General features: G+C 27.3%; 11 protein-coding genes across 11 annotated transcripts; 8 read left to right on the top strand and 3 right to left on the bottom strand.

The window, feature by feature from the left end:
* Positions 1–21,035: 21,035 nt before the first annotated feature.
* On the bottom strand, positions 21,036–22,079 carry LOC128957020 (histone-lysine N-methyltransferase SETMAR-like). The gene has a single exon (XM_054302735.1). It carries the CDS (start codon positions 22,077–22,079, stop codon positions 21,036–21,038), a length of 1,044 nt encoding a protein of 347 aa, XP_054158710.1.
* Positions 22,080–24,299: 2,220 nt separating this feature from the next.
* On the top strand, positions 24,300–26,383 carry LOC128957075 (fumarate hydratase, mitochondrial-like). The gene is made up of 3 exons (XM_054302791.1): positions 24,300–24,370; positions 24,439–25,175; positions 25,282–26,383. Exons 2-3 carry the CDS (start codon positions 24,617–24,619, stop codon positions 26,319–26,321), a joined length of 1,599 nt encoding a protein of 532 aa, XP_054158766.1. The 5' UTR covers positions 24,300–24,370; positions 24,439–24,616; the 3' UTR covers positions 26,322–26,383.
* A 1,672-nt stretch (positions 26,384–28,055) lies between these two features.
* Positions 28,056–28,539, bottom strand: LOC128957019 (sulfiredoxin-1-like). The gene is made up of 2 exons (XM_054302734.1): positions 28,393–28,539; positions 28,056–28,259 (listed from the first exon to the last, which is right to left on the bottom strand). Exons 1-2 carry the CDS (start codon positions 28,537–28,539, stop codon positions 28,056–28,058), a joined length of 351 nt encoding a protein of 116 aa, XP_054158709.1.
* An 8,634-nt stretch (positions 28,540–37,173) lies between these two features.
* LOC128957066 (uncharacterized) lies at positions 37,174–38,229 on the top strand. Its single transcript, XM_054302783.1, has 2 exons — positions 37,174–37,537; positions 38,007–38,229. The coding sequence occupies exons 1-2, from the start codon at positions 37,253–37,255 to the stop codon at positions 38,193–38,195; spliced, it is 474 nt and encodes a 157-aa protein (XP_054158758.1). The 5' UTR covers positions 37,174–37,252; the 3' UTR covers positions 38,196–38,229.
* Positions 38,230–39,078: 849 nt separating this feature from the next.
* LOC128957061 (uncharacterized) lies at positions 39,079–39,921 on the top strand. Its single transcript, XM_054302777.1, has 2 exons — positions 39,079–39,460; positions 39,724–39,921. Exons 1-2 carry the CDS (start codon positions 39,200–39,202, stop codon positions 39,886–39,888), a joined length of 426 nt encoding a protein of 141 aa, XP_054158752.1. The 5' UTR covers positions 39,079–39,199; the 3' UTR covers positions 39,889–39,921.
* A 453-nt stretch (positions 39,922–40,374) lies between these two features.
* LOC128957067 (uncharacterized) lies at positions 40,375–41,054 on the top strand. The gene is made up of 2 exons (XM_054302784.1): positions 40,375–40,726; positions 40,834–41,054. Exons 1-2 carry the CDS (start codon positions 40,454–40,456, stop codon positions 41,020–41,022), a joined length of 462 nt encoding a protein of 153 aa, XP_054158759.1. The 5' UTR covers positions 40,375–40,453; the 3' UTR covers positions 41,023–41,054.
* A 1,234-nt stretch (positions 41,055–42,288) lies between these two features.
* Positions 42,289–43,786, top strand: LOC128957056 (uncharacterized). The gene is made up of 3 exons (XM_054302773.1): positions 42,289–42,752; positions 43,269–43,471; positions 43,567–43,786. The coding sequence occupies exons 1-3, from the start codon at positions 42,456–42,458 to the stop codon at positions 43,616–43,618; spliced, it is 552 nt and encodes a 183-aa protein (XP_054158748.1). The 5' UTR covers positions 42,289–42,455; the 3' UTR covers positions 43,619–43,786.
* Positions 43,787–44,204: 418 nt separating this feature from the next.
* On the top strand, positions 44,205–45,864 carry LOC128957052 (integumentary mucin C.1-like). The gene is made up of 3 exons (XM_054302768.1): positions 44,205–44,657; positions 44,999–45,231; positions 45,412–45,864. Exons 1-3 carry the CDS (start codon positions 44,325–44,327, stop codon positions 45,743–45,745), a joined length of 900 nt encoding a protein of 299 aa, XP_054158743.1. The 5' UTR covers positions 44,205–44,324; the 3' UTR covers positions 45,746–45,864.
* Positions 45,865–46,771: 907 nt separating this feature from the next.
* On the top strand, positions 46,772–47,698 carry LOC128957018 (uncharacterized). The gene is made up of 2 exons (XM_054302733.1): positions 46,772–47,265; positions 47,402–47,698. The coding sequence occupies exons 1-2, from the start codon at positions 46,933–46,935 to the stop codon at positions 47,696–47,698; spliced, it is 630 nt and encodes a 209-aa protein (XP_054158708.1). The 5' UTR covers positions 46,772–46,932.
* Positions 47,699–48,050: 352 nt separating this feature from the next.
* On the bottom strand, positions 48,051–49,055 carry LOC128957016 (uncharacterized). Its single transcript, XM_054302732.1, has one exon. The coding sequence runs from the start codon at positions 49,053–49,055 to the stop codon at positions 48,051–48,053; it is 1,005 nt and encodes a 334-aa protein (XP_054158707.1).
* A 1,261-nt stretch (positions 49,056–50,316) lies between these two features.
* Positions 50,317–51,602, top strand: LOC128957058 (THO complex subunit 7 homolog). The gene is made up of 4 exons (XM_054302775.1): positions 50,317–50,482; positions 50,642–50,765; positions 50,857–51,266; positions 51,384–51,602. The coding sequence occupies exons 1-4, from the start codon at positions 50,443–50,445 to the stop codon at positions 51,500–51,502; spliced, it is 693 nt and encodes a 230-aa protein (XP_054158750.1). The 5' UTR covers positions 50,317–50,442; the 3' UTR covers positions 51,503–51,602.
* The last annotated feature ends 20,487 nt before the right edge of the window (positions 51,603–72,089 follow it).

Genomic DNA, 72,089 nt, shown 5'->3' with positions numbered 1-72,089 from the left:
AAGTAATTGTTTTGATGTTGTACCTCATAGTAAACTAATTAAAATGCTATATGAGCTAAATTTTCCAACTAATTACATAAACTTAATAACAGATAGTTTAATTAATCGCAAACAATTCATACAATTAGATAATATGTCATCTAAATGTGAACCTGTCTATAGCGGGGTAGCTCAGGGAGCTGTCTATTCCCCTCTTTTATATAATATTTATGTATCAGATTTAGTAAATTATTTAAATTGTCAATTTTTTCAATGGGCTGATGATATAGTAATGTTAGTGGCAGTTAAATCATACAATGATATTATTAACTTACAAACAAATATAAATAATTTTCAAAATTATTGTAATATTAAAGGTTTAAAATTAAATGAAAATAAAACAAAACATTTAAGAGTTACATTAAAATCTGTAGATTTATCAAAATATAAAATAAATAATACAATTATTGAATCAGTCAATCAACATAAACATTTAGGATTGACTTATGATAATAAAATGTCATTTAATATACATTGTAATGAAATCTATAGTAAAGCTATTTCTAAATTTAATTTTTTAAAATTTTTATGTAAAAATATTGACAGTAAAATATTTTTGCAATTGTATAAAACCTATGTTTTACCGATTTTAAACTATTCAAATTCATGCTTTACTCCTACTTTAACTCAATCACATAAAATTGAAAAAATCCAAAAAGTTATAACAAAATATATTTGTAACAATTTAGGAAAATTAGACATAAGTTATATTAATAGATTAAAATATTTGAATTTAATTACATTAGAAAAAAGAAGAAAATTAAAAGCGTTGAAACTTATTTTCAAAATAAAAACATGTAATAATACTGTACCTAATAATTGGTTTTATTTGTTTGAATTTTATAAAACATCTAGAAATGGTTTATTTATTAAAAAAACATTTAAAAGGATTGATTTATTTGATAAAAATTATATTAATTATTGTATAAACCTATTTAATTCATTACCATTGTATATAAGAAATGAAGAAAAATACTGTAATTTTATTAAATATATTAATGACTTTTTGTAATATTGTATACAACTTGTTATGTATAACATTGCATTTAAGCTAAATAAAATTATTATTATTATTATTATATACAGTATATACTACATACTGAAAGCTATATCCGTAAAACCATGAATATACAGTAATACCCATTGTGATAAAACGGTGTGTATAATTTTTAAAACTGTATTATAGAATAAATAAAATACTGTATAAAATATATTTATTATAAGAAAAAACATAATAAATATTTTTTTTAAAATATATTAATATAATAATAAACTAATGGTGAAAATAGTATACTTTATAATGCGGTATAGTATTAAACTATATGAATGTTCATTCAATTATTTTGATAGTAGTAGTAGTAGTAGTAGTAGTAGTAGTAGTATTAGACAAGGAGTAGGTGTTTGATGTTTGGCCTATTTTTTAAATAGCTACACATACATTGGAAATGGGTAGCTTTTAATGTCGTTTCCAATAATATCTAATGGTATTCCAACACATTTACAGATATCATATTTTTGCTATCTCTCTCTCTCTCTCTCTCTCTCTCTCTCTCTCTTTATCCCCCCCCCCTCTCTCTCACACACATACAAATACACACACATAAAGATACACACACATACACACACATACAGACACATACATACACATACACACACAAACAATCACTCGTTTACTCATTTAATATATTATTACTTTTACTATATTATTACATAAATGAAACTAAAATATAGATAACACTAATATATTAATAGATGAGACACCAGACCCTAACAAGTATTGTAATATAATATTACATACAATCTCTCTCTCTCTCTCTCTCTCTCTCTCTCTCTCTCTCTCTCTTTCTTTAATAGTTATTTGTGAATCAATTGTTTGATGATCACTGAATGTTAGACCAGTTATATATCATATATCATATAACATATAATATGAAATTATTTTTGATGGCTATCCAGCAAAAAAAAAATAAAATAAATAAGAAATCATTATTAGATATCATAACACTTTCATAACCTATTGGTTTATATCTATTTGTCATACTTTATAACTATAATGTCTTTAATAATAATAATAATAATAAAAATAATATCAATTATAATTAGATTAATTAGTAATGTTATTGATATTAATTTTTATTAACTGTTATTAGTATTATTTGTCTAATTAATAAATGGTTTTTATCACAAACTCAATATAAATATATAAATGAACAAAAAATATTTATTTAAAATTTATTTTTATCTATTTATTTATTTATCATGTATTATACATTTATGAATTTTTTTTTTGTTATACAGTAGTTTATAAATTTTTATTTTATTTATATTTAAAAGCTTTCTTTGAAATATTTAGTTTGTAATAGTTTTAAAAATTGTTATTTTTTTATTATTTATCAAATTATAAAAGTTCTTATAAAATATTTATATTAAACTATAAAAAAAATTATAATAAACAACAATAATAAAAATAATAATAGAGTTATCAAATTACATATAAAATAATTAATAGGAAGTAATTGATTTAAATTTATAAATTAAATAAACAATAATAATATTATAGTTATAATACAGTAAACTAATAAACTTAATATTTTAATGATCAATAAAAAAAATCTGTTTAGTCATATTCATGTTTATTTAAATACAGTAAATATTTTATTATAATAATAATAATAATAATAACCAATAAATCATTTATAAAAAATATTTAAATATCATTATGTTTTATGAGATATCAATATATTATAATATAACAATTATAACAAATATGCATTTTTTTTGTATTTTTTAAATTATAAAATAGTAGATTATAGGATAATTTAAAAATTAAACTAAAATATTTTATATAAAAAATTTTTATTAGTTATTATAAATTTATTTAATACAATTCATATCATACTATTCAATCAATTGTGTTTTTACATATAATATATTATAACACACACACACACACACACACACACACAAAATAATTGATTATATAATATATAAACAAAACAAAACAAAAAAGTTATATCAATTATAATCATTGACATCACGATAATTTAGTTTAATTAGCTTGATCATATATCTATTTAATAAAATATCATAATATATTTGCTATTTATTAATTTTTTTTGTGAGGGCAATGTATATCACTGTACATATTATTATACTAAAGTTTATATTAAAAATATTTAGATAAATCATGTAAATTAGATCACTGACTATAACACACACACACACACACACACACACAGAGAGAGAGAGAGAGAGAGAGAGAGAGAGAGAGAGAGAGAGAGAGAGAGAGAGAGTAAAAGAGAGTCCCATTAGATATCGTGATATCATAAATCTTGATTAATCATATTATATATATGATAAATAATTTTTATATATATTATATAAAACATAGTATAGATTTTTATAAAACACAACAACAACTACTACAACAACACAATTGAGTTTATGGTGTGTCCCTTATCAATAACAACAACAACAACAACAACAGTGAACTGGTATATAACAATTACAACAATGATTATCACTACTACCACTAACCCCGCCCCTCCCCTCTACCAATACTACTGTTATGTTACTTACTCTATACTATACTATCTCATTCAGCTTCTCATATCTCTAACCAAAAAAAATGTATTGAAACAACAGGAAAGGGTTAGTGAGATCATTATAAATGGGATTTATTTTTTATTTTTTAAATAGATATAAATTTTATATTGTTATTGGCAAACAAACAAATAAAAAATAAATAATTTTTAGTTGATTTAAATGATTGATATAGTTTTTTATCTCTATCTCTCTCTCATTAAATTTTATTAATTATTTTTTTCTCTGAGATAAAATACAATTTAATTTTTTTCAACTCAACAAAAATTAATGTTTTTTTTATTTCGACTAAATTTTTACATATCATTAGTCGTGAACTTTTTTTAAAAAGTAAAAATATTTTATTGATTAATATTTTTGTTTGAAAACTTTTTAGTTGAAATGAAATAAAAACATGTTTTTATTATTAAAAAAAATTACTATACATTACAGTACAGTAGTAGTTGTAGTATAAGTCAAATATATATCAAACATTTCATATAAATTTTATATATTATATATATATATATATATATATATTCTGTATATTAATTGTGTTGAATAATACAATATAAGAAAAACATTTTAGATATATAAAAGTTAATTGTGTTTCAATTGTTTTTTAAATACATGTACAGTAAAATACAAGTATAAATAATAATAAGAAATCCATTATTTGAGATTTTTTTTTGCTAAAAACATCAGTTATATCACAACAACATTATTATTATTATTGATATTGTTTTAAGTAGAGTGAATAAACATAAATTTACTAACGATTTCAATGAGTAAATATCCGGAAAATTGCCCGATATTTTTTTCATAGACCATTAACAATGATTTTTTATTGTCTTAAAACAATACTAAACTTAAGTTTACATTTATATATATATCATATACTTTATGATACAGTACTTTATGTATTATATAACTATTACATAATGTTTGCAAAAAAATATTGTCATCAAATATACTAAATGTATAAATATTTATCAATACTGTATATATATGACATCCCAGTGAATATTAGTTACTATATATAATATACAGTCAAAAAACTAATATTTATATCTGATATAGATATTGAATATACTGTATATATATTTTGGACAAATCAAGTGAATTGTAGACTGATATTCAAATTGTTATATATTTTTTTCAAAACAGATAAAAGTAAGATAAAAATAGAGGATAGAAATGTATTATTTTTCAATAAAAGCAATAAAAATGATAATAAAAAAATAAAACTATTGTTTCAAAATAAAAATACATTGAAGTTATTTTTTATTGAACAAAATTTTATTTATTTTATATATATTTTTATAAACTACTAATATTGTCACTATTTTCGTATAGTTTTTATATTTTTATTTTTTGTTATTAGTATTTCGATAGTATATTATATGTTTTTACTAGAAAATTGAAATTTTGTTGTTTTTGTGAATGTGTTATAAATATATATACTATATATATATATATATTATATATAAATGTATAAATATATATTAATGTTATCATGTTTAGAAAAATATACATTTATCCATTTTGTTAATGCATATACATATTATGTAACATTATTAGTGGTAATAAATTATATTAATATATAAAAGTTTCATAACTACAATCAAAGATAAAGTAATATAATAACTAATAATAATAATTTACTTGACAATCATTTTATTTGCAACTATAGTTTTTTTTGTGGAAATAATTTAATAATATTAATATTATTTGAACAAAAACAAAAAACAAAAATTTTATTTTTAAGTATTATAAAAATATTGTATTAAATTTTTTTTATTTATTTTCTATATACATTATTTTTAATTAAAATATTTTGACAACATTTAAGTGTAAATTAAATAAACAATGTCAATTGATGATAAATATTTATTTTAAATTATATTATTAGGGTTATTATTAATTTATTATAATTATAAATAAAATATATATTCAATACAATAGTCTCTGTTTAATAATAATCGTAATATAATAATAATAAATATTATTACTAATGTGTGTAATAATAATAAAATATTGATTAAAAATTAAATATCATTTAAATAGGTTTAATAATTCATTTTATTTATTAATAATTACTATACTATGATGTAAAGTAATCAATATACATATAATAACAATAATCATTAATTTATAAATAAATCTAACATAAATTCATTGTTAAATTTTAAAAAATCAAATCAATAAAAACACTTTAAAACAATATATCTATTATTATTATTATTATTATAAACATTATTTAAATTACATACAATATTATATAACATTTTGTACTCAAAAGTTTTAATGTCAGGCCCTTAAGCTTTTTATTTGTATAAAAATTGAAAACTAAATTAATATTATGAAAACAAAATAGTTTAGTATATTAATAATGTACTGTAAAATTTTTGATTAAATTTTTATATGCACATTATAAATATATATAAAAAATAAATTTAATTTAATATAATACTGTGTGTGTATAACACAAACATTATATACATACTTACAATTGTTTTTATTACAAAATACTATAATATAATAAAATACAATTTGCATAAAACGCTTTCACTATTAAATAATATAATATAATATCATAAATAATTTGAATAATTTTATTCATAATAATAATAACAACTTTTATTATTTTGTTAGTTTATAATAAGTTCAATAAAATATAATAAAAATACTAATACTAAGAATTTTTATTGATTTATATATGATATTAATGAGAATTATTTATATATATATATATATTAAATGATAAAATAAATAAATTTAATATAATCGGTATAAATCAAATAAAAGTACATTTAATTTTTTTTGAGAAACAAAAAAAACATATTGTTTTAATTGTATTGTTTATTAGATTAAATAATATTAATCAGATTTACTATATATTTGTAGATTAAAATATGTGATTAAAAAAATTATAATTTTTATTTGTTGATACAATTGTCCATTTTTTTAAAAAAAACCCACAATAAAATCAAATGTTATATAATAAAAATATATGTAAAACATTAGTTGAGTTTTATGGCAATTGTTTATTAGGCGCACCAATACATTAAAAAACTCATTGTATTTTAAAATTATTATTTTATTTAATTATAAATTTGTTATACATTTGTAGTTAATATGTTGCAGTCGTAAGCACTGGCATATCAAAGCATAAAAGGTATGGTCAGTGCTGTCCCTTATATAGGGATTTAAGTCAATAGATTGACCCTTAAAATAGTCGGCAGTTATTTGAAAAGTAATAAAGTTATAGAAAGTAAAATATTTTCTATTATTGGCAAAAATGTTAAATTTATGTCTATTTGTTAATTAAATTATTACTTATTTTCTGTGAAATATTTCTATATATAAGTTATCATTAAATATAAAGTAGATATACTTTACATATAAATAAAAAATATTATCAAATATTTCATTTGTTTTAATTAGTTTTAATCTAAAACTAACAACAAAAATATTAAAAACATAATTAACTTTTTAAAAATCTAATTAGTTTATTTTGATAATTATGAAAATTAATATTCATTAAAATTTATTTATTTATTTATTAAAATKTATTAGCCCATATTTTTTTAGCTAACTAAGCTAGTTGAATTTGTCTGTTAATTATCTACTAATATAATTAATAATAATAATAATAATTTTATTAATTAGCTAATTGTTTATATAATGTCAAAATTTTCAAATGTATATTTAAAATAACAATTTATATAATAAAAAATATATTTGAGTTTTTAAAATATGCTTAAAATTATTGACAAAAATTAATTTATTTAAATAAATACAATACAATAGAGATTTAATTTTCTAGGCCAATAAGCCTGTTCAATATTAATAAAGTTAAAAAATTATTAAAAAAAATTAATTATAAAACTTGTATTATATAAATATTTTTTTTGTTTGTTACTAATTTTGTTTGTTTGCTTAAAAGCTAACACTTTTACATTGATGTCAATGTAAATAATTTTTATTTATAATATACTGTATAATAATAATAATTAAATTAATTAATTAATTGTTAATATTATTTCATCACACATTTGCATACAATGAATATATTTGTTTTTTTTGTTGTTATATATATATATATATGTTATACAATATATTTTGTTGGCATTGAAAACAACATACATATACTGTATATATCTGTCAAAATTGGAGCACAAATACACCACAAAAAAAATAAATATATGTAATAAGCATTTTTTTTATTGAACAGAGAGAGAGAGAGAGAAAAAAAAACAGCTAAATATAAACTAATTACACAAAAAATTTATAGAAAAAATAGTATATAATAATTTTAAAATTAAATAAAACAAAAATATTTTTTTGTTGAATTTATTTTAATAGTGGTTTAGACAATAAATCATTTTTTTGTAACTAACAAATAATAATTACTAAAATATTTAGTTAAATATTATTTGCAACAAAAATTTTTAAAAAAATTATATTAAATCATGGCATATTGTTTATTATTAATTTCAGTAATAGCCACAATTATAACAGTGCTAATCGACACCTCCCTGGGCTGTAACTGTACCGAAACCCGTACCACTTATCAGGAAAAGCTATGCGACAGTGACTTTGTTATCAAAGCCCATATCAGATCATCGTTCAAACCAATTGACAATACTGTCGGCTATTATCGTATAAAAATCAAACGTATCTACAAATACAATGATAACTGTCAGCAGGCTTTCCTATCCCTACGGTTGTATACAAGCTATCAGTGCGATCCCAGGTTTGTCAAACATCAGGACTATGTGATCAGTGGTCATGTAAGGAACGGGCTGATGGGTTGGTGCGATTCGTGTAACTATCAGAAACTATGGTTACTGGTAACCAAAGAGGAACGACACTGTATTGAGTCGTCAACTACCTATTGCCGATCACCCGGTGCTGTCAATGTAGTCAGTATTGATATACCTAATATTAATAATAATAATAATAATAATAATAGTATAGCTATTACTACTGATACTGATATTAATAATATTGATAATAAAATTACTACTATTATCAATAGTACTGATAATCAAAATAAAAATATTACTATTAGTGATAATAATAATAATAATAATAATAATCATTGATGTTATAGTTATCTGGTTTATAAACTTTTTGTGCGTTTTTTTTGTTGTTGTAAAACATTATATAATCATTATTACTGTACAGTAGTTTATATTTTATTTAGTAATTTAAATAATTTATCTATTATTAATATTATGTTAAGTAAATGAATAATAATTTTTTTAACAAATAAAATTATCTAAAATATTATATATTTTTTATAAAATAAAGTTTAATATCTATCTATAAATTGTGTAATGTAATAATTAAGATAAAAACAGCAAAAAAAATGATAATATATATTTTTATTTATTGTCATATTTTTTCATTTACTAATTCACATAAAAAAATATATATATAAATAAATATAAATTTTTGTTTGTTTGTTATTTAGTATAAAAATCATATATTTATAATTATAATTTTGTATATAAGATATTATTAATATATTTTTAAGACTTTATACTGTATTAACATTTGCAAACAAATTGATTACATATACAGTATATACATATATATAGTATGTTAGATAACTATAATACTAATTAAAAATAAAAAATAATGCTAACAACTACTGTATTATTATAATTTGTCATTTATTTAATAGACAGTTGAGATTATAAATGGTGTCTCAAAAAAAATTATTAAGTCGACAGTTAGTGTTTGCAAACATATACAGTATATACAGTACACACCTGTAAACACTAGTTGACACTATTTGATGATTATATATTGTATTATATTATATAATTTCAATACAATATTAGTATAACATTTTTTTCACATAACTGCTGAGAAACATTGTTGGCTAAGAAACACTGAATCAAATTAAAAAAAAATAAAATAAAATAATAACTATATTTATATTAAAAGTCATCTATAAATAACATAAATCTCTCTTTCTCTCTCTTTCTTTCTTTCTCTATGTTTATTAGTTATACAGTATATAAATATATATATCTTATGAATCATAAGTTATGATTAACTATTTGTTTTAATAATAATAATAATAATAATAATAATAAACGACTAATTTATGAAAATTAGGCTATCATTAGCCATTAAGCTTAAATACTGTACCATTTATTATTATTTATAATTATATGGCTTAATTTGACTATATTATATTTAGTACACTGTATTTACTACATTGTATGTTAAATAATATGTTTTATTAGAAAAAATGTAATTTTATATTATGCTTATTTTATCTAAAAGAAAATATAATTAAATAACAAATAATATTATTATTATAAAAATTGTTAACATATTTTTGTTGAAATTTATTTCATATTATATTATGTTGATAATCTAATGTACTGTATAATACAGTGTATATGTATTAGTAATACAATATTGTATACATATTTGCATATAAATTATATATATATATGATATATAGATATCTTATTTGATATTTTCAAGTTTATAAACCCGTGAAAATTTTTATGATTTACTAATAATTTATACAATTTAATATTACAAAAATTCTTATCTTTATAAATATATTAAACTAATTTTTTTTTGTAAAAAATATAAAATATATATTTATTTTAAGTTTAACAAATGTGAATTTATAATAAAAATATTAAATGTTAAATATTTTATAAACTTAAAACTGATCTTTCTGAGTTTAATGCCATTAAATATAAATATTTTATGAGAAATATAATATATATATATATATTTATAATTTAAATAAAATATACTTAAATATAAATTTATATCATATATATATACAGTACATATTTGATATTATGTCATATATTATATACTGAATCTTTATATACAGTGCAGTATATTAACTATAAAACATAGCAAACAAAATATAAAAAGTGTTTTCTATGATTTCAAATACAATAATTGGCTTTCAATTTATATATATATATATAAATTTATATATTCAGTAAATTAAGTTTATATTATATATATATACAATATATAATTTAATATAACTTTATATTTACAGTACTATATATATATATATATCAATATATATAACTCGTAAAAGATTTGCTCATAAAATTAAATATTAATATTAAGTGAATTGCATTTTATATTATATACAGTACAGTACTTTTTAGTATATAACTAGAAAATTATATATACAGTACAGTAGTGTGTAATTTATATAACAAATGATATAAATAAATATAACTAAAATCATATAGAAATCATAATCATAAATAAAATCTTATATTATATATATAAAGTATATATTAGCTATATTTGCAACAAAATTTTTGTTATGTGATAAATTAGTACTTAATTTTACTTGTATAGTGTGATTATAATCAAATTAGTTATAATCTAATTGTTAGATAAATTTTTATTATATATAATGGCATATAAACACATCAACACTACATAGACATTCAATATAATAATTTAATAATATTTTTATATTTAAGTGTTTATATCTATATTTATGTTTATTATTATTATTATAATATATTGCTTACAAAAAAATTATATTATACTAAAATAAAGTAAATAACTTTATTATTATTATAAATTGTAATAAACATATTTATTAATATTATTTATTGTTTATTGTTTTATTAAGTTTTTATTTATATAACAATTTACTACAATTTACAAAAATTACTTATTATTATTATATCTTTTATAATTATAATTATTATATTAATAGTTAATTACTCTCACAAATTAGTTTATACTATAATTATGTTTTTTTTAAATAATTTTTCATTTACATAATTTTTTTTAACAAAAATTTATACAATAATATTTTACTTACAATTAAAACATTTAATAATAATACTATATTATTTTAATTAGTCAATTAATTTTTATAAACTCCTATAATTTAGCTAATAAAATTTTAACATGTACATTTAAATAATTAATATATATATATATCAATATATACAGTTAAGATAAAAATTAGTATCAACTTTTTTGTATTTTTTTTGTTTGTTTATTATATTACAAATAATTTATAAATACTTTTTCCCCATTATTTAGTGATCAATAAAAAAAAAAAAATCTGGTATTAGTTTACAATATATTATTGTATATAAATATACTGTATATTTAATCAAACAAACATACTATAAATAAAGCAAATACATTATAATTTAATACATTACCACATATTTTGTCACCACAAATATATATACTGTATATACACACACAAAATTGTATTTACTTTTACTTGTTTTAATATTGAATATACATTATATATATAGTATATATTAATATATTAGTATATACTGTAAAAACTTTGACATTAAACAGTTAATCTGTAATACAACTACTTTATCGAAATTTTTTTTGTTGGTTTGTTTGCTTGTTTCTCACTAAAAAATATCGTTAATTTATTGATAGATATATAATATAAGATAAAAGTGTGTATGTTTTTTGTTGTTATCATATTATATTTATATATATATATTATAATCAGTAGTTTATTGTATGATTTTATTATGCGTATAATTTTTTTTTTAATAGCATATCATACCAGTATATAACTGACCATCACTTATCCCATACTGTCCTCAATCACAGCCCACCTGAACTGTCAGATATTACATTAATTTTACTTATAATATATAATTTTATGAGTGAATAAATGATAACCAAAAAAAATCTCTTATATTTGTTTTGAGCAAATCTCATATATAAATACCAAAAATAATTTTAATAATAATAGAAATAATTTTTTTGTTAATTAATTAACTATTTTATTAGCTGTTTATGTTGTTGTTAAGCAAATAAAATAATTTAATTGACTTATTATTTGTAGTATATTTATATACAGTTTTGTTTTGTTTTTTTGGTGGCCAACAATGAAAATGACAACAATTATTTCGCTGATTTATGATATATAATCTTATTATATTTGATGAAAGAGAGAAAGAAAGAGAGAGAGAGAGAGATAGATAGAGAGGGAGAGAGATTGTATGAAAGTTAAGAAAATCTGTATTAACTGTTTGTGAATAGAGACTAATAAAATGGGAAGGAAAGGGATGACAAAAAAATAACATTGAACTGCACTGGTATGTGTCACCAGAATATACAGATAAAATAGTCTATATATATATATAAATTTATATATATCCCTAAAATACTATATATACTGTACTGTATATTATATAACACACACACAAACTATCTAACGGTTCGTTGTTGTGGAAGCAAAATGTTTGACGGATTGACACAAATTTTTACTTATTTTTCTCCACAAAAAAAAACTAAGAGACACTTATTTGTTGATTTGACTCTCTCTCTCTCTCTCTCTCTCTCTCTCTCTCTCTCTCACTTTGTCTCTCTCTCTCTCTCAGTCTGTCATTGTATTTGTTTAGTCAGCTCAGGGATCAGTGATTTTTGCAGTGCAAATGATGAGAAAAAACCAACAAAAACCAACAATATATCCACAGAAAATAAAAACTCATCCTAAAAGTAACAACAACTATAATATACTGTATATATATATAAATAAAAACAAATGGATAGCTTATCGCAGCCCAACACACACACACATTCATACATAAAATTTATATATATATAGTATATATAATTTATATATATATATATGACGACTGTCCCCAACACTTATAAAACACACATACATACAGACAGACTAAATGAAATGACAGTTTTCTGGTGATGTGTGCGGCGGTGTCACTGTGTTTGTCGTAGTAGACAACTGTCCTCTCTCTCCTCTCTCTCTCTCTCTCTCTCTCTCTCTCTCTCTCTCTAAACAACAATTAATTTATTCATTCATTTACTTTACGGATCATTCATTCATTGATTGATTCATTTATTTACATTTATTTTTATTTGTTTTGTCATAATATATATCAGTATATATAGAATACTTGTGTAGTAATCTATATGTCCTCTTCATGTTGTTGTTGATGATTATGATGTCGTCAATCAATTAATCAATCAATCAATCAATCAGTTCCGCCACTCGATGAACACCTGTCGGGAGTCGAAAAAGTAGAGAAATGCCGAACACAACAATACAAAAGCTACAGAAGCGTCTATAAGACAGACATGTAGTATCTGGTCGTCCTCGTCCTCGTAGACATTGACTGGACGTAAATCTTTTGGTGACCGCGACTCTAGTTTATATTCCGGTTCCCGATTGGTTGCCGACGGCGATCGACATGGTTTATGAAAGGCATAGAAGGCTATGTATAGTGTAAACAATGCCATCGATGCCATCAATAGTATTAGCTATATATATACGTATATATCAGTGGAGAAAAAAAAGTAAGATTTAGTTTTAGGGCAATAATAATAATAATAATTACAATAATCATGTGCCCACCCCCTATCCCACCCCCACCCCGAGGGGTAGGCAAATAAATGGATCAAATATTTATCCGAATATTACTAATTAAAAAAATAACATGTAATATATAGACATGTACTGTGTATATTACAATGTCTAATACATTACAATAAAATATATTTATATATATATATATATGATATTTGTACAGTAAATTGATTTAGACTTATTTGATATAAGTTAGCAACAAATTCCTGATATATATATTAATATATATATATAACATAGCTATTTGGATGTATTTTATTTTGATAATTTTTTTATAAATATATATAWATATATATATATWTATATATAACTTATATAAGTATGTGTGTGTGTCTATGACTGTATATAAAGTATTATATAAATTAAATTGCAAAATCCTAAACATTTTTTTTCTCTATTAAAATATTCTTAAGAATATATTATGCAAATAATAAAATTGAATATCTAATTATCACATTTAAAATATAGTATATTGAATAATACGGTATAAGATTATTATCTGAATATGTACTGTAAATGACATGAAATATATATATATATATATATATATAAGATTATATATATATATATTATATATATCGTATATTTAAATGTAGTTATTTTTAAATACAATGCTAGATAAAACTGTATATATATATATGCATGCAATCATTTATCTTAATATACTATTTAGTTGAAATATAAAATAAAATATAAAATCACACACACATACAATAATATTATAGGCATTTGGGGGTATTTTTTGCTTATAAATCATTATTTAAAAAACATATATATTAGTCAATAGGGAACTCATGGATTATAAATCATTTTTTATGGTAACAGATTTTTTCCAGAGTATAATTGAATCGAAAAAAATAATAGTTAACTAATAGATTGTGTAAAAAAATTTTTTTAGTTGTATGACTGACTGCTTGACTGATTGATTGATTGATTGATTGATTTAATAAGCAATTATTGGGCAGAAACTTTGTCTCCCCCACCCTACCCCATCCATCCATCCAACCCAACCCAACCCAACCCAACCCAACCCAACCCAACCCAACCCAACCCAACCCAATCCCATACTTACCAAACAGATGACTAGAATTTTTAGGTCCTGGTGCTGGGGAACGACATTGATAAAGGCCAACAAAAATACCAGTACACACCAGCCAAATGCTATATAATGATAGATATGTAGCAAATCGTAGTAATGTATGGAAAATAGTTTGATCTGATCGGCTGACAGTGCTCTGATAGGTGCCGATTGTATGTCTTCATGTGACAGCACCGGTATTTGGCATAATTTTTTCGTAAGCAATAGATATGACGAAGCAATGGCACACTAGATGTTTGAGAGTGTATTGAGAGAGAGAGAGAGAGAAAAAAAACAATAAAAATTATTAGATTTTTTTTAATAAAAAATTAATCAAAAGTTTTTTTAAAAAAAACAATAATAACTAAATGTTTTTTTAATTAGCTATTATTGTATTGTATTACAGATTATTTTTATATGTGTGTGTGTATGGGTCTAATGTATCCCAAAAAATAAAATACAATAAAACTATAATCTCTTATAAATATATGGATATATAAAATAATATTGATGTTTACATCACCATCATAATCATCATTACCATCATCTCCCCATAGTTTTATATATATGGCAGAGATTTATTATTTTGTATTTGTTAGGCAATAAATATATGAATGATATAATAAACAGATTGATAATATCTGATTAATTTTGCTTAAGATTTGTTTTTTGGTTGTTAGTTAGTTACAGTTATCATCACTTATAGAATATTCTGTGGAAAATATATTAATAAAAAATTTGCTTATCTATTTATGTCATATACATATATAATACTGTTTATATATATTTAGTACATATTAGTATTGATATATATATACTAAATATCTACATGGTATATACTAAATTGCGTAAAAACATTGACAATAATAAATAATATATACACACAGTATATACTGTGTGTGTGTGTGTGTGTGTGTGTGTGTGTGTGTGTGTGTGTGTGTGTGTGTGTGTGTGTGTGTGTGTGTGTGTGTGTGTGTGTGTATTGCATCTCATGTCTCATTTAATCTTTTACTGAGACAAACTTCAAGCATATAACTACTAATACTATACTGTATTTTTTTGATGAATTAGTTATTTTGTTGTTTGTGTTGATAACATATACAAGTATACTATATTAATGTATTATTAACTGTATTAATGTTCATATCAATGACAAAAAAAATATCTTGTACTTAAAGTGTGTGTGTGTGTGTGTGTAACGATATGATAATATAGTAATAATAATAATAATAATATAGAAAAAAAAATATTTATATACTGTATATATAAATATAGTATACTATTAATATATGATTTGATGATATGAAAAGTGGCACCAAATTTATTACTTGTAGATAATATTTTGAATTTGAACAATATATAACTTTATATAATATTATATACAATATACTGTATAATCTACAAAAATTTATCAGCAACAAAAAAAATCATAAAATTTATTAGTACTAGTATTATATAACTAACAACTCAACAGTGATATCAAATAGCCTATGAAATCCAATACTATTACTACTACTACTACTACTACTACTACTACTACTACTACTACTACTACTACTACTACTACTAACTATTGAATATACAGTATTATATAATATCGTCCTATAATTTTAATGTCAAAACATTTTTGTTGAAAATAAAATTATTCACAATTTCTTCAAAAAAAATTTTTTTTGGTCATAAATCTAAAGCATTGATTTTTTTTGGAGATTTTTTTTGTGTGTGGATGAGTTGTTGTTTGGTATCATATGTATAAAAACAAAATCAATTTTATCTCATAAGTTTCATAATGTTTATGTGTGTGTGTGTGTGTTTGGGCCATAAAAAATTGATAATCAATGCTAAATCGTTTTGATAACAACAACTACTATCACTTATGACTTACAGCAGCCAAACAACCGAGACATCGATGAATCCAATAATTCTTAGCAAAACTCGATGGCATCACACCATAGGATACCACACATAGGTTTTCTTAAAACAGCGCTCAGGGATTATAGATATATATATACCGATGTTTTTGTTGTTTATATACCGTATATTATCAGATCAGTAGTGTGTGTACAAATATATGTATATATATATATATACACAAACACAAAAATACAAGATTGTAATCCACAGTTTAGTTTTGTTGTTGTTATTGTTTAGGTTAGTGATGCTGTCCTCACGTGATGATGATGATGATGATGAGGAACTGGCGATTTTGTAAGTTACTAGTAATAGTAATACCAATAGTTATACAACACACACACACACACCACAGGTAGCTAACAATTGGTTGGATATCACTTTAACTAGAATATAATAGGGTGTAAAGGTACTGGGTATAATTATAAAATTTATATATGATAGTCACTCACATATCAACAAAAAAAATTAACACATAGTATACAGTATATATACAATAAAAAAAATCACAAATTAATTAAACTAATTACACATTTTTACAAATAATTTTTTTTAAAGAAAAACAAGTGTTGTTAGCTATTGATAATCAATGCCATCAAAAATCAATACCACCGGTTCCCATTAGACCATTGAAATAAAATCACTGTGTGTTTGTGTCTATGAGTACATTATTATTATTATGTGGGTATGTATTGCTATTTTCACATAACTTTCCTATTTTTACAAAAAAAATCTTGCTTGATATGCTCATACATGAGCTCATATACTGAATATTATGTCTAAACACTAAGGCTATAGTCAATACTATACTATTACATATAGACATTCATACAGAATATTCTGCACTTTTTAAAAACTAAGTGCAAATAAAATCATCGGTTCAGTTGTCTATTACACTCTCCATCTCATCCAACATCACACATACACTACCGGAGCAGTCGCTATGGATGTGCTGCTAAAGTCGACATACAAACTATTTTCTATCGTCTCTCTCTCTCTCTCTCTCTCTCTCTCTCTCTCTCTCTCTCTCACACACACACACTATTTCTTAACTATATCTATAATCAGTGAGTGAATGAATAGGAGAGAGAGAGAGAGTAGAGAGAGAGAGAGAGAGAGAGAGCACATATCAATTGTATTAACGAAATATAAAAGTTATCTCAACTTACATTAGTTCCCTCTTTTCATTAATGCCCGGCTCTATTACAAGACTACCAGTGCTCTATAATACAGTCATACAGTGCCATATCTTTTTTTCCATATCTTATTTGTTGATCCCTATCCACTCAATCATTCCTATAATATATATATATATATATATATTGGTATGACTTTCTCTCTTTCACATTCACACACAATAATATTGAATGCAAATTGTAGTTTTTCAGCTCATCCTTTACACACACACACACACTGACTAATACATACACATACAATAGTAGACACAGACATACAATTTGAAGTCAATTGTGTCTACAATAAGCACCAAAAAAAAGTTGTTATCATTTTTCTATGCATTTCAGTCACTCATCCACACACAAGAAACTAAATGCTTAACCAAATAGGCGTTTTAAATAATTTTATTTAAGAAAAAGTTAAATATATATATATATACTGTATATATAAAGTAATAATAGATTCAATTTATTTTTCTAGAAAATAAAATAAAATTGTATTAAATAAAAAAATTTTCCTACAATTTGAGTTATTTTTTTTTGAAAAATAAAAATCAGATCCTTATTATCATTCAGGTATATACAATATATATATATATATATATATACAGTTAGTATATGCAAAATGTTTGTCTTAATTAAGTAAGTGAGAGGAGGAAAGTTAGGTTCAAATATTTAACTAAACTAATTGTCAGTTCATTTAAGAAAATTATTGCATTAAAGAGCTGTTTGTTTATTAAAAAAATACAGAAAATTTTATTAAATAAATTCATTACAAAAACATTATATTACATATATTAGTATTAGTATTATTATGATAAATATTTTTAGATAAAATAGACAACAACAAAAATTATAATTACATTATCCTGTTTGCAGATAATTTTATTTAGTTTTTTTTGTTTACAAAACATATACATATAAATCAAGATTAAAATGTTTTTATGTATATCTAATACATTATAATGCTTTAAAAATAGTTTCTGATTAAAAATATTATATAACAAATAAAAAACAACTAAAAATCTTATATATGTAATACTTATATATACTGTATATACTGTATATACTGTATATACTGTATATACTGTATATATTAATATATTTAAAGTATTATTATTCATTGAAAAATGTTGTTTCATAGTTGTTAACTAATTTCATGGCTTAATAATAACAGAATTTATTGCTTTTATATACAGTATATACAGTATAAATATATACTAAATAACAAATATTCCCGGAATCTTATCGTTAGGTTTATGTGTACTGATTCTTAACTTATAATACCCATTAAATCTCTTTATTTCTCTTTCAACTTTCAATATATATATATATTTGGTATAAATATAATATACTTTATGTTTTACTTATAGTTTTTTTTAGATAAATAATTTATGAATTAATTAAAATAAGCTTAAATAAATTTCATACATCGCTTACTAAATAGCACAGTATTATTAAGTATACATATTATGCATACTATTTATAACTTAATGCAGAATATTCTGGGAATTTTGACTTACAGTACAGTTTAAATGTTTTTAATAAAATTAATTTTATAGTTTAATATCATAACTATAATCGTATTTAAACTTTTATTGGAATATAATTTTTTTTGTCAAAAAACAATATGAATTTCAAATTTATTTATTTATTTAAAAAAGTTAAATACATATACAGTATTTTATTATTATTATTATTATAGTTTATTTGGTATCCAATACAATATTGGATTTTTGTATAAATTATAGCTAATAGCAATTTGTTTTTTATATTAAATAAAATAAAATAAACTGAAATATGATATCAACTGTATTTTATATAAAATTTCTTTAAAAAAATAAAATGTTCGCAAAAATTATTTACATTTGAAAAATTATAATTTCAATTGAAATTTCTAATATTTCTAATATTTACTAAAAATAGATTTTCTACTAAATTTATTTCCAATAATATCTATTACAGAAAATCTTAAATACAAACAAAATTTATTTTATTGCTGTTAAACTTGTTAGATCTGGACAATATTGGTATTTATAATTTTATATAATATATATTATAATTTAAAAGTAAACTTCTAAAAATAAATAAATAAATAATTATAACAATATTTATGCAAATTTAACAATATATTCTATAATCTATTATAATTAGTATAATATAAAATTAATTAAATTTCTATATAGAAAATTTATTTTAAATAAAATATTATTTAAAAAAAATAAAAAAAATAAATGTATTATATTTATATCTAGTAATTGGCCTAAAAGCACAATATATTATACTGTTTTTCCGGTTATATATATATTATACAGTTTATATATATATATATATATATATATATATATATATATATATATATATATATATATATATATATATATATATATATTAGTATAATATATGTTTTTAGTAGTCGCCATACGTAATGACATTGTATTGTATTGTAAGATATATTGTTTTGTATTATAATGTGATATAATATATATGAATATACATCAAGAAAAAAAATCTCAGAATATTCTGTAATTTTATTCATGCATTCAAAACACATGAACACAACAACAATAACAACAACAATAACAACAACAATAAAGACTATGAGTATTATTACTACTACTACTACAATGACTATTACTACTACACAATAATGATTGTCATTCAAAGCTATCTTCCGTAAAAAAATCCCATTTTGTATAATAATATATTTAATACATAAGTGTTTGTCTCTAATAACTATTTTATTTTAATATATATATATATATATATATATACTGTTCGGATGCAAAATTGTTTTCGTTTGAATTGCATATTTTTAAACATTATTTTAATATATAATTATAATAGTCTATCTAAGTATATAATCGCCATTCAAATCTATGACTTCTCTCCATCTGTTCGGCAAATCTTGGATTCCTTTGGCAAACCACTCTTCTGGCTGTTTGGCGAAATAGTCGCTGACTGCCATTTCGACCTCTTCCCGATTTTTGAATTTTTTACCATCAAGAAAGTGTCGCATTGACCGAAACAAATAATAATCAGAAGGGGCAATATCAGGTGAGTATGGAGGGTGATCAACAATTTTCCATCCAAATTGTTTCAATAAGTTTTTGGTCGTCTTTGCCGTGTGAGATGGGGCATTATCCTGTTGGAAATTGACACCCCATTTGTTTACCATTGAGTATCGCTTTTCTATTAATTTGTCACGAAGTCTTGTCAATTGTTGACAGTAGAGATCTGCTGAAATGGTGGCTCCAATCTCTAGTAATTCCCAATGGATAATTCCTGTTTTATCCCACCAAACAGATAACATTACTTTTTGCTGACGAAAATCTGGTCTTGGCGTCCCAATTGGTCGTTGATCTGTACTTCTCCATTCACCCTTTTTACTAGCATTGTTATAGTATATTAACTTTTCATCGCCGGTCACCATCCACTTTATAAATCCTTCCGTATTTTGACGTGAAAGCAACTCTTGGCATGTTTTCACTCGATTGGCCTTTTGTTGAGGAGTGAGATCATGAGGTACCCAAACTGAAGACACATATCTTTTGCCAATGGCTGCCAAATGTCTTGTGACGGTTGATGAATCAACCTCTAGTATCTCTCCTATCTCTTCACCTGAAAATTTCGGATTCATCTCGATCAAATCTGTCAGCATTTCATTGTCAATCTTCGATGGTCTTCCTGACCTTTCTTTGTCCTCAACTACTACGCCTTCTTCTTTCCATCTTTTCCACCACTGTTGACAAGTCCTCACACTAACTGCTTCCGGATAGGCATCATTGATATTACTGGCCGCCATTGTTGGATTTGTTCCACGACGATATTCATATTCCATGGCATATCGGACACGGATGTCATGAGATTTTAAGCCGTATAACGGATCCATTTGAAGATATATCACAAAATTTCAATAACACACTTAAAGACTAGATATTAAGGTTTTTGATAGTCAACAAATTATTTTGTAAACATTGCAAGGAGTCATACAAAAATTAAGTTACTTTAGAGAGTGTTGAAAACGAAAACAATTTTGCATCCGAACAGTATATATATATATTGTGTATATATATACTAATGTGTACAGTGTATCTCCTAATAGTAATCAGTCATTTAAATACAAATTTAATGCATGCCATCGTTGTATTTGTTTAGAAATAGTAAAAATACAGTATATATATGTATATATTGATATAGAAATTTATATACATTATAATACTAAAATATAACTTTCACAAAATAAAAACAAAAACATACAGTATATTGCATTTTTATCCTCTATTTTGCCATTAAATTATATTTATTTGTTTTGAAATATATATATATATATATATAAATATTTCGTGATATTTATATATCACTGGCTTTTAAGTAGACATAAATCCTTTATAAGTAAATCTTATATAATGTCTCCAATGTTTTAATGGCAATCAATATCTGGCAAAATGTGTTTGTTTTTAAAAAATAGTTTATACTTTTACATCAATGTATGCAAAATATTTTTGTAACAGTTTTATTTCTTAACATTTTTTTTATATAATAATTTATTCAAATAAATAATCTAATGTTAAATTAATAATATTTTTTATTATTATAATATTGAAATTTAATCAATATATATATATAAATTATATAATTATTAACAAATCAACTTTTTAACTAAAAAAACAAATAAATTGAAATTTATTTTTTCAAAATTTTTTTGTTGCAAAAATAATTCAACGTTTAATATAAATCAAATTTATCTTGAACAAATATAAATAAACTAAATTATTGTAAATTTAAAATTTTGTTTAACTATTAATGTTTTGTTTATTAAATTTTTAATGATGCTTAAAATTTTTATACAATATAATACTTTTTATATATATAAATATTTGACTGTATTTAAACTATACATAAATAATAAATATAATTTATATACACCCATATAAACAAACATATTATTTTGAAATTAAATATTTATAACATATTTAAGCAAATTTTTATTTCATATGAAAGTATTATTTTTTAATTTAAAATTTAAATTAGTGTAAAATCAATATTTGGCTTACATATGATATATAAAAACAAAAATATAAATTATAGTAAACTGTTTGCATAAATTATTAACTAAAAATTATTTTTGTGTATTTGAATTTGATAAACATTGAGTACGAAAAATTTATTTAGTAATAACTATAAATATAATCAATTGGTTTTATATGTTTTAATTTATGGATATTACTTAATATAATTTCAATACAATTTAAAAAAACTAAATTTTAAAAATTCACTTAATATTTTGTTATTGTTTTTGTAACATTGAATAAATTTAATTAATTAAAAAATAATTATCTAATAATATACAGCATTTATATACAGTATAAATGATTATTTAAAATATTATTGAATGACTTTATTAAGTCAATTAGTATATTATAAATAAATACTATATTTTTTTATAAAAAAATTGTTAATTTAGTTGTATATATATATATTAAATCAAGTAATTGGGAATTAATTTGTAAATTATAATTTAATTTTTATAGCAAACAAACAATAAATCCAATTATAAATTGCTATTAATATAAAATCAAAAACAATTGAATAGATAATTATTAATTAACTAATTTAAGTTAATTAGTTAGTAATCTAATTAAGAAAACAAAAATAAATTACAAAAAAAAATTATTACTGTATTAATTATCACTAACTATACAACTAAACATAATTAAAAAAAAAATAAATGTTAATTGTCTTCAAAAATAAAATACAGTATTAAAGATAACGACAACAAAACAACAAAAAACTAAATAAATTAAATAAATTACTAATTATTACAAATTTATTAATAATACAATTTTTTCCCTAACAAAATAATTATACTAATATTAATTAATTAATTAATAAAATTTAAATTATTATTAATAATAATAATAATATTAATTATTTGCTTAACTTATTATTAGCAACTAATACTAAAAATAATTTAGATATTTTTAATGAATATACGGTCCCTTTTTTCTAAAAAAAATATGTCACTATTACTACTACTACTACTGTATTAATACTACAGTTGTATATATACTTATCAATAGATAATACAGTAAATTGTGTTTTCATTTTAATATAATTTTTTTTATATACAGTTTTTAGTTGTTGTTGTTGTGTTGACATTGAAATTCATTCAAACAGTGTGTAAGTGATAGACATATTAGAAAAAAATATATTAAAGTTTTAATTTATTTTATTCCCATAAATATTAGTATTAATTAATCAACCGTTTGATTGGCTGCTAATAATCATCCCAATTAAAGGACAGGGAGTTTGTGAAGGTTAGAGATATATTACTGAGAGATATAGTAAAAGAGGAAAGGCCTACTTTTTGCAAAACAACTACCCCCTCACAAAATACACCTAAACTAACCCCAGGAGACAGACATCATGTATCGATCACTTTACTACTGTATCGCACAGTCATCAGCAGCAGCAGCCCTACAACCGCATCACCAACACTGCCGAAGACATACAGTACGTGCACTGAACCAACTGTTGAAGACAACATCGACAACAACAACGGCGACAACCACTAGAGCTATGTCGACCACCAAACCGGCGGCAGCAGCCGTCGACTATCGTATCGAAACGGACACTATGGGCGAAGTTCGGGTACCGGCCGACCGTTTGTATGGCCCGCAGACTCAACGATCGCGCAATAACTTTCGCATTGGTGCCGACTCGGATTTCACCGGTGAACAGATGCCCAAACCGATTGTAACGGCAATGGCTGTACTGAAGAAGGCCTGCGCCCGTGTCAATCGTCAGTCGGGTGCACTGGACGAACGTTTGGCCGCAGCTATTGAACAGGCATGCGATGAAGTTATTGGCGATCGACTAGAAGTTTGCCGTGAGTTTCCGCTGGTCATCTGGCAGACCGGTTCGGGTACCCAAACAAATATGAATTGTAACGAAGTTATTGCCAATCGGGCGGCCGAGATATTAGGTCAGTATTGTGTGTCCATTGTTTTAACTGTCTATACTTATCGTACATACATATCATACCTGTCCTCAACATTACTGATCTGTTTTTTGTGTTGTGTTGTGTTTAGGCGGCAAACGGGGTGACAAATCGGTTCATCCTAACGATCACGTAAACAAATCGCAGTCAAGTAACGATACGTATCCGACGGCTATGCATATTGCGGCCGCAGTCGAGACCAACGCATCGCTGTTGCCGGCATTGGAGAAACTGTTGGCCGCTTTGCGCGCCAAAGAGAAACAGTTTGCGGCCATTATCAAGAATGGCCGAACACATCTACAGGACGCCACACCACTGACATTGGGTCAAGAGTTTTCCGGTTACGCCACACAAATCCAGTTCGGTATCGATCGGATACGGTCGGCAATGGAGCCCCGGGTCTACTATTTGGCTATCGGTGGCACAGCTGTTGGTACGGGACTTAATACGGCAGTCGGCTGGGACAGTGCTGTGGCCAAAGAGGTGGCCTCGATAACCAAGCTAAACTTTCGGGCCGCGCCCAACAAGTTCGAGGCACTGGCCGCTCACGACGCTCTCGTTGAACTGTCCGGTGCACTGAACGTACTGGCCTGTAGTCTGAACAAGATTGCCAACGATATACGTTTGTTGGCCAGCGGTCCGCGATCGGGTATTGGCGAACTAATACTACCCGAACTGGAACCGGGATCATCGATAATGCCGGGTAAAGTCAATCCAACCCAATGCGAAGCTATGACAATGGTCTGCGCCCAAGTCCAGGGCAATCATGTGGCCGTAACTATCGGTGCCACTCAGGGACACTTCGAACTCAATGTATTCAAACCGCTAATTGTGGCCAATGTTTTACGATCAATACGATTGCTGGCCGACGCTTCCGTATCGTTTACCGACAATTGTGTCGCAGATATTGTGGCCAACGAACGCCGTATTAAACAACTGATGGAAGAGTCGCTGATGTTGGTTACGGCACTCAATCCGCATATAGGCTACGATAAGGCCGCGAAAATTGCCAAAAAAGCACACAAAGAGGGACTAACATTGAAAGAGTCGGCCATTCAATTGGGTTATCTAACTGCCGATCAGTTTGACCAATGGGTACGACCGGAGAATATGATTGGACCGAAAAAATAGTTAATTAAAAAAATAAAATTATATAAAGTTTAATGAATTGTGATTATTATTATTATTATTATTATTACATATAGTTATCAGTTATTGAATAAAATCAATGTATGTTGCGATGTGTTAGAGATTGCAATAACTTTAATCATAATATTTAATTTTTAGGTATAATAATTAAAATATTTTAGTCAAAATTTTATTTAGATTTTTTAAAAATTTATTTTTCAATTAATGGCTTTTACAGTATTATAATATTAATATCAGTTTTTTACAACAACAACAACAAAAAATACTGTATTTTCATTACAAAAATATGATAAAAAATACTAATATTTATAATAATAATTGATTATTATATTACACGGTATTTATAATACATTTATTTATATATATATTTTAAAAACTAAAAGTCTGAATCTGTTTCACTATGGATGACATCATTTTTATTATTATTATTATTATTAATCACTAATCGTTTATAACTTTTCCAATATATTGTTAAAATACCATAAAATTCTTGACCAACTTTGAGATCGAAAACAGCTTTGAAAATACAATAATAATAATAATAATATTGAAAACTAAATAAATACTAATAATAATAATTATACCGAAAATATAATGAAGATTTTGTTCAGCAATATTGTCATCATTTTGTTTAGCATTAATCCATTTGCTAAATGTTTGTCTCTTTTGATGTATTTTTACATTAAATTTTTGATGTAATTTGTTATCCTTTTTAATAATAATTCCTACATTTTCTTCAAATTGTTTAATGTTTGACTAAAATATATTTATATATAAATAAATAAAATTTATGAAACATTTTTTTTGCTACTTATATATATACCTTATCTTTTAACATATTGTAGGCATCGATGATATTTTTGTCTAATTTTTGGCAAACATTTGAATATTTTAGATATCGGATTACATGAAGTCTATTATATCGGTTTTGATACCATTCATACAATAGATATAATATAACTAATAATACAGCAATTATTAGACCGATTAAAATGATTACTGATTAGTGATTAACAAAACAAACAATTTATTATTATTAATGATTATTATCTGAAATGAGTTGTTATTATACTTATGATAATCGCTGTCCAATTAGTATATCTATTTGACTGTCCATTTGTGGTCATCGGTAGTGATGATGACGACGACGACTCGGTCGACATCAATGTCGACACGTTTTCCGAGATCATCGATGGTTTGGGTATTGTAGTCAACCGGCCAACGATTGATTCATCCGATCCATAAACAGATATAACAATTAGGAAACATATAATTGATAACATTTTTTGACAAAATAATTTAATTCAATTTAACCGTTTAATTATCCAATTAAACAATACTATTAATATAATTACTATAAAATTAAAACTATATATAAATTTATATATTACGTGCAATAATATTATATTATTGAATTAATTTATTATTATATTAACGATTGTAATACAAAAAATGATTATTAAAAAATATTAATACAATTAGTTTTTAAAACTATTGGTTACAATTTATATTATAATTTTATTAATTCATTATCACTGGTATGTTTAAAAACTAAAAATAAAATTAAAATAAATTTTTCTAACATAATAATACAAAAAAATAATGTAGTTTTACAACTTATATGTTAATATTATTTATTTATATTTTAAAATTATTTAAATACTTATTAAATGAAAATTGTTTTAATTAAAAAATAACAATTTTTTTTTATAAATATCACTTGAGATCAGGTGTCGATGCGCCCAAATAGCACCTGAGGTCCGAAATGGTCGATCGGATCAGTTTGCACCGTATGTATGCCATACCGAGTCTCTTGTGGGCCTCGAATCGATGACAACCGCCAAACGAGTAGTAATAGTTACCGCCTTCGCGGCCAACAATCCACAAGACGTCTATTGGCGGTACAGTTTCGGTAGATCTCTGACAGGAAATTAATTTTTAAAAAAAATTGATACCAGTGCCATAGGTAACTGTTTTCTTACACACACACACACACACACATACAGTACATACATATATATTTATACGGTATATATACATATATAACACTTACCGCTAATGTTTCCATAAGACTGTCGACTTTGCTATCGTCGAGAACCGGAGGAATGGGTCTTAGGATACAAGCGATGGGCACGTCATGAATGTCGACGATATGTGCCGAATGAATACTATGGTCATCGGTTTGTTTTTGGGAACACATATCTAGTGGTATCTATCTGTCTATATATATATATATATATATATATGTGTATGTGTGTAATACCCGAACCGATAATTAAACTGCTATTAAAATAACTTTAGATTTTAAACTAATTGTAGTGTCCACTACATTACCTTAAGCTAATTTAGTTATAAAGTATTTTTTTCCTTATACTTACCGGTTGCTGACCTCAGACCTCTGGCACCAAACTAACTGTTCAACGGTTCCCACATTCAAACTATCCAATGATAGCTAACCATTCCCTATACCTACCCGTCCTCTCTCAAACACTATAAATACTGTACTACAGTATACACATACTTTAGTACAGTGCCAGCCGTCATACATAGCAGTCATACTGACTCCCATACAATACTGTACTCACATCATACATGTGCTCCACTGATAGCACCATTTTAACCATACAATCCATTGTATCCTCAATTGTCTTAAACTAATCAATAAATTGTTATAATTATCTTATACCTGTGTTAATCATACGATTCATTACCATCGCTATTATCATCATTGAAACTATCACTTCAAGAGTCCAACCGGTTGTTCACATCATTCAAGACATACATACAACGCGGTTGTCCATCAACTCTAACCTACCGTTCCGTATCGCGTGATATCAAGAGATAGGACAAAAATCCAGATTGGGATCAGCTCTAGCTTTATGCTTGGCCACCACTACTGCAAGTGATCTACCCTTTTATCATCCGATAGGTCTCATACCGACCCTTCAGGTGATAATCTATAAGGAATTGGTTGATAATCGGTTGTAGGTCTCATACCGACCCACGCATAACAACCGGTGCTCTCCTATTCCTTTAAGTTGTGTCCAAACATACAAACTCAGGCACAACAATTGGCGCAGTCGGCACAGATCATTAAAAGATCCATATCTTCGCGTATTGGATGACGACTATCAATACAGGGTTCACTAGACACGGAACTCCATATCTTCGACGAGATATCTCAACTAATAGCGATTCAGACAACACAGTAACCAACAACACATCAGACATGTCCATCAATGGTGAAGACAACGATACACTAAATCTGGTTAATGCCATCGCAGACAACACAACCGGTATCTCATCTAATTGTGTACCAATCGGTACAACCGGTAACTCAGTCACCAACGGATCCTCTACCACTGGCTCAGCACCGATGCTCTCAGTGAAGATACCAAAGTTTAATGGTACTAAAGACTCATCTCTACGTGTCGAAGCATTCCTCTTAATCTTCGACAGAGTCTTCGCTCATCTCACAGATGATAACAAACTCATCAAAATCGTTGAGTTCCTCGAATCAGACGCAGCCAACTATTACGGCTCAGACCTACTCATCGACACATCCATCAACTGGATCAAAGCTAAGCAACTGCTTACCAACAGATATACCCGACTGGACATTCCTCCAGAAGTGGCCGCCAACCGCCGGCGCCAACAACGATCGGAGTCAATCCGCGCATACTTCGATGATAAAATGGAGATCCTAAGACGTCTCCAAAACTATACCGACACTCAAAGAGCAAACCTACTCACGGAAGGCCTACTCCCTGAATACCGTGAATACTTCTATGGCCGACGCTTCAAGAATCCCAGTCAGTGGCTCGAGATGGCTCAGGACATAGAGACCGACAAACAACGAACCGGTAATCGCAACAACCGACCACACGGATCATCCCATTACACAGATGACAAACGTAACAACAACCGGTTCCCTAACCGTGACAACAAAGACAAACAAAGGCCACCCTATTCCTGCCGCATCTGCAGAGATCTTGGCATCACTTCATGGCATTACCATAAAGATTGCCCAAATAAATCTTGTCCTCCAGCAACCATCAATCCAAACACAGGATCCACAGACGGACCACCTACTCGTATAACAGCCGCATCATCACATATAATACGTAGTAAAGTCATGGCTACCGAAGCCACACCACTGGATATGATATTGATCCCGGGCCGCATCAATCGGTTCGAGTTATCAGCATTCGCCGATCCCGGATCAACTGTAGACATCATACCATTAGATGTCGTCAAACACCTCCGACTCCATATCGACCGCCGCCGCTCTACCGACGTATCACTGGCGCGTGGATCAGCTCGTACTCTCGGAGAAGTCACATTTGACTTAACCATCAATCGGATGACCCGCACCATCAAAGCACAGGTCATCAACGGATTTCATTACACATTACTGCTATCTCTCCAATCTCTTGGCCAATACGGTGTCATCATTGACACACAGACACAAACCGTATCATTCAAATGGCAACAACAGAGAAACTCATCCACTTCAGGGACATCAACCGGTTACTGCAATCTCATCAGTCGTATACCTTCTCCAAACCGGTTGCCTAACAAATCCAATGGCCATATATACAAACAAAAGCACCGCATCGTAAAGATAGACAAACAGTCCACCGCACAGCGCACCCGTCAATCGCATCCATTTGCAGCCAAAGCTGCACGTCAAGTGAAGGATCACCAAATCCATGTTTCTCGGGACAGCCGTAACGCTTTACCGATCACTTCGACGATGAATACAGACGGAAAACCTCGCTTGTGTAAAGACTACCGTCCAATCAATACGACTTCTAATGCCGCAAAACCATCGCATCCATACAAACATCGGCATTACTTAAGGGACATCACACCTACTATTACCGTTACACCACTACGCGCTGTACATCCGGTTATTCGCCCTCAACAGTCCCGACTCTCACGCATCGATACATACAACAAACATATTTCCGGTAATATCCATCGCATCCCATCCAACTCTCCCACTCTACGATTCCGTAACACACGACTCCAATTACCGGACTCTCAACGCGGACATCCATCACAACCGGCTAAACGTCTCACTCCTGGTCCACATCGTCTCACTCAACCGTTTAACTCTTTGACCAGTCTTAAACCGCCGGGGAGTGTAGTGTCCACTACATTACCTTAAGCTAATTTAGTTATAAAGTATTTTTTTCCTTATACTTACCGGTTGCTGACCTCAGACCTCTGGCACCAAACTAACTGTTCAACGGTTCCCACATTCAAACTATCCAATGATAGCTAACCATTCCCTATACCTACCCGTCCTCTCTCAAACACTATAAATACTGTACTACAGTATACACATACTTTAGTACAGTGCCAGCCGTCATACATAGCAGTCATACTGACTCCCATACAATACTGTACTCACATCATACATGTGCTCCACTGATAGCACCATTTTAACCATACAATCCATTGTATCCTCAATTGTCTTAAACTAATCAATAAATTGTTATAATTATCTTATACCTGTGTTAATCATACGATTCATTACCATCGCTATTATCATCATTGAAACTATCACTTCAAGAGTCCAACCGGTTGTTCACATCATTCAAGACATACATACAACGCGGTTGTCCATCAACTCTAACCTACCGTTCCGTATCGCGTGATATCAAGAGATAGGACAAAAATCCAGATTGGGATCAGCTCTAGCTTTATGCTTGGCCACCACTACTGCAAGTGATCTACCCTTTTATCATCCGATAGGTCTCATACCGACCCTTCAGGTGATAATCTATAAGGAATTGGTTGATAATCGGTTGTAGGTCTCATACCGACCCACGCATAACAACCGGTGCTCTCCTATTCCTTTAAGTTGTGTCCAAACATACAAACTCAGGCACAACACTAATAAACTATTTTTTTGGACACAATTTTTATTAACATAAAAATTATATCATAATACATAAGTCAATGTATGATTAACTTAGTTTTTAGTATAAAAACCTGTATATATAACCACAAAAAAATATTTTCAATATTTAAAATTTACAAAACAAATAAACTGTAAAAATAAATATTTTTTATAAAAATGTTTGTATGATGTAATAAATTAGTTTCAAATAAAATAATAGTATTAACGTTCATAAATAACGTTTATAAATAATATTTGAATATAATATTTATTTTATTATTATAATAAAATAATAATTAAAATTTTGTAATCTTATAATTTAGAAATTCTACAAAAATAATTGTTAATAATTAAGTAAATACATTATATAATTTTGATATTAAAAAATACTAAAAATAAATTGTACACTGATATATTAATATTTATTTTTAAAAAAAACAAAATTCATCCTGGTATAGTTTATTTAATAATAAGTATTATTCTCATAATACTGTATATTTAAATAATTTGATTTAAAATAACTATGTTATATATGTAAGCTAATAAATTTAATACTATACTATTTATAGATTTAATTTAATAATAATAATAATAATAATTCAATATAATTGATATTGTAAATTGTAACTAAATGTAACTATATATATATATATATATAAGTTATATGAGAGAGTTAAAAAATAAATTTTTAAAAACATATATATTCATTATCAAAACATCTATCATATTTAATTCCGGTATATATACAGTATATATAAGTTTATAATTAATAAATTACTTGATTTCTAAATATTATCATTAAATAGTTAGTCTATTAAAAAAAATCAAATTAAAACTTTTTTAAAATTATTTTTATATAAATTATTTTTATATAAATTATTATTATTATTAATTGAACAATTATTGTTATCATTGCTGCCGGTAAATTTTTTTTTTCGATAAAATGTATCCATCGATGGTGTTATTGTTGATTATGTTGCCCACCGTTTGTATGATATGGTCATCAGTATCTACAGTGTCGGCGTCGGCGGCAGAGATGAAGATAACTGATTATGTGGACGACTACTACTACGACAGGGAACAGGATATAAAAAATGGGCTACAATTTTGTGATAGCAGTGCCCGACTACCCCCATCACAAATTGTATTTGTAGTAATCATTATTGTTGTGAAAATAATAGCATCGCTTATTATGGTTTGAAACACACACACACACACACACACAACATAAACATAAAAAACAATTTTTGTTTAAATATATTAATTTTTGTTTTTAATTAATTTAATTATATATATATATCTACATATTATACATATTATTGTATTATTGTATTAAAATTGTATTATTTATAAAAATTATTGATAATAGTGTGATAGTATATAGTATATTTGTACTAGTCTATATGTGTGATTTACTTACTATCATGGTACTTTTTTTATAAATTATAATAATAACTAAAAAATTCCTATATATATAAAATTAATCACTGGTATATATACTGTAGATATACCATAACTTACTGTATTAAAAATTAACATTATTTAATTAAATTTTAAATACTGTTGTGAATATATTGATATAGGACTAAACAAAATCATATAATAAAAAAAATGGTTTAAAGTTTAAGAATATATTCATAAAAAAATTGTCAATATGGTTAAAAAAAATTTAAAACAATAACAATTTTTGTATACATTAACATTTCAAATGGCTTCAAAACATATCATATTTGTTTCCTATAGTTATAAATATTACAATATATATATATATGATATATTTGCTGATGACTAATAAATTAGTAATTAATAATTATATATTTTTTTAAAGATATATTGTTTATAATAAATATCATAACAAAATTTTTTCACAATTAGTAAAACAAATAAATCGAAAAAACTTTATTATTGTTTCAAAGTATTTATATTGAAATGTATATAAACTAAAAAAACAAAATTAGTTATACAATAAAAATTTTAAATAAGTATTTTTTAAAAGTTTCTGAATATATTCATAAAAATCATAATAAAAGTCATCAATTAATTATCGATTTTCTACACAAACAATGCATCCATCGATGGTTTTATTGTTGTTTATGTTGTCCAGTGTTTGTATGGTGTGGTCAGTGATCTTTACGGCGGAAACGGCGTCGGAAACAACCCATGAGAGACGTCTCCAACAACAACAACAACACCGATACCATCAGTTAGTCCGACGACGATCGGCAAACATGAGAGTCAACTGTCGCGATGCTATCAGTCTCTTAAACAACTGTTTGAGGTACAGGTGGTCCTACAGTGATATCAATCAAATTAAAGCCACAAACTGTAGGACATATGAGTTCGGGATCTGTGCCCACAAAGCATTGGTTTTTATTATATGATTATTAATTTTCTGTTATCCTATTCTAATAGTTTTTTTTTTGAAAAAAAAATTATATATATATTAGTTTTTATCAATAATTTAATCAATTTATGTAACTTTTAGTAAACATTTTTTTTTTAAATAATAATTTTTTTTGTTGTTTTTAGATCAAAGACTGTCCGAAAGCTATCAGATCTAAAGAATTTTTTGATGAACAATCAAAAATCAATGGTTTTACCGCCAATGAGGCCAACTGTCGGCCATTGAAGCCAAAAATACTGACCGATGAACAGTGTCTGCAATTTGAACAATGTATTAGATCTGTCGGTTCCCGACCCGTACTGTATATCCTAATACTTTGGACTGTCATTGCAATCGGTGCTGTAATTGTAAAGATTATTATCATTTAGTTAGACAACTATAGACACAAAATATTTAATATTTAATAAAATAACCAAATATTATTATAATTATTTAATTATATGTAAAATAAATGATGGGTTGCAGTCGTTTTGTAAGGTTTTATAAAAAAGTTATTTATTTATTAAAACAAATTAAAAGTATAAATTATAATCAAGTTTAATAAAAAGTTAATTTAGATTTTATTAGTGTTGATCCAGTGATGAGTTGACTTGAGCTGTATTATTGTACAGGTATGGCACACACTATCTTATTTAAGGTAAAGGTTTCACAATATTATTGTTGGATGTCTTGGGATCCGTTTGAGGTGATGTGGAGTGGGCTCCAGATGTGTGGCACATATGTGATGTGTTATGTTTGGCTCTCAGTCACTGAATGGCCGGTAAAGTGGAACACAAGCTTATATATGAACTAATGGTAATAAATGTTTTAATTGTGTTTAAGCGGTGTTCCCGGTCAAGGATTTTAATATAACTTTGTATGTGTGTTAATTAAGGTGTATATAATTGATAACTAAAGTCAAAACTTTGAGTTGACAATAGGCCAAAAGTTATTATCTAAAATGTTTTTAATTAACACATAGTGTTGAATGTAAGGGAAAGTGGTTCCCACACTGCATAGGGTATTGCCGGTGTATAACAAATAGATATTATGTGTATGTATTTGTGTACTTACATGTATAACATAAAGTTAAAGTAAGTGCTATAAAATATTAAATGTAATAAAAGGGTTGGATATTTATTGAAATAGATATTGAGATTGTATTGGTTTTATTGTATGTAAAATAAATGAATTTCTAAATATAAAATAGCAAATATATACTAAAATGAAATTATAATAAAATAAATGCATAAAATAAAAATATACTTTACATATATATATATAAATCTGATACTATTATGAATATTATTTGTTGTTATATATACTAACTTTAAAAAAATATAAAATACATTAATTTCTTTAAAACAAATTAATAGTAATTCAATAATGAATATTAAGATAATATATAAATATTTAAAAAAAACTTTTGTTTCAATTATTTTTAATTAATTCAAATTATTAAATACTAATAAAAATAAAATACTATTTGTTTTTATGCTAATTATTCTCAAAAAATAGTTATTTTTTATCTCAATTATTAATATTTAAATATTATTGAACTTTATATTGATTTTGGTTTATATATTATTTTTAATATACCGGTAATTATAATATATAAAATGTAAATATTTATTGTATAATTAAAATGTTTATTAGTATTTTAGTTAGTTTATGATTAGTAAAATTATAATTAATTCTAATGGACATTATATACTGTATATATATATATAATATTAAAATTTTATATTTTAGTTATATCAACATAATATAGTTATTTTTATAAATTATTTGTATTATTAATATTAATATATAATATTAATAGGTTATAAAAAAAACATTTTTAAAAAATATATATAAATGTATTGAAATATTTAAAAATCATATTATAATATAAAAGTTATTTAAAAAATGACAACACTAATTGAGATTACATACATTTTATTAATTTGAAATTTTAATTTTTTAATTAATTTTCTTACAAAATAGTATCCAAATTATTTATATTATTTTATCTTATTTTTAATATTAATAATTTTTACTAATTTTGAGATTATTGCTAATTGTTGTTGTGAGTATGGGGTTTATGAAATAAATAAATTTTTATTGTAAATACAATATTTTAATTAGAAAAAATGTCTAAAAACACATTTTTAATTTGATTTAATATACATGTAAAATAAAATTTTTATTTTATTAATTAAACACAAATAATTATATACAGTATTGTATGTATGTATGTGTGTTGACTGTATAAGTAGGGTTCGTTCAAATTTCATCTCTTATTTTATTCACCAAAAGCAATATATATATATTCTCTGCTCTCTGGGAATTCCCGCCCCCACCCTCTCTCTAGGAAATCTATTTCCTTGTGATTTCCTATTGAACCCTATGATACAATTTTTATTTAAAAAAAGAAAATCTTTATTTTACGTGAAAATTAAAATGGGAAATTTATATGGGAACTTCTCTCACTTTCCAATAAGTAAGTTTCCAATATTATTACAGTAGTAGTAATAATACAGTAGTATTAACCATAAAAACAGTTATCATTTATCTTTTTTTATTATTATTATCATTATCAGTATCATTGAACAGTTAGCTACCCATCCATCAAAACAAATGTATAACAACTACTACTACTACTACTATTTGTCCTCATCGGTGGTAGTGGTGTTGTTGTTGGCATCAACCATATGTCTGTTAGTCCAGTTAGATATGGCACTGGCAGCTGATGATTGTGGTAGACTAGAAACCGATCTAAAGGGTTGTCTAGTCAAGCGCTGGGATATATACAGTGCCGATAAAATTGCCGCAATAGTGGCCAATGGATCGTCTGATAGTAATTTATACCCGAAAATAATGGTATGTTCATCGTTGGAGACTCACTGTGCTAACAAAAAATTGGTAAATGTTTTTTTTAGTTTTGATTTGATTTTAATTATTATTATAAATTTTTTAAATTAATTTTTGTTGTATACAAATTACATTATACAGTAATATAATAATTGAATTGAATTTTATTATAGTTTTTTTTTAGTGGACAACATTTCAATAAAGATTCACTTAAACTATACAACAACAAAAATAAATAAATATTATATTACATTAATTTTTTTTAAAAAATAACTATTAACAAAAGTTTATATATATTTAGTTATTATAATATCTATACAACAATAAGCAAATATATATACACCAGTAATTTATATGAAAAATTATAGTTTAATTGTTTAAACACTATTCTAGATAAAAAAATATTTTTAAGATCTATAGTGTATATTGAATATAATGATAATAATAATAAGATTATATAGTAGTCTAATTTATAGTAAAATAATAATAATAATTTACATTAAATTTTTTTTAATTAAAGGCTAAAAAATGCAAAGATGTTCGGATAGAGAGTAAACAAGAAATGGATATCGAGTTAGAAATAGCGGCCAAATCGGGATTCATTGCCAATGAGGCCAACTGTAAGAAACTAAACCCCAGCGGACCGGTTGGTATATGTAGTAAAACTATTGTAAAACAACAATATCTACCGTGTCTTAGTTTACAGTAAATAGTCATACTGTATATATTGAACATATATATCAATATATTCATTAATCTGTATATTATTAATATTGTTTAAATTATTATTAATGTATGTTTTGTTAAAATTTTTAAATAAAAAACATTTACTGTGTGTATAAAATTAAATATTAAATCTATCAAAAAAAAATTTGTTCAGAATATTATAATTTTTTCAAAAAAAATAAATATATTTTATTAAAATTTTATTTAATTATTTTTGTTTTGTTCACTGGGGGCTAATGTGGGCCCAACTGTCGGGCCATTAAAACTGGAAAATACTGACCGATAATATATGTCTGCAATCAATGCAGTCAATGCATTAGAGCTACCGGTGCCCGACCCAGACTCCCCATTTCATAATACTAATCATACTGTCATTGTTTTCTAATACCCTAATTGTTATTCAATACAAATAATAGACTAATAATATTAGAAAATAATTAATTAGAAATACTTTTTTGTTTATTTTTTTTTTTAAATAACAATTATAAATTCAAATTGAATAGTATTGTTTTTTTGTGTGTATGTAGTTATGCTATTTTATATTTTATTATATGTATAATATATTATATCTATAAAATAAATAATTATTTTTAAAAATATATTTTAATTAGAAAAATGTCTAACATTTTTTAAAATTTTTTATTTAATATACATGTAATTATCAGTTTATTAATTAAAAATATATTTTCTATATTTATAACGATAATGAATGGTAAGAAAAATAATTATATATATATATTTATATATAAATTCCCTAGTATTTTACGGGAAAAATTAAAAAGGGGATTTATTTAATGGGAAATTACTTTCATTTGTTGGGGAAGTTGCCCCAACTTTAACTAAAATTTAATATATTATATAATATATTAATAGGTAGCAATCAGTCGACTACTTACAGCAAACAGTTAGTTAGTTATTGATAGTTATCTTAATCATTGAACAGTCAAATTAAACAATAGTTGTTCAATCAAACAAACAAAAAACATAATGTATAACAACTATTTGTCATCATCGGTGGTGATGGTGTTGGCATCAACAGTATGTATGTTAGTCCTGATAGATACGGCACTGGCTAACGATGATTGTGAAAAACTAGAAACCGATCTAAAGGGTTGTCTAGCCAATCGCTGGGAAACATACAATCTCGATAAAATTGCCCAATTAGTGGCCAATGGTGGCGATACTAGCATTTACGGCAAATTAATGGTTTGTTCAGCATTGGAGACTAACTGTGCTCATAAAAAATTGGTATATATATTTTTTTGATTTAATTAATTTATATATTTTTTTTATAATACAAATAATACAATAATACTTAATATACAAAATAAGCATATATATATACATATATGATAAATATAAGGATATCTTTTTAATATAATAATCTAATATAAATTTTTTTATGTACATATTAGTAAGTAGGTATGTATAAAAAAACATCATAAATTTTTAATATCTAATTTATATATATATATATATTAATATACAGTATATTTAATTTGATTTTTTAGGCTAAAAAATGCAAAGATGTTAAGGTAGAGAGTAAACAAGCATTGGATGCAAAGTTAGATATAGCGGCCAAATCGGGATTTACCGCCAATGAGGCCAACTGTAAGAAACTAAAGCCCAAAGCACCGACCCATGACTGTAAATCATATCTACCGTGTCTTAAATGATTGATAAATAGTTATATATATAAAAATATAATGTTTTTTTTAAATAAAATTTTTGAATTTCTAATTATAACAACTAATACAATATAGTAATAAAAATACATATAAATAATTGTTTTTTTTTGAAAATAAATAAATATTAATTATATAAAATAATATTGCATATTATAATTTTTAATAATAATTTCATTTTTTTAAATAAATATATATATAATTAATTTGTTATTCAACAAAATGGCTAATTATTTCATTTTAATTAATTATTAAAACCAATTAATTTCCAAACAGAGGTATTTGTTTTTACGCAATTTGCACTATACAGTGATATACCTGTATATACCTGTATATATATACATGTATTGATTTTAACAAATTATAATAATTGTTATTATTAATATAATAGCACATCTATAAATATTATTTATTTAATAAAACTAAATGTAATAAATAAATCAATAAATATATTTGTTTAAAAAATAAACTATAATTGATTACATTTATTAATATAAACTCAACAATCATAGCTACCGCCCCCACCACCATCACCAGGTCATCCACAAAAAAAATAATGCAGATTACAGTATTAACGGTTAGGATACTAGTGTTGTCGATATATATGATGGTATCATCAATGGCTACCACCGATGATCACCAATTGGTTGGTCAGTCGGCAGTCGGCGTCGTCGACGACTACTGTCCAAACATTATACTAACAATTGACAATTGTATTGTCCACCGATGGGACTTAGAAAATGTTACCGCCGGTGCCAAAAATCCTGTCGACTATGTCAAACACTTGTGCTGTGCACTATTGGAGACTAACTGTGCCCACAATCTATTGGTTAGTATTAAAGATTTTTTTCTAAAAAAATAAATAAAATTGTATTACAATATTAATATAGATATAATATATTTAAACAAACAAAAAATGTTTATTTTATATTTTAGTCCAAACAATGTTCAGATATTTATAATGAAGATAAGGACGAGTTGGACATAAATTTGAAAAAGTGTACAGAAGTCGGTTTCATTACCAATGAGACCAACTGTCTAAGTGTCCGACCAAAAGTGGCCGACAATATATATCAAACAATTGACAAATGTCATACATATGTGCCGTGTTTTAATATACAGTAATATAAATATAAAACCTCCTATACCTCCCTCCTCCCACACACATATATATATATATATACTGTATATACACTTTCATTTACTTACTGCTTGTTATATTAATAATAATAATTTTGTTATCTATGATAAGTAAAATTAAATTTTTTTTAAAAATTAATAAATAATAGAAATAGTAAATTAAATAATGAATTTGTAATGAAAATAATGTAATGAAATTTTATTGTATTGTAATAAAGTACATGTATGTAATAAATTATATGGAAATATATATTTATTTATTTTTTAAATTTCAATAATTTATATTAAAAATTTTATAACTTAAGTTTTAAAATATTATTGTAATTTCCTCTAAATAAATGTATTTTATCAGTAATACTAGTCGACAAACTTTTTTTTTTAAACATTCATCAAAATTGTATTTTTTTATTTATTAAAATTTATTATAATTATTATAAAATTTTGCTTCCCAATAAATAAATAAATTTATGTAAAATAAAGATTTTTAACTATTGTATGTAAAAGTTTAATTTTTTAATACTGATATTTATTGAAAACAATTAATTGTAACTTTAAAAACAATTTTATTATTATTAATAATTTTAGTATAATGTATTATTGTATATTACTAGCAAAATTATTATATGTAATAAAAATAACAATTAAATATTAATGTATTAAACATTATAATAATGTAATTATAATACTAATAAACAAAATACTTTATTTAAATATTTTTTTTTGTAATTTCCTCAATATTTTTATCGGCAATACTAACTTGACAAACATTAACAACAACGACATTTTAATTTTTATTCAACAATTTTTATATTTTTATTATAGTTATTAAAAAATATTTTATATCCACTTATTTTTTTTAAAAAATATATATCTAAAAATTATACTGTATATATTTTTCTTTTATTTAATATGGAAATGTGTATTAAAATAAAAATATATTATATATTATATATTATATACAATATATGATAGAGTAGATTGATAAATATATAAATTAGGAAATATATTCCATGGGAATTCCCGGGGAGCAGGAAAAACTAGGTAACTTTTGGTTAAATTTGCAATTTGCACGAACCCTACTCATAATACAGTACTTAACTGTAAAAAAATTTATTTGAATCAAAAAAAATTAAATAACTAAAAAAAACATATGTAAATAGGAAAATAAATAATTGTAATTTGATTTCCTATTTTGCACTATAATATTACTTATATTATTTATAAGTAATTAATTCTGCTAAAATCGTCATATTTAAAATAAAAAATTAATTAACTAAAAAAAACTACATAAGCTATACATCCATTTAAACAGCAAAAACGGATTTGAAAATAGTTGCCAATCTGTCTGTCTGTTTGTTTAGTACATCCAATACAGTTGATTACCGGTATATCAAAAACCAAAACCAACCAATAAAACAATGTCACAGCAATCGGTATTCACTGGACTGCTATTATGGGTAGTGGTGGCTGCGGTAGCCGTCACTATGGTTTGGTCGGTGGCAGCAAAAGGAAAAGCACATTCAAAAACGCATACAACAACAACATCAAAGCCGGCAAAACACAGGGCCTGTAAGGATGATATATGGGATGTCAACATATGTTTAGCACATCGATGGGAAACAATGAATCTGGGATTGCTATTCAAAAAAGATAACGATTATCTTAAGCGACAGTGTTGTTTTATATGGGAAAGCCACTGTGCCCACTCAAAATTGGTAAGTCCTCCCCAGCCCGTCCCATCCACTCACCCCACCCCATGTGGGTTTTAAATTGTCGGGGGGTAAATCCATTACCTCATAGGGTGACCCCAGCCCAGCACCTCAATGGGGTGGGGTGGGGGACAATTTACAAGTAATTTCTAAAAGTCTAGGATTGTACAGGTTCTATCTATCAATAGTAATGGACTAGTATTTAGTTTATTTTTTATGAGGTGGGGTGGGGGTAGGGGAGTGATAAAATTTTTGTTTTTATCTGTTTAATATATATATAGTATAGTTAGGGTGTAGTAGTATTAGGAGGAGGTGGAGGGTTAGTGATTTAGATATGTTTAGATTAGTCTCTGATTGTTAATTAAATACAATTATAATGTGTTTAGTAGTAGTAGTAGTAGTAGTAGTAGTAGTAGTAGTAGTAGTAGTAGTAGTAGTAGTAGTAGTAGTAGTAGTAGTAGTAAATTTCAAATATTTATATATTATTATTATTAATATTAACGATAATATCTAAAAAATTAGGTCAAAAAATGTCCCGAAGATTTGGTACAGAAAAAAACTGATTTGGAAAAAGCGATGACTGATTGCGGAAATAAACTCAAATTTACAGTCAATACTGAAAATTGTAAAAAATTGAAACCATTGGACCAGACAAATGAAAATTGCAAACCGTATGTGCCCTGCTTTGGTACGGCTATCAAAGTGGTCATCACCACACCTGCCAGGTAAGCATCACTACTACAACTATCACCACCAACAACAACAACAACAAGTGTTTATACAATATATATATATATGTTTTTATGTTTGTTAACTTTAGTGCCGATGAAACGACTACAGGTGCCGATGAAACGACTACAGGTGCCGAATAAAACAATTACTGCTACAGTTAATAATCAAGGGGAGGGGTTAGGGGGTGATTGATGGATTCTACCCTGGATTCAATAAGTTGTTTAATTTAAATATAGTTTTAAATATTTTGTTTTTAAATTTATTATACAAATTACTATTAGTAGTAGTATTATTGTATTGATTTAAATAATTGTAATTTTTTAAAAAAAATTTGTTTATTTTTTTTGTTTGTAATTTTTCTCTAATAATAATAATACAACTAAACTATATTATTAATTAAAAATAAAATTTCCATTTAAAAATAAATATAAACACGTATTATTTTACTTATATTATTGATATATATATATATGCTTATTATCAATATTTAATAAAGAAAATTTAAAAAAAATAAAAATTAAATAAACTAAAAAAACATATGTTGGAAAAAAAGTTTAGTTTTAGTTTAGTTTTAATTAATTAATTAATTTTTTCTGCTTATTCAAATTAATTAGTTAATTACTAAAATAGACATTTTTATTTGTAAATTAAAAAAAAAATAAATTAAATAAAATAAAATCATTCATACATACATAAGCTATCATTTTATATATATATAAAAAATAGCAAATAAAATATAAGTGAAATTAGTTGCCAATCTGTGTGTATATCTGTCTATCTCTGTCTCTCTCTCTCTTTCTGTTTGGACATCCATTACTGTTGAATACAAATCAAACCAACAAAACAATGTCTCAGTCGATATCGTCATTACTATTGCTCGTATCGGTAGTGGTGGTGGCGTCGGTGGCTATCACTACGGTATTATCGGCTGCAACAACCAAAGCGACAACAAAACCAACAACAAAATCGACAACAAAAACACCGACACTGACATCATTGACAACGACGACACCGAAATCGGCAAAAAATGACTGCAGTCGTGATTTTTTTGAACTGGGCGTATGTATGGCTAATCGATGGGAATCATACAATATATTGAATGCCTTCAAAAAAGATAACGATTTTTTCCAAAAACAATGTTGTCTACTATGGGAAAGCCACTGTAGTTACACAAAATTGGTAAGCAACCCACCCCCGACCTCCCCCCTATTCCCGTATCTATAGGACTGCTTGGGTAAAATTGAACATTAACAGCATCTGGTGTGTGTTTGTGTGTGTGTGTGTATATATATATGTGCGGATGGGTGGGTAATGGTGCACACAGGTGCATACATCATCAAATAATAATTTATTTTTCAAATTTTTTTATTTTGTTTGTAGGTTATGATGATATTAGTGTTAGAGTTACCCGGAAAACATTTTATTTTATTTATTTTTTAATTGTTTAAAACTAAAGTTGTAGTATAAATTAAGCAATAGTAATTGCTATTATTTTATTATTATTTTCAAAAAAAATTTAGGCCAAAGTGTGTCCAAAAACACCGATAGCTAAACAGGCAGAGTTGGAAAAAATGTTGTCCGGTTGTGTAAAAACTGTCAAATTTGTAGTCAACGCCGAAAACTGTAAAAAATTGAAACCTATTGAACAAAATAAGGAGGTATGCAAACCCTATCTCCCCTGTTTTGATATGCCCGTCAAATTGGAAATCCCAACCACCACTACCACCACCACCACTACTACTACTACTGCCAGGTAATAATAATAATAATAATAATCATTAATATTTACCATCACTACTACCAAACACACCATAACCATCGACAACAATAACTAATTTACTCGCCATCTAAATAATACTATACTTTTATTTTTTTTTTGTTTTTGAATATTGATTTTTTTTATTACTGTGTGTTTTTTTTAATAAAACTATAGTTCAGAAGAAACAACTACAGGTGCCGATGAAACAACTACTACAGGAGCCGCTGAGTCAACTACAGGAGCCGATGAAACGACAACTACTGCAGGAGCCGCTGAGTCAACTACAGGTGCCGAAGAAACGACAACAACAGGAGCCGGTGAGACGTCAACTACAGGCGCTGAGGAAACAACTACAGCAGTAGTAGCCCAGGAAACTACTGCTGCTGGTGCCGATGAATCGACTACAGGAGCCCAAGAAACTACTACTACAGGTGCCGAGGAAGCAACTACTACTGGAGCTGTGGAAACTACTGCAGGAGCCGATGAAACTACTACTAGTGGTTCATAATCGGGTAATGGATCTAAAAAATAAGTTATTTAGTTGAATATATCTAAATATAGTCTAAATATTTTAGTTTTTTAGTTCATACAAAACTGATAATAATTATTATTAGTTTAATATATTTTTATTAATTAATTAATTGTAAACAAATTTTGTTGATAATTTATTTATTTTATTTTTTACGTTTGTTTAATTGATTGATTGTTTGTTTGTAATTTTATCTATGGAAAAATCAAGTAATCAATTTATAGAAAAGTATATAATAAAATCTTAACATTTTAACTATTAAATAAAAAATTAATATTTATTTTTTTAAAAAATTTCTATTCAAAAAATATTAATATTAAAAATGTCTGATATTTTCTATATGTATTAACTAATGTATTAGAAAACATCTGCAATAATTACAATAATAATGTAAAAATTAATAATATATGATTTTAGTAATATATTTATTGATATATTTATTATCTAAAAATAATACAATTATTTTAATTACAATAATAATTTTTAAAAAATTCATTAACTTGTAATTAATGAAATCTAATTTTTTTTATTTAAAAAAAAATATGATAAATTAATATATTATTTATAGATTATAATAGAAAATAAATATTATTTTAGAATAATTTATAAATATTTTTTTTGTTAATATTTTATTTAAATACTGATAACAATATACTGTATAGTAATAGTAACAAACAAACTATTGATTAGAAAGTAATAATTACTATTAGTTTTCAAAAACTAATTATGAAAATATAAAAAAAAACAACAAAAATTATTTATAAAATTATTTTTTTGTAATTATCAATTTACATTTTTAAAAAAATCAATTATTAATTTAAACTAAATTATTAATAAATTTTTCAATTATTATTATTAGTATAAAATATTAGTTAACAATAATTAAATAATTTATTTGATTAAATAATGAAAATGATTGCACGAGATCTTGCTTTTTATAAAATAACTGTAACATTGAATTCAAACAAACAAAAAGCGAGAAAAAAATCGATTCAATTCAAAAGTTTTAATTGTTTTTTTTCAAACTTGACATTCAATTTCAACTGCTATTTATAAATCCATTGCTTGTCTACGACTGACTGCACATCACCGACAAAGACATTGACCATTAGTTTTAAATATTTTTTGTGTTTAGCTAAAAGACAACAACAATTGTTTGCAATTAAATGTTTTGCAATCAATTACCAGTTCAGATGCTGTTCATGCTGTTGTTGTCCACTAATTGTTTGATACAATCGACGGTATCTGTGTCTGTGTTGTCGTCATCAACAGCGGCGGCGATGGCGGTGACGGCTGTGGTAACTCATGTCAGTGGTGGTGGTGGTGGTGACGGCGACCAAAACCAGACCTATCGGCGTCAACTGTTTCGCCGATCGACTGACTGTACCGTTGATTTGGAAGCTTTGAAAAACTGTGTCGGAATCAGATGGAAGAGTAAAGATGGACCGGAATTCCAATGTTGCGGTCAACTGGAAGGCTATTGTCTGTTAAATCAATTGGTAAGTGTGTGTGTAACTCATAAATACTGGTTGGTTGTCTATATTACCTGTCAAACACACAGTTATACCACATATACTGTATATATATATATATGTGATATACCGGTATATATGATATGTTGTTGTTTTTTTTTAGCCCGACAACTGTCTAAACTCTAAACCCAATAGTGATGTATTTGACAAAAAAATGAAAAACTGTTCAGACAATCATGGCTTCAAACCGGATGAGACCAACTGTAAGGCATTGAATCCTCCAGATGTGACCACCGATGACTGTAAGAAATATCTTCCCTGCTATAGCTATAGTACTACTAGTACTAGTACTAGTACTACTAGTAGTACAGGTGTCCAACACGAATCCAATGTAGTTAATGCCGGTGCCCGACACGTATTCAACGTATTGTTATTGGTGGCCGTTATTGGTTTACTTTAATTTACTACAAATATAAATGTCTAATATTTAACTACAAAAATACAATACATTTTAATACTAATTATTATTTTTTAAATATTTCATATATTATTTTTGTTTGTTATATTTTTAATGAAAAAATTTTATTTTACTTTCTATTATATTATATATCGATTATATATATATATATTTTTATATATAATTTTATTGAATGAATTATATTTTTCATTCATATTTTTAGTATACATTTACAAATGTTTTTTTATACACAAAAGTATTTATTATAACTAATTATTAAAAAAAATATATTAATGTAATTAAAAGTTTTTGTTTAATTCAATATAATAATTATCGGTATATTTCGTCAATCAATTCAAAAGCAATTAGTTTCGGCCACATCTTCATAATGCCATATACTGTACGCAGAATTACAGTACATATTGATAACCTTTGACCTGAGATGAGGTTTCATTAGAAATAGCCAACGATGTCGTTGACAATCGCATACAAACTGATTGTCGCCGACGTCCACAAAATAGTTGTCATCGGATTCGATGAATTGACGGAAAACCGATTCGGGAAAGTAATCCAATTGATTGGATTTGATTAATAAAATCAATGGTCGCTGAAGATTGTCAAACACTATCGGCGACAACTGTGCGGCTGATAAACGATTTGCATTGAGCGACAGTAACATCGGTACCGGCGATGGCAATCGTATAGCCAGTGAGTTGGCTGCAAGTGTTACCAGACTGTTGTTATCGAGTTTCAGTGACCGTAGATTCCGTAGCTCGAAGAAGGCGTACTCATCGATATGACTGATCCGATTGTCTGATAGGTCAATGAACCGGAGTCGCACCTGTAGCTGATTGTCAAACGTATTGCGTGCGATCCGATCGATACCGATATCTTTGAGTGTTAGCGACTCGAGACTAGCAAACGAGTTGAACACTTTCAATAGTTCGCTACCATCGACGCCGTCGGCTATCAGGTCATTGCTGGCCGCGTAGAACATCTTCAGTGTAGACGACGCCGCGGCCAACAGCGACGAATCGGTAAAGTTGTCAAATCGTAGATACGGATTGTCAGTGATTTCGATGTCGACAAACGGCAATACACCGAAATAGTTGTCATCGATGACTGTTACCGATGTTTTGGTCAACCGAAATGAATCCAATATTAGTTCGGGATTTGTCAACAGCTGTTGATTCAGCTGATCCAGTATAGTGTCGATGTTATAGTCGTCGATACTGTCGCCCACACAATTGATACTGATTTTGTTTGGCACCAACCGATTGTTCAAACATACACACGGGTCGATGTCACGAATGTTACGGCAATCGCTGACCGTATGTTTCACTGACACCAAACCAATCATTGCTATTATCAATGATTTTAATTTGTTTGAATACATTACTAACTTTTTGAATATATGATTGACTATTGTTAACATCAATGGATATCATAGATCATAAAAATATTTTTTTATTTCATAAATAAAATCTTAAAATAACTTTAAAATAAATTAGTTTTATTACATGTATTGATAAATTTAATACCAATTATTATCTAATTAATTAACTTTTATTAATAAAAATTATGTATATATTTATTTGATAATGTAGTAAATGATATCGTATATGAAAAAATAAGCTTAAATATAATTTCTAAAATAATTGATGGCATTGTTAATTGTAAATGTCAATTAAAAAGTTATTGAACTTATTATAGTTTATTTTATTATACTTTTATTTCTGAAAAAAACTATTACCGTAATTATTAAAATAAAATAGAGAAAAAAAATTAATTTATATAAAAAAAACTTAATATACTGTATATGCAGTATAATATTGAAATAAAATTTATAAATAAGACATCAATAATAATAATAATAATAAAAACAATTAAAAGGTTATTTATTATACCGGTATTTGTTCACCTAATATCTACTGTACATAAATGCATATCAAAACCAAACAAACAAACAAATTATAATTTATTATTTAGTAATTGAAAAATGAAAAAAAAACTTTTATTACAATCTCTATAATATAATACAGTAATTTGTATAACAATTACATTACATTATAAATCATTGACTAATCATAGATGGCATATACAGTACACAAACACACACACACACACACACTCAGACACACATACACACTCACATACACACACATACACACACACTCACACATACACACATACACACATACACACATACACACATACACACATACACACATACACACATACACACATACACACATACACACACACACTCAGACACACATACACACTCACATACACACACATACACACACACTCACACATACACACATACACACATACACACATACACACATACACACATACACACACACACACACACACACATACACACACATACACACACACTCACACATACACACACACACACACACACACACACACACATACACACACACACACACACATACACACACACACACATACACACACACACACACACACACACACACACACAATAGCAAGCATTGAATTCAATGCATAGAAATAAATACAAACAAAACATATAATAAATATTTTTTTTTCAATTGAATTGTTTTATTTGATTTTCAATAGCATTGCAAATAACTAAACATTTTTTTTGTAAATTGTTTTTATTTATTATTAGACTATTAATTATCAGTTATAATAATTGCCATCTGAAGACATTTTCATCATCAGCTGACTGATCCTCAAGACTGATATCATTGACAATGTCGACCGATAAGAGCAAATTGATTCAACTAAACGACGGTTTGTATGATATGTTTAGTTTTGACCACCAATTTGTCGGCAGCGGCGGCGGTGACAGTGATGATCATCACTAACTACCCGACAAATTGTTGTCAAAATTTGATTGATTGTATATTAACTGATTGTCTGGTTGTTGTTGTGGTTTTGATATCACATTAGATGAAGTGATGCGCCGAAAGCTATTACTGGACGGCGACGGCGTTGGCGACGATCGGCGTCTGAATGTTGTCCTCAAACAGTTCATTAAATGGTGTCTAACCGACGACGAAACACTGGAGGACAGGTATATCCGTAGTATTATAATACAGTGTTATTATATGTTTAATGTCCTGATGATGTACTGACCCGATGTTCACACCCGCGGCGGCTAACAGAGTCCTCAACTACGAGCGGATACTGTCGACACTGAGTCAGTGCGAGCTATCGATGACCAAATCGGAACAAACCCTACGTATGATATCCAGGGAAATGGAAAACTACGAAGACTTGTACCGCAAGATTGACAAATCCATTGAAGATTGTCAACAAAAACTGGTCAAATGTAAGGCCGAACTATCGGAGGCCAAACGAGTCAGGAAAAACAAATGCGAATACGAATCGATGGCTGTACTGATTGGCCGACACCCCGACAGGACGGACACTATGAAACAGTTACAAGAATTGGAAAAAGAGATCCGTCGGCTGCAGAAAACAAAGACCGATATACAGAATAAATTGGAAAAACGGCGCAAACAGTTTCAGGTGCTGTTGGGCGCCGCACAACAACTCAATCATATACTTAATGGTAGGATATCTTCATCATCACTATCACTGATGTCTTGTTGTTGATGATGATGACGGCATATCAGACAAGACATTTGTAATGATAATGATGTGATTGTAATGTCAATTGTTTTTACAGCCGAAGAGGAATCAGAGTCTAACGATACGACTACTGCATTGACCGTTGTCTCCTCCGCCGAAGCCGCCGCCGCCACCACCGATGATGTTACTGATGACCAAAAAATGGATACCATTTGAATGATTGATTGATTGATTTTTTAAATATTGTTATTTGATTTAACACAAAAAAACTGTATATATTATATACAGTACGGTATATTGATATATATATATATATTGATATACTGGTATTGTTTGTGTTAAACCAATTCACTACTATTGTAGACTATAGTTATCATTATAATAGAGAGAGAGAGAGAGAGAGAGAGAGAGAGAGAGAGAGAGACGACAATTGAATTAACAATTTAAATTGAAATGTATTTTTTTAATCAGTATTTTTGATATGTTAAATAATTTTTTTTACATTACCGTAATTTTAATACATATACTGTACTACTGTATAATTTTAATATAGTGACTATTATTATTATTAATTTTTACTTATAATTTTAATTATTTAGCATGTTTTTTTTGATTAATTTTTATTTTATTATTATTTTTTTGAATTTGTACATTATATTGTAAATTCAAACTTGAATGTAAAATAAATCAATTAAAAACATATATATATATATATATATTGTCCGGTGACCACCGGCTATTCGGCGGATTCAGGCCAGCCGATGGTCAACCTCTTGATCAGTGATGCTTGTCACCAACCAACACTTATATATACCTTACAATATAATATTTAACTTACTATTAAGTAATCGGTAGCCACAGTTATTATTAAATAAATAATAATATTTAATTAATAAATAACAATTATTTTATAATAATCGGTAGCAGAAAGTTCAATGAGATTAACAGTTTATTAATAAATAATAATTTATTAATAATAACCACTTTATTATAAGATAATAATAAATACTTTAGTAATAATTAACAACTATTTTATTATTAAATAATAAACAATTTATTAAACAGTTAATTTAGTATTATTATTATAATAATAATTTCAATAATAATCGGTTAAATAAGTTATAAATTTACATAATTTTTCATGACATTAATTGCTGAGACCCGACGCCTGAATCAAAACTGTATTATAAAATACAGTTTATTTTATAATAAAATTATAAATTTAACTAAAACATATAAGGTATATTCATATAACACCTTATATGAAACATCCTGCTTATTTATATAATATAAAACATTTATAAATAATAATAATTTAAAGTATATGTAATTTAAAATAAATAAATATTGCTATTCATTTCATTGCCCGACCCTTAGATATTTGAGTCCCTTCAAATAAATTACCAATAGTCGACGTCCGATTCGTTGCTTTCAGTTTGTTTTTTATTCATTTCTTGTTCATCAAAAAAATCTATCTCTTCAATCAGCGATTCATTCCATGGTTTCAATTGTCTTATGTTAACATTCTTATGTTTTGAGTTTGTATTTTGTAAGTCTTTTATTTTACAGACTAATTTATTATCATATAGTTTTATCACTTCATACGGTCCTATGTATTTAGGGAAGAACCTTTCTGACATCCCTTTGACTCTCGGTTTTATTTTATAAGCAACTCTATCACCTATTTTATAAGTTGTTTCACTTTTGTTGTAATCATAATTAGATTTTTGCAAATCTTGTACGTCACGTAATCTGGTCTTTACAATTTCTCGGGCTTCTATTAAATCCTGTATATAACAAGCATTTGTTTCATATACAGCTTTTTTATCAATTATCGCTTCACTAGGAAGTCTTGCTCGTCTTCCATAGACCAACTCAAACGGTGTTAGTTTAGTTGAGGATTGTTTAGCAGTATTATACGCAAATACAATCTTAGGCAACATTTCGTCCCAGTTCCTGAATGCGCTGTCCAAGTAGTGAGACAGTAGTTGGGTGATCAGTCCACACGATCTCTCCGCCTGGCCATTGCACTGTGGGTGGTACGGTGTTGTGAACGCGTGTTTTACTTCAGTTATATTCATTAGTTCTTTGACAATACCAGCCGTCATCTCCCGACCATTGTCTGTGATGATCTTCCTGACATATCCATGTCTATTAAAGAGTTCATCTTTTAACCAGTTTACAATAGTGATTGCATTCTTATTTGGTACCGCCTTCGCTTCAATCCACTTCGTAAACAAATCAACAAATACTATTACATATTTGTTACCATTATAAGATTCGGTGAGTGAACCAAGTAAATCCATTCCACAGATTTCAAATGGTTCTGTTGTGATTATACTTTTTAATAAACCCGTCGGTTTATTGTAATCTCTTTTAAATTTTTGACAACTTTCACATCTAGCGACATATTTTCGCACAGATTTTTCCTGGTTTGGCCAATAATATCGTTCGCTTACTTTACCGTAAGTCTTTCCAATGCCCATGTGTCCACCAGTCGGTTCATCATGGCATTCTTTTAAAACAGTTTCTCTTAAACTTTTTGGTAAACACAATAGTAGCTGTGAATTCCCTACTATGTCATGTGTTACAGTAGTTTATACAATACATCATTTTGTATTCTGAATTTTTTTATTTCTTTGTCATCGCGATTAGTTAAAATATTTTCTTTTATTTTATTTATTATTGTTGAACACCAGTTGTCTTTGTGTTGTTCATTTTTAATATCAACTTCTTCATTAATAATGAAGACAGGAAACTCTAATTCATTGTCAGTTTCATCTGAATCAATTTGATTATTAACTTTTATACGACTCATGGCATCCGCGTTACTATGAATTTTACCATTTTTGTATTCAATAGTATACGAAAATTGTTGTATAATAAGTGACCATCGGTTAAGTTTAGAATTAGGGTTGCGTATTCTTGGTAGATAGCATAGTGCACAGTGATCTGTTCTTATTATGACATGAAAACCAAATAAAAACTCCCGTAGCTTTTGTAGTGCCCATATAATAGCCCTTAATTCTTTTTCCGAAATTGAATAATTTACTTTAGCGTCATTAAATAGCTTAGATATATATGCAATATTTTTCTCTTTGCCACTTATTTCCTGTGAATATACCGCACCCATTGCATATTGTGATGCATCGGTGTATAAAATATTTTTAGCTGTCGGATCATATAGTCCGATTATAGGTTCTGACAATAGTTTATCTCTTAGCGTTTCGAATGCTAGAGTACAGTCGGGTGTCCAATTGAATTTACAAAATTTTTTTAGCAAATCAGTTAAGGGTTTTGCAATTTTTGCATAATCTTTAATAAAGTTTCGATAGAATCCAGTTAGTCCAAGAAACCTTCTGACATCTTTTTGTGTTGTAGGTTTCGGATAGTTAATCAAAGCATTTAAATGTTTTAAACTCGGTTTGATACCATCATGTGAGATAATATTTCCCAAGTATTCGATTTCTTTAGATAGAAATTTACATTTATCTGAATTCATCCTTAAATCATGTTTATCCAATCTCTCAAAGACTTCTTCGAGTTTTATTAAATGTTCATCAAACGTTTTCGAAAATACAAGTATGTCATCTAAATAACAAACACAACTCTTCCATAGTATATCTGATAGGACATACTGTAGATATCTTTGAAAACATGCCGGTGCATTGGTTAATCCAAAAGGCATTACTTTATACTGGTATAGACCATAAGCTGTAATGAATGCTGTCTTAGGTCTATCCTCAGGTGATACGGCTATTTGCCAGTAGCCTGACAATAAATCTATTGTAGAAAAATAGTAACAACCACTTAATAATTGTTGTGTTTCTGTTATTCTCGGTATCGGATGACTGTCTTTAATAGTTACATCATTTAACTTTTTATAATTAACGCAAAACCTATATTTCCCATTTGGTTTTGAGACCAAGACCACCGGGCTACTCCACGGTGAGTATGAAACTTCAATGAGATCATTAGACAACATCTCATCAATTTGTTTCTTAATTTCTAATTTTTCAAAATGACTCGTAGGATATGCTCTTTGCTTAATTGGTTTGGCATCCCCAGTGTTGATATTTAATTGAATATCTGTAGCACCTTTGATCTTATTTAATGTTGCACCAAACAAGTGTTTATATTTGTTTATTAATTTTTCGAAACTTTCATTTTTGTCATCCACAGTAGATAATATAGTGGTTAAGTCGACATCATTGTCATCTTCAGATTTATCATCGACAAAATTGACTCTATTTATAGAGATATCTTTGTTAGGTATTTGATAAAATTTCCCAATTAAGGTATTTGCTTGTATTCTAAAACCATAATTTTTAGAATTATAGACCAATATTTTAAGCATTCCCCACTTTAATTCAATTAACGTTGAATTAATACTTAAATTTGTTGTATTTAAGAAGTGTTTATTTGGTATAAAATAAACGAAATTGTGATCAACTTTAGGTAAGTCTGATACAACTTTAATTTTTTTAATTGAATTTTTCTTAAGCAATACATTTTTGAATGTAAAGACTTTAAAACCGCTTGAATTGAGTTTCGGTGGTGGTAAATTGATTACATTATTCTTCAAATCAATAACCACTTTATTTAATTTTAAGAAGTCTAGTCCAATTAACATGTCGTCTTGCATATTTTTATAGATCATAAATGTATGTTCAAAGGTATTCTCTTTAAGATCAAACTTAAGATCTATCGATTTGTCTAATATGTGTAGACTATGATCCAATAACCTTATTTTATGTGGTTTATGATCATCCGATTGTACATCAAGTGATTCTACAATACTTTCTTTAATCAACGAGACTGTACTTCCTGTATCAACGACAGCGTTTATAATATGCGATTCGACTATTATTGGAACTTTTATTATTTCAGTTTTATCAGCAGTCGTAAAGTAAATACATTCGTTAGTCATTTCTGGATATATACTGAATGGTAAGTGTGTTTCTTCTTCGACAAAACTATCACACTCAACTAGTTTTGTCTCGGACTGTTTCCCTGAAACTTTTTATCCTCGATTTCAGGACAGTCTCGACGGTAATGTCCAGTTTACCACACTTATAACAAACATATGCTTTGTTATCTTGTTTAGTAGTTTGAGGTTTAGTAAAAGTTTTTCGTTTATTCTCATCTCTTACTTCTCCTTGTCTTTGTTTCGGTTGATACTTGTTTGATCCAATTGATGTTTCTTTCAATTGCTTCATCACCTTATCCGCCACAACTGAAGCTAAGTCTTGCTTCGGTTTATTTTGTTGTTCAGTTTTATTAAACTGTTTATTTTTAAATTGAAATGAAGTATTCTTATTTTTATTTTTATCTGACTTGTCATCATGAACGTACTGCACGCGTCCAAATTTAGGGCGGTTATCGTATTTACGTTCATCTTTGTCCTTCTTCATTAAGTCATCACTTCTTTTAATTACTTTGTTTAATGCTTCAATAGTTTTGCATTCGTAAGTGATTCGTTGACGATTGACTTCTCGTCTGAGTCTCGGTTCTAGATTGTCAATTATCATCTGTATCGACTCACAAACCTCCATATTAGGAGCATATGTATCAATCAAAGCCAGAATTTCATAGAAATAGTTTTGAAACGGTTCATTTTGTTTTTGTTTACGAGATCTGATTAGACCAATTGGTGATTTTACGATAAATGTATCGTAGAATTTTTCCTTCAAAGCATCCAAAATTTCAGTTAAAGTAACATCAGTTTTTAGACGTATTTCTCTTTTATAGAAATATTTAGCTGCTGGACATTCCTCGAATGCGCCATACAAATTGGCCACTTCCTCTTCAGGAGTACACTTTCTCATACGACTAACAGCCTTATATTCTTGAGACCATAAGGTAAAGTCTTTATCATCAGTCAGCTTAGGTATCGCTATTCTATGACTTTCTCTAGACATAGCATGTAATGCAAACGGATTTTGTGTCGGCGCTGATGGTCTGAATCTTAGATCACCTGAATGGTGTGCCGCAGCCATTGAGTCGCTGGCGGCTGAGTTTATTTCGTCATAGGTCACACTTTCGTCTGGTTGTTGAAAATGTCCAGTAGTTTCATCAGTAGCCATCTTTAATCAATTACATAAATACACAATTAATGCTGTAACTTATTTTATTGATTAAATATAGATTAAATATTGATTATAATATTTGAAATTAAATAATTTTAATTAAATAAACAATTGGTTAAATAATTTAATAACTAAATATAGTTAAATAATAGATTTAAATTTAAGCCATTGTCATCATCTCGTAATCATTTATGTTTCCAAAGTGAACGTTTTGTTTGTTTCTGTTTCGACGTTTATTCCTCGTAAAATTCAACTTCAGTTCATGAGATGTTAATCTCATTGGTAAGTCAATAGTCTCAGATATTGAACTGAGGCTTCGTCGCGACATACTTGGAGTTTTGATATAGTATCCAACTATTGCATCACCAAAATTGACCATAGTAAATGAATTTGGTTTTCCAATTGTTTTGTATTTCAAATCCTTTACTTTACAAAAAACTCTTTGATTGACTCTTTTAATAGGTATCCCGTGTTCATTCATTCCCTCGATGAACACTAAGGCTTGCAATTGATAGCAGAATTCTTTGTTTTCACCACGAGTGATAACCCATTTGTTTTTAACATTGGGTATGTTAATTGATTTTACATATGTTAAATCCATTTCAATTTTAAAGTTAAGATAAATTAATTCTGGTTTACTGAAAGCCAAGTAGTTTACATTATGTGAGTGACTCACAAATAGTGTAAATTTATCATCAACACTTTCATAATCATAATAGTTGGTATGACCACCCCAGTATTCATTGAATACCAGTTTTCGGCCAAAGCCATATTTTATAAATAAAATCAGCATTACAACCAATAGAATCAAAAATATAATTTCTATCATTGCGGTTGCTGATGATAGTATTGAGAGTATTTCATTCTTCAGGTAAGTAAACGGGTTTAAACGTTCAATGAATGCAGGCATTCCACGAACAGGTTTCGGAATAGTAATCACAAATCCGGCGCCCAATAATCGAAAATATCGAGTATAAGTAATAAATCCAAATATCATTACAAACGTAGTCAACATTTGAATGAATTCTCTTATGTTTGCAACGTACGACCAAAACATAGATTTAGTTTTGACCTCATATAGATTGCTTTCAATGTCTTTGATAATCTCTTTAATTGCCTGTTGAATTATCATTGATTTTTTTGAAATTTGTGTCAATTGGCCATCGCTGAGTACAGAGTTTCTGTGAATTAATGCAGTTTTATTAAATACGATGTCCAAATTTTCAAGTTTTGATTTCGGAATCGGATCGAACCCTTCAGCAAATCGTTTGCTTATTTTATGTATGAGACTTGTTTTGTACGACACATGTTGCATATAATGTGTAGAGTTAATAACCTCTGTGTAGGGTGCCAATAGTGTTTGACCAGTTTGTTCAATGAATAAATCACAGTTTGTATACAGTATTACCACGTCGCACCAAGATTGAATGTAGTTTTTAGTCGGAGTCTGGCGTCGACAGAGTTCGACATAATAAGGAACGAGTTGTTTATGCATAGCATATGTGTGTTCACTGACTGGTATTACCTTATAATCATTATCTTTACGGTACATCACACTACAACGCTCAATGATTTCCTGTTCATCCCAGTCAAATATAGCCTTAGAACAAGGAGTAGGACTTTGCAGAGTCGTCGGAAAGTAAGTATAGCATGTTTTTATACCAATTGTGTTTAAGCAATCCAGCGATTGTTGCATTATTTCATAATCAAGCCTACCGCTAACCTCATTGAAAAGCCAACTAACGTCATTTAAACCAAATGATATCAATGTATCATTATTGTCTTCGGTACTAAATTGACAATCATTTTTATCGCACGGAATTGGAAAGAATGATGGTTTTATGATCGTATATTCATTCTGCACGTGTAATGGTTTGATTGGTATTTGAATATGTAAATACAGGTATCCCTTATTATTCGTTACTTTGAAGTAACTACCGGCTAAAGGTAACTGATAGTATAGTCCAAAATCTTTGTCAGATAATGCCAGTTCATATCTAGGTGGTAGATTATTTTTAATATAAGTTAAAACATCTTTAAGTTTATCAAAACTTATTAATTTCTTTGGTAATTTTCCATTATTTAACTGTAAAAATATCAAATCCCATTCGCGAAGTGTATCCAAATGCAAATTCATAATTTGCTGCATTGATATTGCTTGAATTGATAACACATTGTGTACGTGTTGTATTTGAGCATTAAGTTGAATATACGAAGCCATTGACTCGATTTGCAAATTCATTGATTCCTCAATTTGTTTAATCTTTGTGTCCACAGTTTCAGCTAGGTTTCCAACAACCTTTGCCAATAATAAGGTTTGATTTGCTAGTTTAACTACATTTTTTTGTAAGTTACGCATAGTAGCTTCGAGTTCTTCAACTCTATTTTGTAAATTCCTATTCGAAAGCCAACTTGTGAACGCACCCGCTAAACCACCAACAATTAGTCCACCAAGTGCTGCTAATCCAATAGAAAGTGTAATCGGTTCCCTTTTTACTCGATTGTGAGTATTGAAAAATTCTTTTCTTGAATTTTCAATTATTTCAAGTGTGTTCTCATATAAGCCATTGTATAGTTTATAAATATCTGCACACATATGAGTTGAATTATTATTTTCTGGAGGTGTATGATCATGATCACCCGTAGATGATCTGGGAAAATGATAAACCCTAAACTTTAAAATTTCACGGGAAATCCTATCCATGTAGTATTCTACGGTTATGTAACTGTTTCCCCATTCATAATCCATAGTACTTTTAACAAGTGTATATCTTCTATTGTTTGCACAATCGTCTCTCGTAATATTTGAATCTCTTTTAAACATTTGTTTACATTTTTCCTCCATATTTGATAAGTTTATAACGGGAAAGTCAGGTAATTCTATACGCATAAATACGTCCCATGATTTCTCAAAAATAAGCGCTTTTCCTGTTTTAATAAAATTTATACCGTTGACTGATGTATTAATTAAATAAGTATCATTAGTAAACTTTTTTGTTGATTTTGATTTTTGCTCAACATGATTACTATACATGAACCCTTTCACGTTACCACTCTTTTTAGATTTTATGAAATTCTTGAATCGATCTGGCAATCGGTTGAATTCTGAGAAATCTTCAACAATTAATCTTTGTGTTGTATTTACAGCTATACTCATATCCACATTTAATTTTAGTGAGGTATCATTGATTGATTGTATAGTTGTATTTCCAGTAGAATTTTGTTGTGTCAAAGAAATATTTACAAAACTTTTTAAAGTTGAATTAAAGTTTTCCACATTTTCATTTGAATAATTTAACTCGAGTTTAGTATCAGTACCAATATCGGTAATATTGTCCAGTAGAGATTGTACAGTATTAGTAGGATTGTTCAATAACGATGATGTTGTATTATTTTCCAAATCAATAGAACCAGAAGTAGTAATTTCAACTTTAGCTTTGCCTTTAGCATACGAACCAAGTCGTGTGCCACGTTTGACCATATAATGATTTTCAATAAATGTAGTCGATATAAGTAAGTAATACACAAGTTTAACTTTAAAACTTTTATTCATAATTAAATAAAGTTAAGTAAATTCATAACATTTCACAACTAATTACGTTTAAAGTTAGGGTTGTCTGTTTTAAAGGATTGTCGTATCCATTCATACGTTCCATTTATAGGCATGATTTCATTGCGCATATACTTCACATGAATTTTAGCACAGTTGCGCGCATCACTGATAGGATTGTGTCCGACATCTGGTGTCATCTCTTGAGTCTGCTTCCGTAGCAATACATAACTTAAATACACTAAACCAATTGGCTGACCACTGTTGTCCATAAAAATATTTTTCAAATCGATTATTTGATTCTCAGTTATAAGCCTTGATAATTGAAGACATTTTAAGTCGTTTACAACATCAAGACCAACAATAATTTTATCTCTTAATATTTCATTAAGTGTTTCATTGACCTGAGTGAAAGGCACAGCTCTTTCGCCATGAAGTGTCGGGTGTAGACCTGACCATCGAGTCATATAGCTTTTTATTTCTTCGCGTTGATATTGAAATTTTGCGGCATATAATAATTGATTTGCATTTCGATTTAAAATTTTAATTTCATGAAATGCTATAACGGCTACATAACCCGCAAGCAGCTGGTTATCGTTGCCTTTTAATTTCTCGACATCGATAGCGACATATTTATATTTATTGATAATCTCCTTGTTAAATACTAAACCTTGTCGTCCACTTGACGTACCTTTAATTTTGATTGATTTTCCTTTCCCACAACTTTTTTCTGTGTGGCCATCTTCACCACAACGATAGCATCGGAAACAGTCATATATGTGATGCTTGTGTTTAAAACCCTGTTGTTTGCATTTACCACAAAAATTGAAAACTCCATATTTGTCTTTTACAACATATTTATTTTCTATTGTTTTATTTTCTGTTTAATTAGAATACAAGATTTGTTTACAATTTTATTGATTTATTGATAGTTTTAATTTTATCAATAGACAGAATTTTAGTACAGTAAATTCTGTGAAACTCAGTTAATAAGTCACGTTTAGCTTGAGTTTCAGATTTAGACTTAAGATTAATGTGTAAATCTAACTCATAGATATCCAACACACCTTTGAAACGGCCATCAACTTTATCGTTGACTATACTTGAATAAGTTTCCACACCATAAACTTTGGTTAATCCGCGAAAGATATCATTTGATGGTTTCTTAAGCTTTGATCGGTTATCTCTTGTAACAGTTATGCTATCCGGATTTAGAATAGCACTACGGTAAGTGTCTCCAACTTTTACAAAGCGCGAGTCTTTGTCGACTTTGTGATTGTTTAGATTGACCACATGACCGAACCCTGATTGTGAGACATAAATAATTTTTGTTTTTATAACAGCAATGTTTACAATTGTTTCAACAACCGGTATATAATACTCCAATGTTTGAGTATATTCATTATAAATTTCGATTTGCTTTGGTGCAGATATAACAATCAACTTGTTACCACTTATCTTTAAGTGTGTAACACCTTTACCGATAGTCGTAAATGAACGGCTAGCGCTTGCTTTGAATCCTAGATTGTGATAAACAGCTATTACATTACTAATAGCATTACTATTAGTAGATGTAACTCTATCAGCAATATAGCAAAATCGATGGCCAATAGCCATGGACATCCTATCACACACACGGGCATCAATGTTTATGTGATACAATCGATATATCTCCTGAAACATTCCGTGATTGAATGTAAACGCAACAACAGCTATGCGATCGGGAAATTGTATTAGGTATGGAGTGATTTTACTGAAGTCTATATAGTCTAGCAACGTAACAGATTTGATAGTCATATTCAAGTTTACAAGTGGTCGTATTCCAGTAAAATGTCTGTTGACCATGTTTAGCCTCATTACTTGGCCATTACGTAGAAACAGTAGCTTGAAAACTAACTCAGTAACAACTTTAACAACAGGTATGAACAGGTTTTCAGTGTGTATAACCTTTCCTGTAATGTCATCGAATTGACAAATTTGTGCCGAACTGTTTGCAATAATTAAATCCTTTGGGCATTTAGGCTTAATTTCGTCAACAGGTCCTTTGATACTGAGATACCTTACACTTTCTGGCTGTTCGTTGTCATACTTGTACTTATAGATGCGTCCATTTTTGCACCCAATGTACATACCGTCATTAGATACTACAAATGTAGTAACTATTTTGTCGGATACATACGAATAACGTTTTGAATTTGGCTCCCTTTTCGGTAGATTTTCATTGTCTCGATAAGTAATTTCAAATTTTGCCCGATTGTATTTTTGTAATAGATAAAATTTATCGGTACGTTCGGGTTTGTTGGTTGATTTATCCGCGTCTCCGCCAACCTTAGTTTGCAAAGTGATGGTAGCATTTGAAGACTTTTTGTTTGTTTTGTCATCACGGGATTGTTTGTTTGTTGGTATCTGTTTATTAACAACAACTTGATCAGCAGATTTAGTTTGAACAACTGAATCGGTTGATGTAGATTTAGTTGCAGACACCCCTTTGTTCAAAGACTTATCAGAAGTCGAAACCACTGACCGAATTTTTTTGTTTGAATCTCTTTGTTTATTCGATACGTTTGATAGCTCTCGTTTATGTGAACTCCTTTTATAGGTTTTAAGCCGCCGGTTACGGTGACCGTCTGGTTGGTCATCAACAGTTGGACAACTCAAACCGCTGTCAACTTGGACACCAACATCTGTTTTATCATTAGTATCAGCAATAGTGTTAAGTTCCGACATCATCTCTGATATCTCAATTGTCTCTCCGTTGATGATTGCATTGATTTCATCCGAGACAGATACATAATCAATACCAAGTGCTTGACAGATAACTTGCTGGACGTAATCTTGAGTTCCAATATTTATTGTATTATCGTCAGCTCCTGTTTGCAACTCTGGTTCATTGGTTATCGTCACTGTTATTTCCTCGAGATTTGGATCCATTTTACAATTTCTGAAATTGTAGATAAAATTAATGTCTTGCGATCAAAAAAAAAATTCAAGGGTATTTTACAACCCTAGTCCGTCAGCGACGGATTAAAAAAAAATCGTACGCTTTCCTCAAGCCGACTGAGTCATCAGGTTATCTCTAACCCGACCCGTTAATTGGTATGACTCAGTTGTGCAACTCTATAATTACTGTCAATCCCTCGACAAGTAATTACAATTGCTTTAAAAAAAACAAGGGAGTGAGGATTTTCATCCCACACCGCCGCCAACCACATGTCCGGTGACCACCGGCTATTCGGCGGATTCAGGCCAGCCGATGGTCAACCTCTTGATCAGTGATGCTTGTCACCAACCAACACTTATATATACCTTACAATATAATATTTAACTTACTATTAAGTAATCGGTAGCCACAGTTATTATTAAATAAATAATAATATTTAATTAATAAATAACAATTATTTTATAATAATCGGTAGCAGAAAGTTCAATGAGATTAACAGTTTATTAATAAATAATAATTTATTAATAATAACCACTTTATTATAAGATAATAATAAATACTTTAGTAATAATTAACAACTATTTTATTATTAAATAATAAACAATTTATTAAACAGTTAATTTAGTATTATTATTATAATAATAATTTCAATAATAATCGGTTAAATAAGTTATAAATTTACATAATTTTTCATGACATTAATTGCTGAGACCCGACGCCTGAATCAAAACTGTATTATAAAATACAGTTTATTTTATAATAAAATTATAAATTTAACTAAAACATATAAGGTATATTCATATAACACCTTATATGAAACATCCTGCTTATTTATATAATATAAAACATTTATAAATAATAATAATTTAAAGTATATGTAATTTAAAATAAATTAATATTGCTATTCATTTCATTATTAAAACCAAAACAAAAATAAAACTTACCATAAATTTATACGTTTTTCACGAGATATCTAATCGGCTAAACTACATATTTAATGGCCAAACATCGGGTCTATACGTGGACTCCCGATATGTCTATACAACCAACTAATAGTCCAGGACAATTAAAATACAAATTTCATAATTAATTTATTGTTTATTTTTGTATAAACTAAATATTTTTATCGGTATATATATATAGTAAATATTTATTTTAATAAAGCTAATGATAATAATACAATATCAGTGAATCACAGTAAATATTTTATGTATGTTATGTAACTTATGTTTGTGTTTTAAGGGAGGGGGGTGGAAATAATAGATTAAATAAAAAAAATATGTAAATATGTAGTAAAAAATTTAGCAAATATTATTTATTTACAGTTATATATTTTTAATCTATTAGTGTGTTAATTAATAATTAATAAAAATTGTATTTAACAACAAAAAGAAATAAATGGCATTGCCTTAACTGCGGTGAGACATGGGAAGCTTGCGGTCAATAATTATCTCGAGAACCGGTGGTCAGATCTTGCGGTCAAACATATAAAAGTTGTTGAGCATAAAAAGTTATGAACTAGGGTCCACTTTAAAAAATTTTAGGTCCACCAGGGGGCCCACAAAAAAATAAATCATAAAAAATTTGTATTAAAAAAGTGGCGGTCAGAGAGTATCTCGAGAACCGGTGGTCAAATCTTGCGGTCAAACATATAAAAGTTCTAGAGAATAAAAAGTTAGGAACTAAGGTCCACTTGAAAAAATTTTAGGTCCACCGGGGGGTCCACAAAAAAAATAAAACATGAAAAATTTGTATTAAATAAGTGGCGGTCAGAGAGTATCTCGAGAACCGGTGGTCAGATCTTGCGGTCAAACATATAAAAGTTGTTGAGCATAAAAAGTTATGAACTAGGGTCCACTTTAAAAAATTTTAGGTCCACCAGGGGGCCCACAAAAAAAATAAATCATAAAAAATTTGTATTAAAAAAGTGGTGGTCAGGGTGTATCTCGAGAACCGTTGGTCAGATCTTGCGGTCAAACATATAAAAGTTCTAGAGAATAAAAAGATATGAACTCGGGTCCACTTGAAAAAATTTTAGGTCCACCAGGGGGCCCAGAAAAAAAATAAAACCCATTTATTTTAATGTAAAAAAGTGGTGGTCAGGGTGTATCTCGAAAACCGTTGGTCAGATCTTGCGGTCAAACATATAAAAGTTCTAGAGAATAAAAAGATAGGAACTAAGGTCCACTTGAAAAAATTTTAGGTCCACCAGGGGGCCCACAAAAAAAATAAAACATGAAAATATAGTATTAAATAATTGGCGGTCAGGGAGTATCTCGAGAACCGGTGGTCAGATCTTGCGGTCAAACTTATAAAAGTTGTTGAGCATAAAAAGTTAGGAACTAGGGTCCACTTGAAAAAATTTTAGATCCCCCAGGGGACCCACAAAAAAATAAAACAAAAGCTTTGTACTAAAAAAGTGGCGTAATTATATTGAAAACTAGTAGTCAGATCTTGCTGTCAAACATATTAAAATTATAGAAAATAAAAAGATAGAAACTATAGTTCACTTATAAAAATTCTAGGCCAACTAAGGGATTCACAAAAAAATAACATTTTTATTAAAAAAGTTGCGGTCAGTGAGTATTTTAAAAACCAGTGGTCAGATCTTGCGATCAAAAATATAAGTTGTAAACATTTATAAATTAAAAAAATGGTTAATAAGATTAATTTTTGGTCTACCAGAAAACCCATAAAAAATATAACATTTTTTTATTAAATAAAAATATAGCTTTTAATTTTTTGTGAGGTTCAAAAAAATTTAAATTTTTTTAATTTAAATTATTGTTTACTTTTAAATTTTTAAAAACTTTTAAAGGTTTGACCGAAAGATATGGCTTCTAGTTTTTCAGATAAACAATGATCATTATTTTTTTAATACAAAATTTTTGTTTTATTTTTTTGTAGGTCCCCTGGTTATCCTAGAATTTTTATAAATGAACTATATTTTCTATCTTTTTATTTTCTATAATTTTTATATGTTTGACCGCAAGATCTGACCAATAGCTCTCGAGATAATTACTAACCGCCACTTTTTTAGTACAAAATTTTCATGCTTTATTTTATTGTGGGTTCCCTGGTGGACCTAAAATTTTTTAATGTCAACCCTAGTTTCTATCTTTTTATTCTCTAGAACTTTTATATGTTTGACCGCAAGATCTGACCAATGGTTTTCCAGATATTCACTGACCGCAGCTTTTTTAGTACAAAATTTTCATGTTTTATTTATTTTGTGTGTCCCCTGGTGGACCTAAAATTTTTTAAGGTCAACCTTAGTTCCTAACTTTTTATTCTCTATAACTTTTATATGTTTGACCGCAAGATCTGACCAACGGTTCTCGAGATACACCCTGACCACCACTTTTTTACATTAAAATAAATGGGTTTTATTTTTTTTGTGGGCCCCCTGGTGGACCTAAAATTTTTTCAAGTGGACCCAAGTTCCTATCTTATTATTGTCTACAACTTTTATATGTTTGACCGCAAGATCTGACCACTAGTTCTCGAGATAATTACTAACCGCCACTTTTTTAGTACAAAATTTTCATGCTTTATTTTTTTGTGGGTTCCCTGGTGGACCTAAAATTTTTTAATGTCAACCCTAGTTTCTATCTTTTTATTCTCTAGAACATTTATATGTTTGACCGCAAGATCTGACCAACGGTTCTCGAGATACACCCTGACCACCACTTTTTTACATTAAAATAAATGGGTTTTATTTTTTTTGTGGGCCCCCTGGTGGACCTAAAATTTTTTCAAGTGGACCCAAGTTCCTATCTTATTATTGTCTACAACTTTTATATGTTTGACCGCAAGATCTGACCACTAGTTCTCGAGATAATTACTAACCGCCACTTTTTTAGTACAAAATTTTCATGCTTTATTTTTTTGTGGGTTCCCTGGTGGACCTAAAATTTTTTAATGTCAACCCTAGTTTCTATCTTTTTATTCTCTAGAACATTTATATGTTTGACCGCAAGATCTGCCCACCGATTCTCGAGATACTCCCTGACCGCCACTTTTTAAGACTATATTTTTATGTTTTATTTTTTTCTGGGCCCCCTGGTGGACCTAAAATTTTTTAAGGTCAACCTTAGTTCCTAACTTTTTATTCTCTATAACTTTTATATGTCTGACCGCAAGATCTGACCAACGGTTCTCGAGATACACCCTGACCACCACTTTTTTAGTACAGAATTTTCATGTTTTATTTATTTTGTGTGTCCCCTGGTGAACCTAAAATTTTTTAAGGTCAACCTTAGTTCCTATCTTTTTATGCTCAACAACTTTTATATGTTTGACCGCAAGATCTGACCACCGGTTCTCGAGATACTCCCTGACCGCCACTTATTTAATACAAATTTTTCATGTTTTATTTTTTTGTGGACCCCCCGGTTGACCTAAAATTTTTTCAAGTGGACCTTAGTTCCTAACTTTTTATTCTCTAGAACTTTTATATGTTTGACCGCAAGATCTGACCACCGGTTCTCGAGATACTCTCTGACCGCCACTTTTTTAATACTATATTTTCATGTTTTATTTTTTTTGTGGGCCCCCTGGTGGACCTAAAATTTTTTCAAGTTTACCCAAGTTCCTATCTTTTTATTGTCTACAACTTTTATATGTTTGACCGCAAGATCTGACCACCGGTTCTCGAGATAATTATTGACCGCAAGCTTCCCATGTCTCACCGCAGTTAAGGCAATGCCGAAATAAATTGATAAAAAATAATAATTATATATTTGTTAATATAATACTATTTACTTTTTTCTAGATTTATTATTAAATTAGTTAATAATAATTATAATAACAAATAAATTTGCATTATTTTTATTTTCAAAAAAAAAATTATTATAATTAATATACTGTAGTTTTTATTGCTTATTAATAAAAATAGATTACAAATTGTAAATTAATAAACTTGAAACAAATTATATAAAATATTTTTAAAAGATATCATAAATAGTATTAATCAAAATTCATAGAAAATTAAATACAAAATTTAGATACCAAACCAAAATTAAAAAATACGTATACAATCAAACAAAAATCAATCTATAAATCGTAAGTTAATCTCTTTTGGAGACAATCTGTACGATTGACGGCTAACTATTTACCGATATATATGGTCTTCAATTTAGCCGTCGAAGTGGTATCAATGATACGGATATACATGCATTTAAATTTCGGCATTTTATACATCAATTTACGTAACATTTTTTCGCTAATATTATTGAATACCAGAGAATAGATGTATAGATCATTCAACGCTGACAACTGTGATATACTTATCAAAGCTGTCCGGCCGTCGACAAGTGTCGGACACCATGAATAAGGTCTTAGTTTTAGCCATTGAAGTCGCGGTAGATTTCGGTAAATATCGGCAAAGAACTGGTCATTGACTATCAGTTTTATCATTTTGCCTCCGAGTGTCAAATGAGTCAACTGTGGCCAACAGTCAGCAGTCAATTGTAGATCTGTTATCATGTCTTCGTCTAACAGGTTTTCACTAAAAATGTCGTCCTCGTCGTCATCGCTGTCATAGTAATAGTAGTCGTCTTCCAGTTTTAAACGTTTCAATTGATTCATACGTTTGATGTCTTTGAATATTTGGACAAATGCCGAGACATTGATTTTATCATAAGTTAGACATAACTTAAAACTTTTTAATTGATGACAATTGTTGGCAATCTGTGTCAATACACCGGCCATTGGCTGATCTAACAGTTTGTATGAATTCAAAGTCAATTGTTTTAGACATTTTAATCGCGAGATCTGTTTCATTGACTGGTTTAACATGACTTCAGTGATACTAAATTGGTTCATATGGATGACCAGTCGCTTTAGTCCATTGTTTCCATCGATGAATAGTTTAAGTTTATCAACAGTTTGCTCGTCCAAAGACTCTTTGTTATCGATTTTTATTGACTCTAATTGTTTAACCATTAGTTCATTATTGTTGTTGACGTCAAAGACAGTGTCAATTAATTTAATAGTTAAACGACGCAAACGATTAAACTGTTTCAGATATAACTGTTGTCCATCAGTAGTATAGTAGACATTGATATTATGAAACATGTGTTTCAATGGTAACATAGTATTGCCAATCGGATCGTAACTAATGATCCAATAGTTATCGATACGGCTGAGTTGTGGCCATAGATGTCGATGATTGTCGACAATCGCTGACATTATTGCTATCACATGTTCGCCCTCTAAGTTGACAAATAAATCGTAACATTCATTGAAATCAACGATACAAATGTTTGGACACTTTTCCATAATAATTGAACGAAATTTTTCGCCAAGATTTCTGGTCGAGTCGTGTCCAACCAACTTATAGATCAATTTAGTGGTAAGTTTCAAATGAGTAATACTATTGAGTCCACAAAACTGAAATTCTTTGCAAACACTTTCATAGAAAAACAAGTCTTCGATTGAAAGATATTGAAGTATCCATTCAGTCATATCGTCGTCAAACCTGTCAAACGAGTCTCTAGTTTGACCATTCATTAGATATTCATTGGACTTCTTCTCTGGTGATGACATAACTGTTTTTATTTGCTTTTTTTATTTTTGTGACAATAGATCATAAATATATTATTTGATATAAATTTAAACTTATTTTTAATTAATTTTTTTGTTGGTATTCTTTACTGTTTAAAAAATTGTTGTCTCGCTATAAATATATATGTTTTTAAAATATTTTTTTTGGTGTTCTTTACATTAGATCCAGTATTGTTGTCTCGCTATGACTTAAATAATTGTATATTTAAAAATTGTGTCTAATATATACTGTAGAGGTATATTAATTTAATGTATGTTAAAACAAGTAAATTATTAAAAATATATTTTAATTATTTTAGATTAATAATTTTCATATATATAATATATGAAGTATTCTTAAAAAAATAATTTTTTATAAATAAATAGAATTATATTAAAAATTAAATATAAGAAAAATGTTTACACCTTTAATAAATAAAATAATTTTTCAATTAATTAATTAATTAATTAATATATATATAAATATTTGGTAAAATAATACTATTTACTTTTTTTTAAATTTATTATCAAATTAGTTATAATAATTATAATAAAAAATAAATTTGCATTACTTTTATTTTAAAAAAAAAATTATTATAATTAATATCTTATTTATTGCTAATTAATAAAAATAGATTATAGATTGTAAATTAATAAACTTGAAATAAATTATATAAAATATCAGATATCATAAATAATATTCATCAAAATTCATAGAAAATTAAATACAAAATTTAGAGGCAAAACAAATTAAAAAAACAATTTCTATACAAAAAAAATCAATCTATAAATCGTAAGTTAATCTCTTTTGGAGACAATCTGTACGATTGACGGCTAACTATTGACCGATATATGGCCTTCAATTGGCCATCAAAGTGGTATCAATAATACTAATACACATGCAGTTAAATTTAGGTATTTTGTCCATCAGTTTACAAAACATTTTATCGTTAATATTATTGAATATCAGATAAGCGATGTATAGATCGTTCAACGCTGACAACTGTGATATACCTGTCAAAGCTGTCCAGCCGTCGACAAGTGTCGGACACAATGAATAAGGTGTTAGTTTTAGCGATTGAAGTCGCGGTAGATTTCGGTAAATATCGGCAAAGAACTGGTCATTGACTATCAGTTTTATCATTTTGCCTCTGAGTGTCAAATGAGTCAATTGTGGCCAACAGTCAGCAGTCAATTGTAAATCGGTTTTCATTTCTTCGTCTAACATTTTTTCACTAACAATGTTGTTGTTGTTGTCGTCGTCGTCATTGTAAAAGTGGTATTCATCCAGATTTAATCGTTTCAATTGATTCATACATTTGATGTCTTTGAATATTTCGACAAATGCCAAGACATTGATTTTATCATAAGTTAGACATAACTTAAAACTTTTTAATTGATGACAATTGTTGGCAATCTGTGTCAATACACCGGCCATTGGCTGATCTAACAGTTTGTATGAAATCAAAGTCAGTTGTTTTAGACATTTTAATCGCGAGATCTGTTTCATCGACTGGTTTAACATGACTTCAGTTGTACTAAATTGGTTCAAATGGATGACCAATCGCTTGAGTCCATTGTTTCCATCGATGAATAGCTTAAGTTTGTCGACAGTTTGCTCGTCCAAAGACACATTGTTATAGATATTTATTGATTCTAATTGTTTAACCATTAGTT

Source organism: Oppia nitens, unplaced genomic scaffold, assembly GCF_028296485.1.
Source record: "Oppia nitens isolate AA-2021 unplaced genomic scaffold, nextdenovo-longstitch-racon4-pilon3 scaffold35_pilon_pilon_pilon, whole genome shotgun sequence".
Lineage (NCBI taxonomy): Eukaryota > Metazoa > Arthropoda > Arachnida > Sarcoptiformes > Oppiidae > Oppia > Oppia nitens.
The sequence above is the reverse complement of the archived record's forward strand: the minus strand, read 5'-3'. Positions and strand labels throughout refer to the sequence as shown.

Excerpts from the sequence above, each read along its gene's own strand:
- LOC128957018 (XM_054302733.1), top strand. The coding sequence starts at position 46,933 with ATGTTTTGCAATCAATTACCAGTTCAGATGCTGTTCATGCTGTTGTTG. Across the intron at positions 47,266-47,401 it reads ATTGTCTGTTAAATCAATTG|CCCGACAACTGTCTAAACTC; the intron begins GTAAGTGTGTGT and ends GTTTTTTTTTAG.
- LOC128957020 (XM_054302735.1), bottom strand. The coding sequence starts at position 22,079 with ATGGATCCGTTATACGGCTTAAAATCTCATGACATCCGTGTCCGATAT.
- LOC128957067 (XM_054302784.1), top strand. The coding sequence starts at position 40,454 with ATGCAGATTACAGTATTAACGGTTAGGATACTAGTGTTGTCGATATAT. Across the intron at positions 40,727-40,833 it reads ACTGTGCCCACAATCTATTG|TCCAAACAATGTTCAGATAT; the intron begins GTTAGTATTAAA and ends TTTATATTTTAG.
- LOC128957066 (XM_054302783.1), top strand. The coding sequence starts at position 37,253 with ATGTATAACAACTACTACTACTACTACTATTTGTCCTCATCGGTGGTA. Across the intron at positions 37,538-38,006 it reads ACTGTGCTAACAAAAAATTG|GCTAAAAAATGCAAAGATGT; the intron begins GTAAATGTTTTT and ends TTTTAATTAAAG.
- LOC128957061 (XM_054302777.1), top strand. The coding sequence starts at position 39,200 with ATGTATAACAACTATTTGTCATCATCGGTGGTGATGGTGTTGGCATCA. Across the intron at positions 39,461-39,723 it reads ACTGTGCTCATAAAAAATTG|GCTAAAAAATGCAAAGATGT; the intron begins GTATATATATTT and ends TTGATTTTTTAG.
- LOC128957075 (XM_054302791.1), top strand. The coding sequence starts at position 24,617 with ATGTATCGATCACTTTACTACTGTATCGCACAGTCATCAGCAGCAGCA. Across the intron at positions 25,176-25,281 it reads TCGGGCGGCCGAGATATTAG|GCGGCAAACGGGGTGACAAA; the intron begins GTCAGTATTGTG and ends TGTTGTGTTTAG.
- LOC128957016 (XM_054302732.1), bottom strand. The coding sequence starts at position 49,055 with ATGATTGGTTTGGTGTCAGTGAAACATACGGTCAGCGATTGCCGTAAC.
- LOC128957056 (XM_054302773.1), top strand. The coding sequence starts at position 42,456 with ATGTCACAGCAATCGGTATTCACTGGACTGCTATTATGGGTAGTGGTG. Across the intron at positions 42,753-43,268 it reads ACTGTGCCCACTCAAAATTG|GTCAAAAAATGTCCCGAAGA; the intron begins GTAAGTCCTCCC and ends CTAAAAAATTAG. Across the intron at positions 43,472-43,566 it reads GTCATCACCACACCTGCCAG|TGCCGATGAAACGACTACAG; the intron begins GTAAGCATCACT and ends TGTTAACTTTAG.
- LOC128957019 (XM_054302734.1), bottom strand. The coding sequence starts at position 28,539 with ATGTGTTCCCAAAAACAAACCGATGACCATAGTATTCATTCGGCACAT. Across the intron at positions 28,260-28,392 it reads GTCTTATGGAAACATTAGCG|AGATCTACCGAAACTGTACC; the intron begins GTAAGTGTTATA and ends ATTTCCTGTCAG.
- LOC128957052 (XM_054302768.1), top strand. The coding sequence starts at position 44,325 with ATGTCTCAGTCGATATCGTCATTACTATTGCTCGTATCGGTAGTGGTG. Across the intron at positions 44,658-44,998 it reads ACTGTAGTTACACAAAATTG|GCCAAAGTGTGTCCAAAAAC; the intron begins GTAAGCAACCCA and ends AAAAAAATTTAG. Across the intron at positions 45,232-45,411 it reads ACTACTACTACTACTGCCAG|TTCAGAAGAAACAACTACAG; the intron begins GTAATAATAATA and ends ATAAAACTATAG.
- LOC128957058 (XM_054302775.1), top strand. The coding sequence starts at position 50,443 with ATGTCGACCGATAAGAGCAAATTGATTCAACTAAACGACG. Across the intron at positions 50,766-50,856 it reads GACGAAACACTGGAGGACAG|AGTCCTCAACTACGAGCGGA; the intron begins GTATATCCGTAG and ends GGCGGCTAACAG. Across the intron at positions 51,267-51,383 it reads ACTCAATCATATACTTAATG|CCGAAGAGGAATCAGAGTCT; the intron begins GTAGGATATCTT and ends TTGTTTTTACAG.